General features: G+C 45.9%; 1 protein-coding gene and 1 long non-coding RNA gene across 2 annotated transcripts; one reads left to right on the top strand and one right to left on the bottom strand.

The window, feature by feature from the left end:
• Positions 1-19,947: 19,947 nt before the first annotated feature.
• On the bottom strand, positions 19,948-38,777 carry LOC131398438 (uncharacterized). The gene is made up of 3 exons (XR_009216884.1): positions 38,570-38,777; positions 21,530-21,656; positions 19,948-20,145 (listed from the first exon to the last, which is right to left on the bottom strand). It is a non-coding gene; the product is annotated as an uncharacterized LOC131398438 (long non-coding RNA).
• Positions 38,778-38,926: 149 nt separating this feature from the next.
• Positions 38,927-69,092, top strand: UPB1 (beta-ureidopropionase 1). Its single transcript, XM_058531958.1, has 10 exons — positions 38,927-39,154; positions 45,494-45,665; positions 47,468-47,555; positions 54,653-54,747; positions 57,645-57,806; positions 59,533-59,702; positions 64,019-64,100; positions 65,094-65,136; positions 66,361-66,515; positions 68,176-69,092. Exons 1-10 carry the CDS (start codon positions 39,051-39,053, stop codon positions 68,257-68,259), a joined length of 1,155 nt encoding a protein of 384 aa, XP_058387941.1. The 5' UTR covers positions 38,927-39,050; the 3' UTR covers positions 68,260-69,092.
• Positions 69,093-71,639: the final 2,547 nt, after the last annotated feature.

The following is a 71,639-nucleotide window of genomic DNA, read 5'->3' as shown; positions in this document are numbered from 1 at the left end:
ATATGGTCACCAGATCTGCTCTGCGACCACCTTCTACGCCACCTCCCGCAGTACCTACTGAGCAAAGATGGCACAGACTGTTTAACTTAGTATGGGGAGCTTACTACGCCTTGAATGATTCCAACCCTGAAATGACTGAATCATGCTGGCTATGCCTAGCGGTCAGCCCCCCTTATTATGAAGGAATTGCCACCATGGGGGTCTATAATAACACCCCAGACCACACGACTTGTCTTTGGGGCAAAGAAGGGCGGCTAACCCTAACGGATGTGTCGGGGACCGGTTCAGGACTATGCTTAGGAAAATTCCCCCAGGCTACCAGGCTCTATGTAATAAGATTGAAGTCAGCCTTCCGACTACTCCTGGTCATTTTTTGGTACCAGGACCCAATAGGTGGTGGGCCTGCACCACGGGCCTAACCCCCTGCATCTCAACTAGCGTATTCAATTCGTCACAAGATTTTTGCGTGCTTGTGCAGTTGGTGCCTAGAATTTATTATCATACTGCCAATAGTTTCGAGGATGAATTTGACCAGAGATCCAGATTATGGAAAAGAGAACCAGTATCCCTCACCCTGGCTGTACTCCTGGGACTGGGAGTTGCCGCGGGCGTAGGGACTGGCACTACGGCCTTAGTCACAGGAGAAAGGGGATTAACTGCCTTGAGCAATGCTATAGATGAAGACCTCAGGACTTTAGAACAGTCCATCTCTAAATTAGAAGAGTCCCTCACCTCCCTGTCTGAAGTAGTGCTCCAGAATAGAAGAGGATTAGATCTGCTGTTTTTAAGAGAGGGAGGACTTTGTGCGGCCCTTAAAGAAGACTGCTGTTTCTATGCAGATCACACAGGGGTAGTCCGAGATTCAATGCAAAGATTAAAGAAAAGATTAGACATGAGGCAGCAAAGCAGGGAGGCGCAACAAAGCTGGTTTGAATCCTGGTTCACTAAGTCCCCCTGGATGACGACCTTACTATCCTCCCTAGCAGGACCCTTGCTGATTCTTTGTCTACTTTTGGTTTTCGGACCGTGTGTTTTCAATAGAATTACTGCTTTCATAAGAAAAAGAGTCAATGCAGTGCATGCTATGATGCTCCAACGCCATTACCAAGCTCTCCCACGCAATGAGCCACTGATAGTAGACACCGAAAACTAAGTTCTAAGATTAGAACTAGGGACAAAAGAAGAAGTGGGGAATGAAGGAAGTAAATTATATTAAAAATTTTAAAGTTAATACCTTAGAGACAGGCACCTCCACACCCTAAGGATTCCTGGTATAAGGGGGAACGTTTATCCATCCTGACTGACTCTATTCATAGAAGACTCGCCCTAAACTGTTCGGGGAAAATTGAGAACAAGAGAGTGCTCCAGAGGGATAAGTTTGGGAGGGTCGGGGTGGAGGGGGTCCAGATGGGGACGCGTGTGTGTAACCTGATAATTGCTTCGCGCCATAGCAATTCGCGCCATAAAATGTAACTGTTTAAATGTTTTAAATTAGCCAATCATGTAAGACCGCGCCAACCTTTTCCCGCTTTATGCTTCCGAATCCTATAAAAGAGCTTGCCCCTTAAGGTTCGGGGTCGACCCCTCTGTCTCCTGCGAGAGATACGTGTCGACCCGGAGCTCCGCTTAATAAAACCTCGTGCATTTGCATCAAGCTCGGTCTCCTGTGTCTGTGGGTCCGCGCCTTCCCGAGACTGGAGTTGGATTTCCTTTTTTGAATCCTACAGTGTGAACGGAGTAAATCAGTCCTTTCCTGAGAGCAGGCTCAGACGGAGAGGGGAAGAGTAGAACATTGCTGGCAGCAGCCCCTGGTGATGGAAGAGGGAAGATGGGATGTGGGTAGAAGAGAAAGGTTGTGGAGGGAGGTAGAGCTGGTGAAGCCTTTCCACCTGGACAGTCAGGTATGGCCTCCAAAGTATCCAGAAAACTACACGTAAAACAAGCCAGACAAAAAATAGGTCACACTCTATGTTTCCATTTATATCTAGCAAATGCAAACTAATCTATCGAGACAAAAAGCAGATCAGTGTTTGCCTGGGCAGGGTTGGGGTAGGAAGGAATAATAAAGGCATGGGGAACTTTGGGGTGTGGTCAATATCTTGATTATGATGATGGTTTCAGGAGTGTATATATGTAGCAAAACTTATCAAATCGTACACTTTAAATATGTGCAGTGTATTTATTGTATGTCAGTTTCACCTCACTAACACTTTTGGAAAAGAGTTTAAAAAAATACTATGCGGGTACTGCGTGCTTGCCAAATAATGCCTCTCACACACCTCTTAAATACTGGCAGAAACAAGTGTTTTCCGAGAGGACACCTCACCTCTCTGAGAAGTGAGTTTTTTCTAAGTTGATAGGGATGAACTAGATGATCCCAAGGTCCTATCCAGATATCACAGTCTAGGTTGTAAGGGTCAAATATGTTAACTGTTAGGAAACCATTATGAAGCTTAAAGGATCTGACACAAATATAAGGTAGGAATTATTAAATAACCAGCATATATAGAGATACTGTGTAAAAATAGTGGATTAAATATGTGCATCTAACTTCACTATATCTAAAACTCCACTAAAAGGGATTTTATTTTCAAGGCCAAAGACTACAATGGGAGCTCTTAGAAAGAAAAAATATGACCTTAGAAATGAAAAACTTGGGGCCAGTGGCATAGTGGTTAAGTTCGCATGGTGGCATAGTGGTTAAGTTCGCATGCTCCACTTCGGTGGCCCGAGGTTCATGGGTTCTGATCCCGGGCGCAGACCTACACACCACTCATCGAGCCATGCTGTGGCAGCGTCCCACATACAAAAATAGAGGAAGAATGGCACAGAATGTTAGCTCAGCAACAATCTTCTTCAAGCAAAAAGAGGAAGATTGGCAACAGATGTTAGCTCAGGGCCAATCTTCCTCACCCCCCAAAAAAAAACCAAAAAAAAAATCCTTAATGGAAGTATTAGAAGATAGTTTGAAGAAATTTCCCAGAAAGTAGAGTAAAAAGACAAAGACAGAAACTAGGAAAGAACAGATGAGAAATTTATCCCAATAGCTGAATTGCAGTGGTTTTAGAAACACAACAAACAATATAAAATATTCAAGAAAACACTCGAGTGTAGAATCAAAGGGCATAAGTTTTCAGATGGAAATGACCACCAAGTAGCCAGCATAATAGGTATGTCATTGTGAAATTTCTTAACATTGGGGACAAAGAAATCCTACAAGGTCACATACAAAGAAGGATTTGGCCTTAACAGCAGCCTTGGAAGCTTGAAGACAATGGAGCCACACTATCAAAGTTCTGAGACAAAATGACTTCTTATCTAGAATTCCACACTTAACCAATCAAGTGCTGGACATTTTCAGACAGGCAAAGTCTCAAAATATTTCCCTCCCATGAACTCTCAGGAAGTTCCTGGAGAACATATGTCACCAAAAACAGGGAAGAAAGCAAGAAATGAGAAGACACAGGAAAGAGGCAAGGGAATTCCTAGGATGATGGTAAAGGGAGGTTCCAGAATGGCAGCTGTGCAGTGGTGCCCCCAAAGCAGGAGAGAAGGTGCCAAGAGACTTTCCCAAGAACATATTGAGAAGAGATCTAGATAACTGATAGAGTTTATGGTTAATTAGTGATAAGACCTTAGAAACCTAAGTATATGAAAAAGCAAGATAAAACAAAAAGATATGTTGGAAAGGAAAAGCAATCACAGTTGACTCTATGGGTTAGCTGTGAGTGGCATTTACATTGTCATAATAACCAGTATACTAATTACTGATCTACCAAAAATTACACTGTAACTATATGGGGAAGGGGGCATGGGAAGTGTGTATATGTGTTAAGGGGAGAAGTGGAGAAAAGGGAGCTGAATTCTCATCTCCCATGGTCGAAAGACAACAGATAATGCCTGAGTAGAAAAATCAGGAAGTAGCAATACAAACACGTTATTTATGGAGCCGGCCCCGTGGCGTAGCAGTTAAGTGCGCCCACTCTGCTGCTGGCAGCCCAGGTTTGGATCCCGGGCGCGCACCGATGCACCGCTTGTCAGGCGATGCTGTGGTGGCGTCCCATGTAAAGTAGAGGAAGATGGGCACGGATGTTAACCCAGGGCCAGTCTTCCTCAGCAAAAAGAGGGAGATTGGCATGGATGTTAGCTCAGGGCTGATCTTCCTCTCACACACACAAAAGAACATGTTATTTATAGGTATGTAAAAGAATTAGTTAAACAAGTGGAAAATGGTCCTTCTAGGGAAGGGGAAATGGCGGAGGAGTGGGCAGAGCGAAGCTGAAGACTGCTCTTTGTCTTAATAAACCTTGTAGAACTAGCTGACTTTTTAAATTATGTGCCTGTATAACTTCAATAAAATTTTAAATAATGATAAAAAAACGAGTATGGTGCAGGGGTGATGAAATTAACACTTACTAAGGCCCTACAGTGCAGTTTCACATATAGGTGCTAACTTGCTGGTGCTAGGTTTTCTGAACTGCTGTGGGTCATGCAAAACACATGTAGGAAGGTGCTTCCATTTGGGAAGTAACGTGGGGGCTAACCCCACACCTGTGCTTACTGCCTTCTCTGTAAGTTACTTAGCCTAAGTCTCAGCGTCTCACCTTGCGAAACCAGACACAAGAAATGGTGAAGGTTTTGTGAGCAAATGTCTATAGAATAGCGAGTGGGCAGGGCCTATATCTACAACCAGCTGCTTCAGGTCCTAATTTGGAGAAGAGCAAGGAGTAGAAATGTAGTGAGTGGGACAGAAAAACATGCGATCTGCTGGTGGCAAACAGACTCTGGCCCTGGCAACGTGAAAACAACGAGAAGGAGGTCCTGCTCGGCAGAGCACAGCTGCTTATGGTTTGGCTCACACCCTGAGAGTAAGATTTTTATTCTTGTACTCTCGCATCTTAAGTTTCAGTAGAAACTAGAGAGTTTCTGCTTCAAGATGTTGAAATGGAGACTCCAGAAAGATGGTTTCTGAGAGTGAGTCCTGTTGTCAGCCACCACCAACAGCAGCAGCAGAGTATGGAGCCAGATCTCAGGCATAAACACCCACGGGGAGGCCACAGTCTAATTAGCAAGCTGAGACAAACCATGTTTCAGGAGAACTCACAATATAAGGTAGAGTGTGGAAGAAAAACACCCCAAACTAGGGATGAAAAGACCTGGGTTCCCAGATGCCCTCTCTGCCACTTCTTGCTCTGTGACCCTGGATAAGTCACTCAGCCTCATGGCTCACTTTTCTCTTCTGTAAAAGACTTGCTTTCATGGGTCTGTTCCTGACATGTAAGAAAGCAGACTCCCTGAGGGCAGGGCCCATGTCTGTCTTGCTCCTTGTGGATTGTATATTGCATTCTGTAAACCCGAAGTGGTCCCCTGCTGTGCAAATTCACTTGGTGAGGGGGAGGGAGAAGAATCTTTTCCAGGATTTTTTTTTCTTCGTTCTCTCTTATTTTGTATTCTTTTGGGTTTTCTCTTCTGTTGTTTTTGTTTTATGTTGGCAGGACACACCCAAAGATCCAAGTTTGTATTAAAAAGAAATGAAAAAAAGGAAAAAAAAAGTAGCTAGCACAGTGCCTGGCCCATGGCAGGTGTTCAATGACTATCTGTTGAATGAATGAAATGTAAGATAAAGACAAACAGCTCGTTAGACTCTGAAAGCTGGAAAATGACCCCAGTCAATGTAACTAATCACAGATGAGGAAACAAAAGCCTAGTGAGGAGGAAAAACTGTGCTTGTGGTTACCCCAGCTAAGTAGGAATGGAGCTGAGATGAGACTCAAGTTCCAACACTGTGGGAGCCCAGCAGAGAGCAGGTCAGGACAGACTAGACGGGGAAGGGAAGGAGCCACATCTTTGAATATTTAGAGGAAACTTTCAGTGTAACAAAAAACTATTCTGAACTAACTAGTAAAGTTTGGTGGTGGAGCAAGATACAGTAAAAAAGGCATACAGTATTTGGTTCAAGTCCCACTTCTGCTACTTACCCGTGTGATTTGGGGCTACCTCATCTCTGAGCCTGTTTCTTTTTCTAAAAAGCAGGGATAATAATAGCACCTACTTTACAGATTTTTTGTTAGAATGAAAGTCAGTTAGATGTGGTAGGTGAAGAAAATATTTTGCAAGCTATAAAATGTCATAGATTGTTAATCTGTTTGGCCAGGATCCCTCCTGAGTAATCACTGACTCACTAACAAATCAACATGGATTATTAATGATAGTGTTTTCACCAGCTAGTTGTAACTTGGAAAATCAAACGGAAAGAACTTAAAGAATGGGTAAGTTTTGACTGAGTACCGCAGGAGGAAGAAGAAGTGGGCAGTTAGAATCTAGGTGGGGGCACTGCAGGGGCTGGTCCTGAGTGGTCAAGAGCAGATAACACCAAAGCAGAGCATAGAGAGGGCTGAAACCAGATTCTAGACTTTGTGATTGGGAGGACCTGTAGAGGATAGATAGCAACACCACCTCTGCTAACTTAGAGGCTATTGTAATGTCATGTGAGATAGTAGATGTGAGGAGTTTTTTTGTGTGCGTGAGGAAGATCAGCCCTGAGCTAACATCCATGCCAATCCTCCTCTTTTTTTGCTGAGGAAGACCGGCCCTGAGCTAACATCTATTGCCAATCCTCCTCCTTTTTTCCCCCTGCTTTTTCTCCCCAAAGCCCCAGTAGATAGTTGTATATCATAGTTGCACATCCTTCTAGTTGCTGTATGTGGGACGCAGCCTCAGCACAGCCGGACAAGCGGTGTGTCGGTGCACACCCAGGATCCGAACCCGGGCTGCCAGTAGTGGAGCATGTGCACTTAACTGCTAAGCCACGGGGCCGGCCCAGATGTGAGGAATTTTTAAGAATTATCAGGGGCCAGCCTGGTGGCATACTGGTTAAGTTTGTGTGCTCCGCTTCAGCGGCCCAGGGTTTGCGGATTTGGATCCCGGGCACAGACCTACGCACGGCTTATCAAGCCATGCTGTGGCAGGCATCCCACATAAAATAGAGGAAGATGCGCATGGATGTTAGCCCAGGGCCAATCTTCCTCAGCAAAAAGAGGAGGATTGGCAACAGATGTTAGCTCAGGGCTGATCTGCCTCACACACACACACAAAAATTACAAAAAAAAAAAAAAAGAATTATCAATCACCATCTCTACAAATGGGAGATTATCATTCCTTTAGAAGAGCACGGAGAGAGAGAAGTCAAGCTGGCTGCGTAGGCGGACTCTGAGCTCACCTCCTCCCACAAACACAGCCAATTTACAGCTACTCTTGGAAAAATTACCCCTGAGAGAGAAGTGAAAACTGGATAAGAGGAACCCCTGCAGCAAACGACAATCCTAACTGAGGTGGAAGAGGCAGAAATTCCCTTCTGGAGGAAAAAAAACACCACCTTCACAAGCCACAACGCTTCAAGGCTGCCTGTGAGCAACCCAAAGGTATGCAGCCTTCCCTGGAGGAGTGGGGGACCTGAGCTGGGGAGCGTTTCCACTATAGGCATTTTTTGGACCCAGCACAACCAAGATGAGTAGCATAATATCTGACTTTGCTTGCTACTAACAACATTGGGGAATACCCCCAGAAAAGCTAGTTCGAAAAGAAATTAAAGCAGGCTCTGAAACGGCCCACGCACAAATTCACCTGTTTTGGAAAGCAACCTAAAATCACCAGAAAGAAACGTGCACAGTCCTTTGGTGAAGAGAGACTCACCTGATAGGCTCTGAGTGCATCTCAGTGAGAGGTAAGACTTCTCCAGGGACTGGGACATTGGTGGCAGCCATTGTTGTGACCTGGTGTGGGCATGCTGACACAGACACTGGAAGACGCCGTTGAGTTCTCCCGGTGGCCTGCTAGCCCAGGGTCTGCCCCACCTACTAGAGCACCGATTTAATCCAGCCAGGGCAGGCAGCCCACCCTAGGGTCTGGCCCCACTCAACAACAAGCCCTCGGGCAACTTGTGGGCCTGCTATGCAAGCTGCCCGGATTCTCTGCAGCCTGGCAAGTGGGTCCACCTCTGTGGGGCAGGGCGTGTACAAGGAGTGGGTGAAAAGTGTGGGGCGTTGGTGGAGTGTGTGGGGCTCCTACCTTGGAGAGACTGGGTCCACTTCAGGAGGTCGGGGTACGTGCATGGAGCAGGACTGTGTTGACTGTGTGGGTGGACCTGTGGGTGGCGGGGCTTTTCAGCTGCAGAAGTCTTATGCTTCTCAAAGAGCCACATAGGTGATTGGCCCCATCTTCCAACTGAAACAATTGGGTGCTCCTATGCCTGAGGCCAGCCCCACCCAGCTGCAATCCTCAGAGAGCTAAGAGACTTAAAGGCTGGAGGCTTATAGCAATTGTAAGCCCCTGAGCCTAACAACCAGCCACGCTGGGGGCCTACTCACTTAATACAAAAACTGCAACAGGAATGTGCTATTACACCTTGCAGCCAACCATGCTGGGGCTCCCCACACCTGATAAAGAGACTGAAGGGCCCACAACAACTACATGCAGCTGAGCATTACAACCAGCTGACCAGGGGTATAGCTCAGACTCCCTGGGCATCTATGGGAAAAGCAATCCCACCACAACAGAAGGACACATGTAGCCCACACAGGGGTCACTCCCGGAACATTCAGAACTAGTGACGAGACGGAAGTACACTGCTGGGCCTCATAAGGCATCGCTTATATAAGATCACATCTCCAAGATCAGGAGACATAGCTGACCTACCTAATACTTAGACATAAGCACAGGGAAAGAGGCAAAATGAGGAGGCAAAGGAATATGTTCCAAGTAAGGGAATGGGACAAAACCCCAGAAAAGGAACTAAATGAAACAGAAATGAGCAACCTACCAGAGAGTTCAAAGAAAGAGTGTTAAGGATGCTCACTGATCTTGGGAGAAGAACGGATGAACTCAGTGAAAAAGTCAACAAAGAAATGGAAGATATAAAAAAGAACCAATCAGAAGTGAAGAATACAATACTGGAAATGAAACATTCACTAGAGGGACTCAAAAGCACAGTAGAGGATACAGAAGAATGGATCTGTGAGCTGGACGAAAGACTCGAAGAAATCACCCAAGCTGAACAGGTAAAAGAACAAAGAATTAAAAAGAGTAAGGACAGTCTAAAGGATCTCTGGGACAACATCAAGGGCACCAACATGCATGTTATAGGTGTCCCAGAAGGAGAAGAGCAAGACAAAGGGGCAGAGAATCTATTTGAAGAAATAATATCTGAAAACTTCCCTAACCTAAGGAAGGACACAGACATCCAGGTACAGGAAGCACAGAGAGCACCAAACAAGATAAACCCAAAGAGGCCCACACCAAGACACATCATAATTAAAATGTCCAGAATTAAAGATAAAGTGAGACTCCTAAAAGCCACAAGAGAAAGACAACAATTTACATACAAAGGAAACCCCATAAGGCTATCAGCTGACTTCTCAGCAGAAATCTTACAGGCTAGAAGAGAGTGGCATGATATATTTAAAGTGCTAAAAGGAAAAAACCTACAGCCAGGAATACTTTACCCAGCAAGGTTATCATTCAAAATGGAAGGAGAGATAAAAAGTTTCCTAGACGAACAAAAATTAAAGGAGTTTGTCATCAAGAAACCAGTACTACAAGAAATGCGACAGGGACTTATTTAAGGGGTAAAGAGAGGACTACAAATAGGAAAAATTATCTATTTCCATGATAAGAGGGTAAGGGATACAAACGCACAAAAACAGGTTAGATATAATATCAAAAACAAAATGTGGGAGGAGGGGAGTTAAAGAGTAGAGCTTTCAGACAGAGGTCAAACTAAAGAGACCATCAACTTCATATAGGTTGCTATATACATAGGTTACTGTATATCAACCCCATGGTAATCACAAACCGGAAACCTATAATAAATACACAAAAAACTAAGAGAAAGGAACCCAAATATTAATACTAAAGAAAGCCATCAAACCACAAGGGAGGAGAGCAAGAGAAGAAGAAAGGAACAGAGAAGAACCACTGAAACACCGAGAAAAAAAAGTTAAAAAATGTCAGTAAGTATATACTTATCAATAGCTACTTTAAGCATCAATGGACTAAATGCTCCAATTAAAAAGCATAGGGTGGCTGATTGGATAAAAAAACAAGACCCATATATATGCTACATACAAGAGACACATTTCAGACCTAAAGACACTCACAAACTGAAAGTGAAGGGATGGAAAAAGATACTTCATGCAAATGGCAATGAAAAGAAAGCTGGGGTAGCAATACTCATATCGGACAAAATAGACTTTAAAACCCCAAGCGGTTAAGTGTGCATGCTCCGCTGCGGCGGCCCGGGGTTCACCAGTTCAGATCCCGGGTGCACACCAACGCACCGCTTATTAAGCCATGCTGTGGTGGCATCCCATATAAAGTAGAGGAAGATGGGCACGGATGTTAGCCCAGGGCCAGTCTTCCTTGGCAAAAAAGAAGGGGATTGGCATCAGATGTTAGCTCAGGGCTGGTCTTCCTCACAAAAGAAAAAAAAAACTATAACAAGAGACAAAGAAGGGCACTACATAATGATCAAGGGTACAATCCAACAAGAGGATATATCACTTGTAAATATCTATGCACCCAACGTAGGAGCACCTAATATATAAAGCAATTTTTAACAGACATGAGAGGAGAAATAGACAGTAACACAATAATAGCAGGGGACTTGAACACTCCACTTACACCAATGGCTAGATCATCCAAACAGAAGATCAATAAGGAAACATTGGCCTTAAATGACACACTAGAACAGATGGACCTAGTAGATATACACAGAACATTCCATCCAAAAACCAAAGAATAGGGGCCGGCCTGGTGGCGTAGCAGTTAAGTGCACGCGCTCCACTGCGGCGGCCTGGGGTTCGCAGGTTCGGATCCCAGGCGCACACTGATGCATCACTTGTCGAGCCATGCTGTGGTGGCATCCCATATAAAGTAGAGGAAGATGGGCATGGATGTTAGTCCAGGGCCGATCTTCTTCAGCAAAAAGAGGAGGATAGCAGCAGATGTTAGCTCAGGGCTTGTCTTCCTCACCAAAAAAAAAACAAAAACAAAAACAACAACTGAAGAATACACATTCTTTTCAAATGCACATGGAACATTCTCCATGACTGATCACATATTAGGCCACAAAACAAGTCTCCATAAATTTAAGAAGATTGAAATAATACCAAGCATCTTTTCTGACCACAACGGTATGAAACTAGAAATCAACTATAGGAAGAAAATCAGAAAAGCCACAAATATGTGGAGATTAAACAAAATACTACTGAACAATGATTGGGTCAACGAAGAAACCACAGGAAAAATAAAAAAATACCTGGAGACAAATGAAAATGAAAATACGACATGCAAGAATTTATGGGATACAGCAAAAGCAGTTCTAAGAGTGAAGTTTATAGCAATGCAGGCCTATCTCAACAAACAAGAAAAATCTCAAATAAACAATCTAGCAGTGTACCTAAATGAACTGGAAAAAGAAGAACAAACAAAGCCGCAAATCAGTAGAAGGGAAATAATAAAAATCAGAGCAGAAATAAATGAAATAGAGACTAAAAAAACAATAGAAAAAATTAATAAAACCAAGAGCTTGTTCTTTGAAAAGATCAACAAAACTGACAAACCTTTGGCTAGACTCACCAAGAAAAAAAGAGAGAAGGCTCAAATAAGTAAAATGAGAAATGAGAGAGAAGAAATTACAACAGACACCTCAGAAATACAAAAGATTATAAGAGAATACTATGAAAAGCTATATGCCAACAAATTGGACAATATGGAAGAAATGGATAAATTCTTAGAATCATACAACCTTCCAAAACTGAATCAAGAAGAAATAGAGAATTTGTATAGACCAATCACCAGTAAGGAGATCGACACAGTAATCAAAAACCTCCCCAAAAATAAAAGTCCAGGACCAGATGGCTTCCCTGGTGAATTCTACCAAACATTCAAAGAAGACTTAATACCTATCCTTCTCAAACTCTTCCAAAAAATTGAAGAGGAGGGGAAGCTCCCTAACTCATTCTACCAAGTGAACATTACCCTGATACCAAAACCAGACAAGGACAACACAAAAAAGAAAATTACAGGCCAATATCACTGATGAACATCGATGCAAAAATCCTCAGCAAAATACTAGTAAATCGCATACAACAATACATTAAAAAGATTATACACCATGATCAGGTGGGATTTATTCCAGGGATGCAGGGATGGTTCAACATCTGCAAATCAATCAACATGATACACCACATGAGTAAAATGAAGAATAAAAATCACATGATATCTCAGATGCAGAGAAAGCATTTGACAAGATATAGCATCCATTTATGATAAAAACTCTGAATAAAATGGGTATAGAAGGAAAGTACCTCAACATAATAAAGACCATATATGACAAACCCACAGCTAATATCATCCTCAATGGTGAAAAACTGAAAGCTATCCCTCTAAGAACAGGAACCAGACAAGGATGCCCACTGTCACCACTCCTATTTAACCTAGTACTGGAAGTCCTAGCCAGAGGAATCAGGCAAGAAAAAGAAATAAAAGGGATCCAAATTGGAAAGGAAGAAGTGAAACTGTCACTATTTGCAGATGACATGATTTTATATATAGAAAATCCTAAAGAATCCACCAAAAATCTTTTAGAAGTAATAAATGAATATGGTAAAGTTGCAGGATACAAAATCAACATATAAAAATCTGTTGCATTTCTGTACACTAACAACGAAGCAGCAGAAAGAGAAATTAACAATACAATCCCATATATAATTGCAAAAAAAACAATAAAATATCTAGGAATAAACTTAACCAAAGAGGTGAAAGATCTGTACACTGAAAACTATAAAACATAGCTGAAAGAAACTGAAGAAGACACAAAGAAAGGGAAAGATATTCCGTGAATTGAAAGAATTAACATAGTTAAGATGTCCATGCTTCCTAAAGCCATCTATAGAGTCAATGCAATCTCTATCAAAGTTCCAACAACGCTTTTCATAGAAATAGAACAAAGAATCCTAAAATTTATATGGAACAACAAAAGACCCCAAATAGCCAAAGGAATCCCGAGAAAAAAGAACAAAGCTGGAGGCATCACACTCCCTGATTCAAAATATACTATGAAGCTATAGTACCCAAAACAGCATGGTACTGGCACAAAAACAGACAAACAGATCAACGGAATAGAATCGAGAATGCAGAAATAAATCCACACATCTATGGACAGCTAATTTTCAACAAAGGTGCCAAGAACATACAAGGGAGAAAGGAAAGTCTCTTCAACAAATGGTGTTGGGAAAACTGGACAGCCACATCCAAAAAAAATGAAAGTAGACCATTATCTTATACCATGCACAAAAATTAACTCAAAATGGATTAAAGACTTGAATGTAAGACCTGAAACCATGAAACTTCTAGAAGAAAACATAGGAAGTACGCTCTTCAACATTGGTCCTAGCAACATATTTTCAAGCACCATGTCTGACCAGGCAAGAGAAACAACAGAAAAAATAAACAAATGACTACATCAAACTAAAAAGCTTCTGCACAGCAAAGGAAACCATCAACAAAACAAAAAGACAACCTAACAATGAGGAGAAGATATTTGCAAGGGGTTAATCTCCAAAATATATAAAGAACCCATACATCTCAACAACAAAAAAACTAACAACCCAATTAAAAAACGGGCAAAAGATCTGAACAGACATTTCAAAGAAGATATACAGATGGCTAACAGACACGTGAAAAGATGTTCAACATCATTAACTATCAGGGAAATGCAAATCAAAACTACAATGAGATATCACCTCACGCCTGTCAGAATGGCTATAATTAACAAGAGAGGAAACAGCATGTGTTGGAGAGGATGTGGAGAGAAGGGAACTCTCATACACTGCTGGTGGGAGTGCAAACTGGTGCAGCCACTATGGAAAACAGTATGGAGATTCCTCAAAAAATTAAGAATAGAACTACCATACGATCCAGCTATTCCACTGCTGGGTATTTATCCAAAGAACTTGAAAACACCAAGGCGTAAAGATACATGCACCCCTGTGTTCATTGCAGCGTTATTCACAATAGCCAAGACTCGGAAGCAACCTAAGTGCCCATCAAGGGACGAATGGATGAAGAAGATGTGGTATATACACACAATGGAATACTACTCAGCCATAAGAAACAATGAAATCCAGCCACTTGTGACAACATGGATGGACATTGAGGGTATTATGCTAAGTGAAATAAGTCAGAGGGAGAATGTCAAATACCATATGATCTCACTCATTAAGTAGTAGATAATAACAACAACAAACAAACACATAGAGACAGAGATTGGATTGGTGGTTACCAGAGGGGAAGTGGGGAGGGAGGAGGGTGAAAGTGGTGATTAGGCACACGTGTGCGGTGATGGTTGTCATTAGTCTTTGGGTGGTGAACATGAGAACATGATGTAATCTATGCAGAAATAGAAGTGTAATGATGTACACCTGAAATTTATGCAATGTTATAAACCAATGTTACTGCAATAAAAAAAATTAATTAATTAAAAGGGGAGGAAAAAAAAGAGAAGAGCATGGGTGAGGGGACAAGAGGCACACATATAATAAACCTTCCCACTATTATGGACTGGATTGTGCACCCCCCGCCCCCTCCTCCAAATTCTTACGATGGAGCCCTAACCCTCAATGTGACTGTATTTGGAGATAGGGCCTTTAAAGAGGTGATTAAGGTTAAATGAGGTCATAAGGGTGGGGCCCTAATCCAATAGGACTGGTGTCCTTATAAGATGAGGAAGAGACACCAGGGATGTGCACACACAGAGAAAAGGCCATGAGAGGACACAGCAAGACGGTGGCCATCTGCAAGCCAAGGAGAGAGGCCTCAGGAGAAACCAAACCTGCTGACTCTTGGATCTTGGACTTCCAGCCTCCAGAACTATGAGAAATAAATTTCTGTTGTTTAAGCCGCCCAGTCTATGGTCTTGTATTATGGCAGCCTGAGCACACCAACACATCTACCTGACAGTTTTGCTTCCTTTACTCACTTCCCCAGAACAGATTCTCCCTTCATCCTGAAGAGTAATGCACATAAATTGTTCCGAGAGACATTCTGACCAGCGGGCAAAGGGAGGAGGCAGGGGCTAGTGGTCAGAACCAGGCGTTAGGAGCTTGCCCAGTCTAGTTGTGGGCTATGCTCCTGAACTGCCGAGTGAGTGGAAACCAGCGTTGTCTGCTCTTGGATACCAAGTTTGTCTTTTTCAGCCTGTATACCAAGATTCTGAGGCTCAATAGAATGATAAGGTATTTAAAGGGCTTTTAGTCCAAGGGAAGGATATAGTCTCATGAATAAAGCTCAACTTTCCTCTTTGTTATGTGCTGGGTAATTTGAATAATGATACCTTAGAAATAGGGGATAATGCTGAAATCGTGGTTGGGAGCTCCAAACGTAATTATGTGGGTTTCTTTGGGGGTTGAATTCTGTCAGAATTATTATTATTATTATTTTTAAAGATTTTATTTATTTATTTTTTCCCCCCAAAGCCCCAGTAGATAGTTGTATGTCATAGCTGCACATCCTTCCAGTTGCTGTATGTGGGACGCGGCCTCAGCATGGCCCGAGAAGCGGTGTGTCAGTGCGCGCCCGGGATCCGAACCCGGGTCGCCAGCAGCGGAGCGCGCGCACTCAACCGCTAAGCCACGGGGCCGGCCCATGTCAGAATTAAAAAGACAAGTCTGGCAACTCTGCATTACTCCTTACACATTAACTTCATAGGTTAGTCATGCAACAAATTTTCTTGATCACCTACTACATGCCAACATCTATTATAAGTCATAGAGATATAATAAGAATAAAACAGACATAGTTCCTGTACTTATAGAGCTTACAGTTGAGTGGGGGAATCCTCAGACAAGAGCCTGAGGATAAAAATAAAACCCTTTGGCTTGGCATTTGAAAGTCCAGTTCAATCTGGGCCTGGTCAACCTCTCCAGTTTCCTTCTACACTCCTACTCAAATGCCCCGTTCCACCCAAATCATCCCAGTTAACCTTTCTACCCTCTGTGCTTTCACTCTTACTCCCTACCTGGAATGCTTTCTATACCTTATTTAAATCCCATCCATCCAGCAAGGTGTGGTAGGTAGCCCCTAAGATGGCCCCCAGTGATCTCTGCCTCTTGGTAGTCACACCTTTGTATGTGGGTGGAACCTAGTGACATGCTTCTCCTGAAAAGAATCAGCAAATTGATGAGCTATCACTTCTGAGATTAGTTACAAGAGGACTGTGGCTTCCATTTTAGTCACTCCGCTCTCTTGAATCTCTCACCCTGGGGGCAGCTGGCACCAAGTCTTGAAGCAGCCCTGTGGAGAGGCCTGTGTCACGAGGGATTGAGGCCTGACAAGGGCCACTTCAGTAAGCTTATTAAATTGGAGTCCCCTCTTCTCCCCGGTGAGCCTTTAGGATGGGAGCTTGACTGCAACCTCATGAGAGACTTTGAGCCAGAGGGACCCAGCTAAGCTGCGCCCAGATTCTTGACCTACAGAAACGTTGGGATAATAAATGTTTACTGTTTTAAGCCACTAAATGTTGAGGTAATTTGTTAGGCAGCAAAAGACAACCAATACACAAAATGGGGTGATTTGTTACACATTAGTAGATAACTAATACACAAGACCTGGTTCAAACTGCTCCCCTGAATCTTCTTTGACTTGGCCTCGTCCAGAGTAACCTCTGCCTCCTTTGAACTTGATGTAGACCTGTTCTTCTCATTGGTCATTTTTCACTTTTGCAACATTAGTTACCTTCTATCCTCTGTGTTTCTGGTCCTTTCCAAGTAACCCAAGGTCAGTAGCTGTTTAAATTTCTTGTGCATCCCTGCTCAGAGCAAGTATTTGGCAAAGTAGAGAAAGAGGTTTTCAGAGGCTAGAATTTTGTATCAGAAAGTGGCTTTTAGTTCATGTTTGGTGACTGACTGATAAATGACTTATAGGTGGAAAATTCAAGTGAAAGTTGGAAGAGGGACTTAGCTTAGAAAGAGCTAATCTTTGGTCTTTATCAAAGTGAGGCATCAGTGGCCAATACTAACAGTCAGTCTTCCTTGTAAATTCTTTCTGGTGATTTCCTTCTTATTGTGTGAGCAGCTTAGACTTTTTTTTTTTGGTGAGGAAGATCAGCGCTGAGCTAACATCCATGCTAATCCTCCTCTTTTTGCTGAGGAAGACCAGCTCTGAGCTAACATCTATTGCCAATCCTCCTTTTTTCCCCAAAGCCCCAGTAGATAGTTGTATGTCATAGTTGCACGGAGCTTAGACTTGTGTTGGCAGCTGTGAGAGGCAACAGAGAGGGCAGCTCTGGGGCACTGAGGTGACCTCAGAGGAGGGAAGCCAATTGTTTTCTCAGGGCCCCTCTCTCACGTTTACTCTTTTCAGGGCCTCTGAGCAGGACTGTGCTGAAGCCCACTTCCCACACGTAGCACCATTTATTTAAAACACACGTTACATATACACAAAAAGCCAAATGCAAAGGAAAAAGGCTGCTGAAGACCAGAGTCACTAAAAGTTCAGGCTAAGAATAGACAAGGAACTCTGAGAGCTGCTCGGCTATGTGACCTCCTGCAGGGGCTTGGCAATCAGCCCGTCCAGCTTTGTTTTTCCTATGCCTTTACAAAGAAAGAGCACTAGCTTGGGAGTCAGGAGACCCGGATTCTAGGCCTGGCTCTGCCAGTGCCTTCTCCTGTGGCCTTGGGTGAGTCCTTCCCCTCTCTGGGCCTCAGTTTCCCATTTGTAAAATGAAAGGATTGGACTAGACTCCAAGTCTTTCCAACTCCAATATTGAGAGAACACAAAGGAAAATAGAAAGAATGCTGGCTGGCCTGGGAATCAGGAGACCTGACTTCTTGTCCCAGCTTTGTCACTAAGAAGCCCAACCTCTTTGGACCTCTGCCTCCTCATTTACCAAAGAAGGTGATATATTCCTTCATTCATTCCTTCAACAAATATTTCCTGAGCACTTACTATGTACCAGGCTTGGTGCTGGAGATATGACAGTGAGTCAAGACAGACATGGTCTATGTTCTCAAGGAATTTCCAGTCTGTTGCGGGTGGAAGGGAGGAGGAAAGATGAACCGTAATCAATCACATAAATAAGAATGTCATTAATGCCAAGATAAGTGCGACAAAGGAAGGATCATACTTGATTCTTGGTGACTGAGGCATACTTACCACCTCCATCAATTCCAATGTTCTGTGAGCCAGCAGGCATCTCCGCTGGAAGGCACAGAGAAACCCTTTGAAGAACTCACATCTCATACCATAGCTTTTTTTCGGAACAGCCCAGCTCAATTAACCCAATCAACCATCAGCCATCTATTGGGTACCTTCTACAGGGACTCAACTAACCAATTCCTGCCTTCCTGGAGCTTATGCTAATAGGCAGAATGGACTCATAAACTGACATAGCTATAAAATGTTTCATACCATTCTCTGATTGCTAATTATGTGCTGTAAATAATAATGTTTATGAGAGTTAAGAATCAAGTGGGGATTTGGAGGTGCTAAGGCAATCAGAAACATTCTTAGAAGTAGAAATTGAGATAGGTCCTGAAGGTTTGCTGCATAGTTTTAGATAAATAGAAACACTGCTATCAGGGTACAATGGCCCCATTCCCTACTAGACAGCACAGGTACACAGGACATACAAGAGAGATCTAAAGTGGGAACTCCTAAATCCCATTTGGGGGATACAAGCTCCATTTTTTGTCAAGGATCAAGAGACCTCTTCTGTGACCTACTCTGAACACTGTCTCTTGGATTGGGAGGCCTGCTACTGATAAGCTTCTTGACTTGATGTGGCCACTTCACCTCTGTCAGTATGTTATCTCATTTGTAAAATGAAAGGGTTAGATGATACCCAACATCCCTTAGCACCCAGAAATATGTCTAAAATTTGATTCTTTGTAAGAATTTTTATTATTTTATAATAAAACTGGTGGTTGCTGCCATGGTGTATGAGCTATGGGATCTTAGACAAGTTACTAAATTTTCTAAACCTGATTTACCTTCTTTTTTAAATTAGTTTTTAGAATAAAAAAAGTAATACACACATATGATTTTAAAAAATCAAATACTACAAAAGACTATACTAGAATGGTTACAGAGTTTCTGTTTGAGGGATAAAAACATCTTGGAAATGTGACAGTTGCTTAACATTGTGAATGTAATTAATGCCACTGAATCGTATGCTTAAAAAGGCAAAATTTATGTTATATATATATTTTATGAAATTTTGTGTGTGTGTGTGTGAGGAATAGTGGCCCTGAGCTAACATCTGTTGCCAATCTTCCTCCACTTTGCATGGTGGATGCAGCCACAGCATGGCCTGATGAGCAGTATGTCCGGTCCGCGCCCAGGATCCAAACCAGCAAACCCTGGGCTACCGAAGCGGAGCACATGAACCTAACCACTATACCACCAGGCCGGCCCCTATTTTACCAAAATTTTTAAAAATTAATAATGTAATATAGCAAAACTCACTGAATTGTACACTTTATAATTTTATTTATTTATTTATTTTTTCCCCCAAAGCCCCAATAGATAGTTGTATGTCATAGCTGCACATCCTTCTAGTTGCTGTATGTGGGACACAACCTCAGCATGGCCGGAGAAGTGGTGCGTCGGTGCGCGCCTGGGATCCGAACCCAGGCTGCCAGCAGCGGAGCGCGCGCACTTAACCGCTAAGCCATGGGGCCGGCCCCTGAATTGTACACTTTAAATGGGTGCATTGTATGGTATATGAATTTTATCTCAATAAAACTGCTAAAAGAAAAACTTAAATGAGTATACTATAAGAATATATTCTCCATTCCAACCCAGAACCTCTGGTCCCCTCCCCAGAGGCAACTATTTTCCTGTCTCTCCTTCTAGAGATAATCCAGGCATAAACAAGTATATTTTAAGATTTTTATTTATTTATTTATTTTTCCCCCCAAAGCCCCAGTAGATAGTTGTATGTCATAGCTGCACATCCTTCCAGTTGTTGTATGTGGGACGCGGCCTCAGCATGGCCGGAGAAGCGGCGCGTCAGTGCGCGCCCGGGATCCGAACCTGGGCCGCCAGCAGCGGAGTGTGTGCAATTAACCGCTAAGCCACAGGGCCGGCCTGAAAAAAATTAATAATGTAATATAGCAAAACTCACTGAATTGTACACTTTAAATGGGTGCATTGTATGGTATATGAATTTTATCTCAATAGAACTGCTAAAAAAAAAAACTTAAATGAGTATACTATAAGAATATATTCTCCATCCCAACCCAGAACCTCTGGTCCCCTCCCCAGAGGCAACTATTTTCCTGTCTCTCCTTCTAGAGATAATCCAGGCATAAATAAGTATATTTTAATCATATATCTTTTTCTTTTAATACAAATGGAAGAAGTGATACTCTGTTCTGGACTCTGCTTTATTTCTCCTACTAATATATCTCAAGTTGTTGCATATCAGCACATGCAGATCTACTTATTCGTTTTTGCTCCTGCATAGAATTCCACTGTGGGCACCTATCATAATTTACTTAGTGAGTTCCCTTATTGATGAACATTTTGATTGTTTCTAGTCTTTTTCTATAGCAAACAGTGTTGCAGTAACATCCTTGCCTTATGCCTTCAGGCACAACTATGAATATATCATCTACAGGATAAATTCCTAGTTCTGGTGTTGCAGGGTCAAAGGGTAATCCATGTTAAACATTAACATTGCTAAATTGACTTCTCCAGAGTCTATATCAATTTATACTCCTACCAAGATTCACTCATTCATTTTTTCATTCAACCAATATTTGAGAGCCTACTGTGTACCAGGCACTATTCTAGGCCCTGAGGACACAGCAAATGAACAACAAGACAAAATCCATTCCTTAAAGGAGCTTACAGTCTTACAGGAGAGAGCAAACAAAAAAGTAAAATATGTAGTATTTCAGGTGGTAATAAATGCTATGGCTAAAATAAAGCAGAGAAAGGAGTGTTGGCCAGGGTTGGGGGTTGGCAATTTAAATAGGGTGGTTAAGGTATGAGACTTCTAAGCCTCAGTTTCCTTATCTGTAAAATGAGACAACAACAGTACCTATCTCATAGGACTACTGAAAAAATTCAATGAGATTAAGTTTGGTACATAATAGTGAACATTTCATAAATGGCAGCTATTGTTATAAACAACTTTACAGCTGAGGAAACGGTCATCTAGGAAGGAACAATTTGCCTGAGGTCCCAAGGAAAATTAGTGGTTAGGTAAGAACCAGAACCCATGGAGGTCTCCTGACCCTCCATGCAGTGTACTTCCACATACACCAAGGGACCAAAAGCCCTAAGAAGCCATCCTCCTGGGGCTGCTAAAGGGCACCTGGTTTTAAGTTGAAGAGCTCTCTGAGAATGTGATTTTCAACATCAGCCAAGAGGGGAGGGAAGATGTGGGGAGTACATGAGGTCCTTCTTCAGAGAAGCAGGCCAAATGCACTAGGGCCTAAGGCTGAGCCTGCTGGGGTTTACTCACAAGACATTCAGATCCAGGATGGTGCTCTGCGCCAAAGGCAACAAGCTTTCTGGCTGCTGCTGGCCCATCTGCTCTGATGAGACTCTCCCAAACCCTGATCTCCCATGGTTTCATTCCAAGGAATCTCCTAGAGGAAAGATAAGCAGCAGTTAAATCACAGCTGTAGAAATAATAAGATCTGGAGGGGCACTTCTATCTGTTTGGCCAGTGAGATTTTCAAGTAGGCCGAGTGTGTGGTGGTGGTCTCTCAACTCTGTGCCCTTTTCTCACCCTGTGGCACCTCCGCTCCCTGGCCACAGCAGGTACCCACTGCTTCCCTGGGCCTTCTGCCTATACAGAGCCCTCTCCCTGCCTGGGTTCTAACCTTCCTTCAGCCCTATCCTTTCTTCATTGAGGTCTCATTCCCTCCACTCATCCTAACACCTCCTTTGGGAATATGTATTTTAAAAGATGTTGACTAGCTTAACAGAATCAGTATGGAGTAGGATTCAGAGAAGTCGGCATTCTGGGCTTGACTTCTGTTAATGAGTGCTTATATGAACGTGAGCAGGTCAATTACTGTTTCCGGGCCTCAATTTCTTTACCCAAAAAATGTTGTATAGCATATGGCATTTCAAGTACCATGGAGTGGATTATTATTATTATATATTTTAATTTCTCAAACTTTTTTTTGTCATAAGGGTATGCAATCCTATGTACATATGTGTCTACTTGTCTGGATATTGACAATGTTGAATTTCTTTTTACTGAGGTAACACTGGCTTATAAATTTATATAAATTTCAGGCTTACATCATTACATTTCACCTTCTGTATAGACTATATCTACCTGGCCTTTCCCTCTGGTAACCACCAATCTGTTCTCCTTATCTATGTGTTTGTTTATCTTACACATATGAATGAAATCATATGATATTTGTCTTTCTCTGTCTGACTTATTTTGCTTAGACTAATATCCTCAAGGTCCATCCATGTTGCAAATGGCAAGATTTCATCTTTTTTAAAGCTGAGTAGTATTCCACTGTGTATACATCTTCTTTATCTATTCATCTGTTGATGGGCACTTAGGTTATTTCCATATCTTGGCTATTGTGAATAATGCCACAGTGAACACAGGGGTGCATGTCTTTTTGAATTAGTGTTTTTGTGTTCTTTGGATAAATACCCAGAAGTGGAGTAGCTGAATCAAATGGTAGTTCTGTTTCTAACTTTTTGAGGAATCTCCATACTGTTTTTCATAGTGACTGCACCAATTTACATTCCCACCAGCAGTGTAGGAGGGTTCCCTTTTCCCCATATCCTCTCCAATACTTGCTATTTTTTGTCTTTTTAGTAACAGCCATTCTGGTGGGCGTGAGGTGATACCTCATTGTAGTTTTGATTTGCATTTCCCTAACAATTAGTGATGCTGAACATCTTTTCATTTGCCTGTTGGCCATCTGTATATCTTCTTTGGAAAAATGTCTGTTCAGATCCTCTGCCCATTTTTTGATTGGTTGTTTGTTTTGTTGTTGACTTTTATGAGTTTTTTTATATATTTTGGCTATTAACCCCTCATCAGATATATGCTTTGCAAATATCTTCTCCCAATTGGTAGGTGGTCTTTGTGTTTTGTTGATGGTTTCCTTTGCGGTGCAGAAGCTTTTTAATTTGATGTAACCCCTTTTGTTTATTTTTTCTTTCGTTTCCCTTGCCTGAGAGACATATTTAGAAAGATACCGCTGGGGCCGGCCCCATGGCGTAGCGGTTAAGTGCGTGCACTCCGCTGCTGGCATCCCAGGTTCAGATCCCGGGTGCGCACCGATGCACCGCTTGTCAGGCCATGCTGTGGTGGCGTCCCATATAAAGTGGAGGAAGGTGGGCATGGATGTTAGCCCAGGGCCAGTCTTCCTCAGCAAGAGGAGGAGGATGTTAGGTCAGAGCTCATTGATCTTCCTCACAAAAAAGAAAAAAAAAGATACTGCTAAGACAGATGTCAAAGAGCATACTGTATCCACTTTCGAGGTGGTGTCCATAATCTTAACTTTACCCAAAAAGAAAGGTAGGGAACAGCATAAGGGATGGAGACATGAGATTCTGAATTCTGAAATAACTTGTGACAGTTACCACATCGTTATTCCTGCCTAGAAAAACAATCCAGTCCCCAAACTTTTCTTCTTTGATGCCCCACAGTTCGGTTGACAACAAACTCTCACAGGCTTGAGTCTTGTGGTATCATTGGTACAGCAGAAACAATTGCAGACACTTAGTACTTTGGATAGTAAATCTACAAAGCCTGCTTAGATCCTCTCCCTGCTGGGACACCAACAGAGTCAGACCTCCGGAGTTGGCGGTGCATCCTAGTAGAGAAACACTAAAGGAGGGGTGGCACTGTTTTCACGGTGACTTCATGAGTCTTCAGTGACTTTCCACTGAGCTGTGGGAAAATCTGACAGTTTACTGTGGCTGAATCATAACCCAGAGGTCCTGACCACTCAGATCTTTGAAGATTCTTTTCATTCCTTTCCCAAAAGGGGAATCTGGCAAACTCCAACTGGTTAATTCCATTTACCTTCTGTTCCGTGCAACTAGATGTAGGTGCAGAGTTGTGTGCTCTCAGCAGTGGGAAAAGAGTATCAGAGTAATAGCATCTATAATCTATAAATAAAATAGCTTATATTTATCTAGTACTTACTGTTGTCAGGCACTTGTTATCGATTTTTTCATTGAATCTTCATAACTATCCAGTAGGGTACTTACTATTAGTATCCCTAGTTTACAGATGAGGAAACTGAGGCCCAGAGAGGCTAATAACTTGCCCACAGTCACACAGCTTGGGTGTGAAATGCTGAGATTTAAGCATTCTGACTCCAGAGTCTGTGCTCCTCACCACTAAGTTGTACCATATCCAAATACCAGCACAGATATTCTGAGCTCAAAGGCACTTCAGATATCACAGATCAACCCCAGATTTTGCAGCTGAGAAAACAGACCTAGTGAGATGATGGGACTCGCCTAGTGACAGAGCCAGGATTCGAGGCCAGTTTCTTCACTCCAGGGTTCAGTGCTCTCTCTGCTGTATCAGAAGGCCTCGGGTTCTCTGCACTATGTTTTTTTTGTGTGTGTGTGAGGAAGACCAGAGCTAACATCCATGCCAATCCTCCTCTTTTTGCTGAGGAAGACCGGCTCTGAGCTAACATCCATGCCCATCTTCCTCTACTTTATGTGGGACGCCGCCACAGCACGGCCTGACAAGCGGTGCATTGGTGCACACCCGGGATCCAAACCCGGGCCACCAACAGAGGAGCACATGCACTTAACCACTACGGCACAGGGCCAGCCCCGAACCTGGAGTTCTTTGATACTTTTTCCCTTATTCTTTAGGGAATGGTACTTAAATTTATATAAACATAAAAATACTTTCACATGGTTTTTCTACAATATATTGACCCCCAATTCCTCCTACCCCTTTTTAGATGCTCTTTTTTTTTTTTTTTAACTTGGCTCCTTTTTGCCTTCTCCTTCTTCTTTTAAATCCCAAGAAAGTGAAAGCAGTTTCAGGTATGATAAAAAAAAAGAAATCTTTGAAATATTTTAACTAAGTTACCCTTCTTTTACCACAGAATTTTAAAGACTGCTATTCAGCTATGATTTCTAAGTGTCAATCATTCAGTAAGCATTTTTTGACCTCCTCAGGCTACCCTTCCCTGCTCCTCCCTCTTAGGAGATGACCGACCAAGGCTCCGTACGTTCCCTCAGCTCCTGTGTGTCCATCTCCAGCTCTTACTCTGTGCAGGTTCTTCCTCACATGCTGCCTCCTGTCATGGAGAGGGTGTCCCTACTGCTCCCCAGGTAGTCTCTACACAGTGACCTTGACCCCATTGCTTCCCACCCCCTTCTATATCTGGATCAACAAATTATAAAGAGGTGAGTAAGGGCCTGGAAAGAGTAACAAGTGGTGGAAAGAGTTTGGTCTTTGTAGTCAAACAAATCTTCGCCCCTGTGGGCAAGATGATTAACCATGCTGAGCCTCATATGTCAAGTGGACATGAGACCCCACTTCAAGAGGATTATGAGAACAGAATGAAAGAATGTGCAAAGGGGTTAGTAGACCACCTAGCACATAGCACACACTGCCTTCTCCCTCTCTTCTGGCTCCTTCCCCTTTTTTCACCAAAAAACGTTCAAAAGACCTTCATTTTTAAAAAAGCTCTGTCTTATCCTCAAACAATAAACCGTTCTTTCTCCTTCCTGTCAGTCTGAGCATATTCAGTTTATCCTCACAGTTGGCCCTTCCTGCCCTCTATTCAATTCATTTCAGCCACTATATATTAAATTCCTTCTAGAGACTAGCTTAGCCCATTTCAAGAATCTCCCAAACTCTGAATTCAATACACACTTGTGAATTGACTCCACTGCAGCATTAACTACTGCCCGGCACTCTGATCTTGGGGGCCTGCTCATTTCTGCATCTCCTCTGAACATTTCTCTCTCTCAGCTTTCTGCATCTGGTTTCTGGGTGATCTCTTCCACTCCTATGAATTCAACAACCACTATTTGCTTAGATTTTCAACTTTCGCTCTCTCTAGTCCAAATTCCAATCCTTAGGCTCAAGACCTGAATTTCCAACTGTTCACAGGGATCTCTCTTTGGAGGTTCCATGAGCATCTAAATCTCCAAATTTGCTTTTTCACCCATGGCTCCTATTTCCTAAATGGCTTCACCATTAAGTCAATGTTCAAGCAAGAAGCTTGGGTCATCTTGAATGTCCCTATCTTCTGTACTCCATATTCTGTATTTGAGTGGTCATAAATCCCTTTGATTTTTATTTCCACAGTATCTCCTGAATTCACCCTTTCTATTTCCAGTGCCTTAGTTCAGGCCTTTGTCATGTCTCAGCTAATGCTGCAGACTGGAATCCCTTACTTCCAGTCACTTACCCTCTCATCCTCTGCTCCATGATTTATCTAATTAATAGATCTGAACACATTAATCATCTGCTCTAAAATCTTCCATAGCAGTGACCATATGAAAACCTGAATATTTATCTCTAACTCCCCATTAGAATAGAGATGCCTCTTATGAATTATTGCATCCCATTGCCTACTACAGTACATTAAATTTGCATCAAGAAAGCTTATTAAGTGAATGAATACAAACCCAGAACTATGCCAGGTACAGTAGACAGTATGAAAGAAATACAACATGGTCCCTGTCTTCTGGGAGCTTACATTCTTTTTGGAGAGACAAAATAAACACAAGAAACTATTAAGTACCTAAAGTGAGATATCAACTCTACATGCCAGAGGAGCTCATAAAAGAGAGGGGGAGGTGTAAGGTGGAACTGTTGGTTAAGACCTCACAGAGGAGAAGAGACTTCCTGAGGATCTTAAAGGAAGGGTGGGGTTTGTGAGAGCACAGTGAAAAGGACAGGATGCTCCAGGGTGGGAAGAGCACAGAAAGAAGTACAGAGTATTTGTTGGACAAACAGGAGCCTGGCCTAATGGGAATGGAAGATTATGTCGGGGAACAGTGGAACTAACCTGGAGAGACGGTGGGCCAGAAAACAGAGACCCTCGAAAGTCAGGAAAAAAGAAGTTTGCCTAGAATAAGAAAGGAGGAACTTTTTTGAGTGCTCTAATAACACAAAAGCTATCATATACAAAAGCTATATTTTGATATACACACATACATACTCTTTTAACACAGCAATCCTTTCAGATAGATACTATTATCCCTATTTTACAGAAGAGGAAAATTGAGGCACAGTGCAATTAACTTGCTCAGGGCTACACAGCTATATGCAAGGCCCTGTATTAAGCACTATTGGCACAGATAAATAAGATAGTTCCTGCTTTCAAAGATCTCAAAACCCAACCAAAGAGACAGGTACAAAAATGAGCATCTCGGGCCGGCCCCGTGGCTTAGCAGTTAAGTGTGCGCTCTCCACTGCTGGCGGCCGGGGTTCGGATCCCGGGCGCGCACCAATGCACCGCTTCTCTGGCCATGCTGAGGCCACGTCCCACATACAGCAACTACAAGGATGTGCAGCTGTGACATACAACTATCTACTAGGGCTTTGGGGGGAAAAATAAATAAATAAAAATTAAAAAAACAATGAGTATCTCATAGACAGCTACTTATACATCACTATGTTAGGTATTGTAACAAATATATATACAAGACGGGAGGGTTATTTTAGGAAAATTAATCTAAAAGTATTAATCTAAAAAGGCTCTGTCAGAAGACAAAAACACTGAAATCAGAGAAATTCGCTTCTAAACTAATAACAGCCTGCCAGCTAATACAGTGATCAGGTAAGATCCAGTGAGGACGGTGATGATGGTGGATGCAGTAAGACTGGAAAAGGGGCCGGATGCAAGACATTTCTAAAGCAGAAATGATAGTAACAGGTTTAATGCAAGAAAAAGAATCAAACTTAGTTTTTAAGTCTGGGAAACTGAGACAAGGATTTTAGTAAGAGGAAGATAAATTCACTTGAAGGTATCTTGAGTTGAAGACAAAGTAGGACTGCTCTGCTCTGGGAGAATGTAATAGGCCTTAACATAGCAAGATTCAGAGACGAGACTTTTTAAACTGTTAGCACCCAGGCTTGAGCTGTATATAAAGGAAGAATTTTAAAATATTTTAATTTTATTTTTTAATTTTTTTTCCTCCCAAAGCCCCAGTAGATAGTTGTATGTCATAGCTGCACATCCTTCTAGTTGCTGTATGCGGGACGCGGCCTCAGCATGGCCAGAGAAGCGGTGCGTCGGTGAGCGCCTGGGATCAGAACCCGGGCCGCCAGCAGCGGAGCGCGTGCACTTAACCGCTAAGCCACGGGGCCGGCCCTAAAATATTTTAATTAGGCTCTGTGCCAGTAGGATGGTCTCTATGTATTCTCTATGGTTTTATTTTCTCCTCATTTTCCACCAGTCTCTATTATCTACTCTCTTGTGCATCATCCTTTCCACAGAATTGAGTATGACTATAATATAACAAAGCAGGAGTCTGAACATGCAAGAACCTATATACCCAAAAGTGCTCCACAAAATGCTACTTTTGCTCAGCATTCTTCTGGAACTTCTCTGTTGGAGTTGCTTTCAGGGTCAATCTACAATCCAAACTTTACTGGCACACTTTATTTGTTAACATCTCTAAACTGATCATCCATTAACTTAGCCCTGAGTTAACGTTTCCTATTATTTTTTCAAAAATAAAATCTACCCTCAAAAAAAAGAGAGAGACTTTTTTGAGCACCAACCCTAAGGTTATTCCAGAGCTTGTGTCACAGACTGTAGGCAACTTTGAGAGAGGCTTTCCAAATATTCTGAGGAATGGCAACATCACCGCAGGGAAGGGGTGCCCGTACAGAGAGCAGGGCCTTGTTTCACAGATCTGCCTTTCATGTAATCCTTGAGGTCCACACAAGCACTATCGTCTTATGTTAAAGGAGAGTAAAAGAAGGTCCAGAAAAGTTAAGTAACTTGCTCAGGGTTATAAAACTAATACATAGAGAGCTAGGACTTTAAAAACTTATGATTTTGGTACTATGCCATGCTGCTGCTTATAAAATAAGAACACTGCTTTCCAATGAATGGGAAAGTTATTAAACGATATCACTACTATATAACCCTATCTCATATGGCCATAACTTGAATACTCTTTGAATTTCATTTGTTTCCCCACCACTTTCTGTAATCAATTAATTTAGGAAAATATGAACAACCAGCCATGAAAATTTGTCATAGATCTTGAGTTAAGTCTACCTTATAGAAATATAAAATGTTAGAAATAAAAATGTTTTTAAATCATCAGGCCTGACTCCCTCTGATTATAATATTATTACATGGTGTAAGTATAATCCAGGTCGACAAGCAAATAGTATCTTCTTCGCTTCTATAACGTGTTCAGCTGAAGGCTATCGTGTATTTACCATCAGGGGCTTTACTCATGCACTCTCAGTTGAATACAGACAGTAAGTTTTACTTATTCCTCCTTTAAATTCTAGTCATTCACCACTGGAACACCATACACATTTATATATAGCAGACGCTTATACTATCTTAAACTGGTTTGGAAGACTGCAGGCTTCAATTATTTAAGACAAAAACATTTTCACTTGCCCTGCCAAACGCGTTGATCAATGCTCACTTAAGTGATGTAATCATCTCCTCTCATTTTGTAAGGTCTACTCTCTCTCTTCAGGTGACTAAGCAGTCTGCAATCTTCCTTCCCTTAATTGGATAATTTTCAGGCTTGTCTTAGCCTTCCGCTTTTTACAACTTCACGCAATCATTTTCTCCTGTGAATATGGTAAAGGCTTTCATGATTAGTCTTTCTTTAACACACATGTCTCCAGAACTCTCTAGATATCTTCCCATATGCTGGTGCAGTGCAACCCTTTATCTACTCTGGTGTTCCAGACAGACTGGCTACTCTGCCATGGCCATCTTTTCCTGCTTACAGTCTTGCTTCTTCTTCTTGGATTGGCTTCCTGTGTCCTCCACACATCCTTCTGGCTCAGATGTGTGTTCTCCCACCTCTAGACCTGTGTGGCACAATGTTATCATCTAACATTGTAAACACAGCTACTGTTTATTAAGCACTAACCAAGTGCTGTGTCTGGAGCCTTATGTATGTAATAAAAACTACCCAGCTTTTCCTCCTACCCCCTCACAACGCAACTCCTGTCCCCTACTAGCCTGTCACTTATAGGCCTAGCACAGTGCCTGGCACAGAGCAGGTGCTCAAGTAACAGGTGCAACTATGATTATGATTATGAGAACAAGCACCACATGAGTTATTCATGTTTGACCCCAGTGCCTGGCACAGTGTCTGGCACATTCAACACATGTTTATAAAACTAACCAATGAAGAGAACAAATATTAAATGGCTGTAATATCCTTGAGACAAGCTTTGCAGCCTGCTATGGACTGCTGAAACTAACTCTTCAGAGTCCAGACAGGAAAAGTACCCAGATAAGTTAAGAGAGATTGGGTTGGGGAGCCCAGAAGCATCACCTGGAAGTCCAACAGGATGTGTGGTACCAGGTTCAGGAAGCTCTTGTTGGCTAGTGGCTGCAGAGGATGAGTATGGAAGACGGCCTTTTATGGATTGCTCTGGACACAGGCCAATGTCAGTTTTGGCTTCTCAGGTGTAGATGCCTTGGTCAGACCAACTCCCTTAATCAGGGATAAAAGTGGGACTGTAAGAAAGGCTTCTGATGGTGAAGGGGGGCCTGGTTCTTAGAGAATGGAAGCCTATACTGCAGCACCCACAGAGACCCAAAGGTGAGGCTCTGGGGCCCTGGGATTTAGCAGTGGCCGTCCAGGAAGTAGTCTGCATTAGAGTCTGGCAGGAGCTAGCAGGGCCCAATGACTACAGTGAGACTCAAAATCCAGATTCAAGTCTTTGGCAGTGCTAAGTTTAAAAGGGGATGGTGCAGTGGGATGTCAGAGACCTGGGTTTAAGGAAACAAAACACAGCTTCAATTATAATCATGCGTTGCTTAACGACGGGGATACGTTCTGAGAAATGCGTCGTTAGGCAATTTCATTGTTGTGCGAACATCATAGAGCGCACTTACACCAACCTAGATGGTATAGCATACTACGAATCTAGGCTATATGGTACTAATCTTATGGGACAACCGTTGCACACGTGGTCCATCACTGACTGAAACGTTGTTATGCTGGTATATGACTGTACTGAACTGGAGTGCAAGAAAGCTTAATGCCCCAAGCATGGCAGACTAGTTATTTGATTTGGCAGACTAGTTATTTGATTTGGGGCATTAATTCAGGCAGGGCTAGCAGCAAGGTTGAGGACTAAGGGCAGCACTTGCCAGTGGTAAGGTTGTTGGTGGGCCAGAGAAGCTGGTGTGTTATTACAATACTGCAAGCCCTCCACAACGGGTCAGTAGCACACAGTATGGCCTCTCAGAGCGCAAAAGCTGCTTTGCTTCAGTGTTAAGGATTTCGGGATGCCAGTTATCTACAGATGGTAAAGTACAGGACACAAGTCTGTATAGCCTGGCTTAACAAATATCTAATTCTTTCCATACATTTGTGTCCTCCTTGGGCCGTGTACAGCTAGGTACCTGCTCAGTCTCTTAATCCCCAGACAGTGTTTTTTTCTCTAATTAAGCCCCAGATACAATCACTTCCAAGTTGAAATTACTCTTTACAACCACAAGATAGTTGTTTCATCCTGATTCTGGGACCAGAACTTGTCACCATTAGGTCCCACAATCTAGGTCCACACACACTAGCAATAAAAGTGGTTCTTTTCCTTTAAAACCAACCAAACCAAACAAACACACTACTACCAATAGTAATATTAATAATAATAAAATCTTCCTATCACCTGGCTCTTCAGCAAGATCACACCGCTTGAAGTTCACTTCTTCAGATACCAAAATGTCTATCTTGTATTGTTCTATGGTCTATTTATGGTTCTTTAGATTTGATATCCCTAAGTGATTTTTGGTTCATGTTAAAGCAATATACACAAATCATGAACTATCTGGTTCAACTACCCACCTGATGATTGACTTTCTTCTACAATACTCCCACCAAGTGGTCATCTGGACTGTACTTGAACACTCGGAATGACTGGGAACTCACTGCCTGCAGGGGCGGCATATTTCGTCTTTGGCTCACCTGCTGGAAATAACTGCTTTTGGCTGAAATATGTCTCCCTGAGTTTCTATCCATTGACTCCAGCTCCTCTCCTTAGAGCCATATGGAACAAATATAAACTTCTTTTACATGGCCCCCTTCAGATATCGGAATAAAGTGACAATATCCTTCCTGAGTTTGTTTGTTTTGTTTTGCTGGATAAATCTTCCCAGTGCCTTCAACTATATGTTGTTAAATATTCTCTCTTTCTTGTCTGGATGTATTCAAGATGATCTATATGCTTCATATCTAGCCCAGAGCTAGATAAATTTCAGGTGTGCTCTGGTCAGCATAGAACAGAAAGAGGCAGTCACCTCCCTTGTGTTCTGGACACTAGACCTCTCATAATGCAACCTAAGACTATATCAGCTTTTGTGGCAGCCACAACACACTGTTGACTCCCACTGAGCCTACAGACAATTGAATTCCCCTAAACGCCACACGCATTGCTGCTAAGCCTGTTGCATATTTATGCAATTGTTTTAGGGGAAGAAGGAGAAAGAGAGTAAGGTTTATTCACCACATTGATACTTCATGAAATTTGGGTCCCAACAATTCAACCCGAGATTTTACATTCCTAATGATGATACACAAGCCTGTGCTTAGTTTGCTAGCCCAAATGATTAGACAAACTAGTGATGAGTCATGAACTAGATTTTGGCTTAGGCGAGTCAGCTTTGCTTTATTTCATGGCCTCAGACTGCAGCCTTCTTCAAAATTACTCATCTTTCAAATATGTGCTATTTATCACCAGAAGAACTGGTAGAAAGAATATAAATGATTCGATGCAAAGGCATTATTACCACTGGAAAAACACCACAAAGATAAGTACATTAACAACGTATATGGTATATTTATGACATCCCATGGGAATATTATGTCTAAATACCTTTTCCTCGATTAAAAATATCTTATAGAGATAACACTGTATAGATTTTTAAGATATTTCAACTTAGCTTATTTGATTCTTTCAAATCAAAGAAAGTAAAATGGGTATTATTATCCTCATTTATAGATGAAAAAACTGAGATCCAGAAAGGTCATGACTTGTCTATGGTTATATGGCTTAAAAGGGATAGAACCTGGGCTGAACCCCAAGTCCTTGGATTCCTAGTCCAGTGCAGTTCCCACAGTAATGTGGAACTCCAACACAAGTGTGGCCCAGTCCTGGCCTCAAGGCACTAATATCCAAGGAGTTGTCCTCTAAGTGTTAGGCAGCACGTGCTCTACTTGCCCTGCCATCCAGATTAAAAAAAAAAGGTCTCAATGAAAACAGTTGTTACAACACTTAACAGATGCCAAACTCTAGCAATCATAGGATTTATGAGAATTAGTCCAATACCTTTAACTTTAGAGATTAGGAAGAGGTATAAGTAATTTACCTACAGCTGCAATTACCTACTAGCAAAACCAGGATTAGAACCTATTTATATACCCAATTCAATGTTCTTTCTGTTACACTGTACTGTTTCTGGAAATATAAGTAGGCAGCTGTCTGTTACCTAAAGCTAGGATATTTCTGAAAATGGAGTCTGATACGTATTATCTATAGCTCAAGAATTTTATAGCCAAGGATGCCATCAAATTCCTAATACAAGGGAATATGGACCAGGAGGCTAATCAGAGAGGGATGAACCATGACATATTGAACCAGAAACTTCCCAGTAAACACAGCTCTGCTATAGGAAGTAGCCCCTGAGGGTGGGCTCCCTCCCCCAATATCTACTGTTGTTGGAGTCACTCAAGGACTTGGACTACCTGTGTCCTAGATGACCAGGGAGCAAACACAGCTGAGAGTCTTATTGAAAGGAGAGGATTATGAATCTGCCACAGCCAAGGGTGGTCTTTTTAAAAAGCAGGCTAAATAAGCTTCTACTGAGTTAATATATGTAAAAAGGACCCAGTAAATGACTATATAAACGTTTATAAATACTGATATGGTGTTCAATTTGGTTCAACAATATTTATCGAGCACCATTCATATGCAAAGCACCGTAGATTCAAAGACGTGTCATATCCTCAAGAAGTTTAACAGATTCAATATTATGGCAACACAGAAGTGGGAACTTAAGTCTGAAGGAGCCAGGAAAGGCTGTACTGAAGAGGAGACACTTGAATTGAATCTTAAGGTTTGGGTAAGAATCATCTAGCTGAAGAAGGAGCTGAGCAAAGGCAGAGGCATGAAATAGCGTGGAGTGTGTGTGTGACTAGAAGCAGTTGACAATGCTGGAGCCCAAAGTATGGGGCAGGGAAGAGTTATAGCATGACTTGATGGCATGGCATCTTGGACTTTGGCCTAAAGGAATGGAGAGCTACTGAAGAACAGCTCTCCCTGGGAACCAAGGCAGAGGGAGAATTAGAAGGTGGGTGGCAGGAAGATTGAATATGCATTGGTTGAAGTAATCTAGGAGATGATGAAAGCCTATACAAGGAATGTATAAGTAGCAATAGGAATGTATAAGATGCATCAGATAGGCTATACTCCAGAAAAAAATGAAGGTATTGAATGATGTTATCTGATGGGTGTGGTCTCCTGATCTAAATATTTCTCTCAGGGCCTCTCCTCATGCCTGACACTTTCACCATCAGAGGTTCCTTCTGTAGGATCTTTAAGAATCCCTTACTAAAACGGAGTTGATCGGTACCCTTTAGTGTTGGTCAGCTAGCATTAAGACAGATTATAAAAGTTTGCTGGGAATAAAGAAGGGCTTGCAGGGTTGGGCAGGGCTAGTCATGAGGGGAGAAGCAAGGGACCCAAAGCAAAAACAAGGGACAAAAAGTTCAGGCTGCTAAAATGGACACAAAGAAACTTCACATGTCACCATTTTGGGTGGGCTGGCCCTGCTCCGCTACAAAATCAATTTGCAGTCAGCTTGGGTGCTCTGTACCAAAGTCTACATAAGAATAACAACGGTAAAATAAACCGTAGCAAAGAAAGAACTGTGATTTCTGAGCTAAGGAACACCATGTAGGGACAAATTAACCCAGAAATTGGGCCTTTAGAAAGTTGCTTAGCAATCAGGTCACCTCAGATCTTTTCCTCCTTGACTATAAGTGAAATATTGGCTAATGTATTTTATTTCCACTAAGTGTTATGTTTAACTTGGAAATCTGACAAATACCAACAACCCTTGCCCCATAGTTCACAGTATTATGGGGAGAATCAAATGGGACAAAAAGAGGCAAAAGCTTTTGCATGCTATAAAGTGCTAAATGAGGGCCTAAGCAGCCCCTCTGGCTCCTAGGAGAAAAGAAGAGAGGTGGGAGCTCCGTGTCATGGCCCTTGCAAGGACTGCTCATCAGTGACGATCATAAAATTTTAGTCCTTCAAATGTTGATAAGCAGAGCCTATGGTACCTTAAAAACCTTGCCTAAGGATTAAAATTAACACACATTGTGAATTTAAAAGTACCATCTAAAAACAGACACTAATACCTTTTTAACAAATGAGCTCTTTCTATAAAACCAGCCTCTATAATGAAACTCTTTTGTCACAAATAAGCATGTAAACAGAGGAATTTATATATGAATAGATTATTAGAATCACATTTTATTAGAATTAAGAAAAGCTTAGATCATTTCTATAGACTGTCTTCCCAGCCTCCACTCCCCCGCCTTTCTTACAAAAGGGAAACCAGGGTAATGGTAGATCCCAGACTAAACTGAAGATTTCCTGACTCTTGGTCTAAGGCTCTTTTGTCTATAAAATAATTTTTAATAAAATATTTCAAACATAAATAAAAGCATAATAATAAACACCTAGATTTTCAAAATGTTAATATCATATGCCTCCAATCTTTTTTTTTTTTTTTTTTTTTTCGTGAGGAGATCAGCCCTGTGCTAACATCCGGCAATCCTCCTCTTTTTTTTTGCTGAGGAAGACGGCCCTGGGCTAACATCTGTGCCCATCTTCCTCCACTTTATATGGGACGCCGCCACAGCATGGCTTGCCAAGCAGTGCGTCGGTGCACGCCCAGGATCCGAACCAGCGAACCCAGGGCCGCCGCAGCGGAGCGCACGCACTTAACCGCTTGCGCCACCGGGCCGGCCCCTGCCTCCAATCTTTTTTAAAAAAGAATTAAAACATTATATATCAGCAGACGATCCCCTTCCTCTATCCCATTCCCCTACCTCCTTCTCCAGAGGTAACCACCATATTGAGGTTATGGCATATTCCATCCTTCCTGTTCATGTTTTTATTCACTACCAAATGATTATATATCCACAAACCACACCATGTTGTCACAGAAAGAGCTGGTGTTTAAAACAAGGAGGAGTCCCTCACTCTAGTATATTTGCATGCAGTTAAAACCTTCAAGGTTTGGCTGGATATTCCAAAAAGAAACTGGGGCAGAGCTTAGAGTCTTTTTTAATGATTATCTAATTACAGAAAGATCTAGTGAAGTGTCTTATTATTTAGAATGAGAAATAAATTGGGCAAATATAAAAATTTTACTACAACTTATTTTTATCCTTCTCAAGTTAGTGTTTCATATTTGTGAAACCCTTGTTTATAACGACCTGGTGTGAATGACCTGTCACTAAACAATAGGGAAAGATGGATTAAGCAATTTAACTAGTAATAATAGTTTCTGCTTTTGCTTCAAGGTCCAGCTCAAATGTCACCACCTTAATGAATCTGTCCTCGATTCCATCAGAATTAATTCCTTCAACAGTCATTTATTGAGTGCCAAAGCCCTGTAGATACAAAAGTAGAGCAGACCCAGTTCCTGCCCAGAGCTCAGAAATAATTACACAATAGTGTTTGATAAATGCTCAAATAGAGGTATCCATCAAGGGTTAGTAGAGTCTAACTTTTCTTAGGGCAAGTGGAGAGGAGTTTACAGAGGAGTGATATTTGAGCTGTCTTGGAGTAGAAGGAGGAATTCACAAAACAGAAATTGGAAGGTCATTCCAGGCAGGGAGACATTGAATGAGAAGGTACAAGGATGGTAAGTTAATAGTGTTAGAAAGACAACTAAGGATAGACATTGGAAGTAGAGAGAGAAGTTAGACGACTGGCAACAAGTCCCACAAAGGATGACATGATTGCAGGCATGCGTGGGAGGGGGAAGGATTTTAACAAAATTCAGGAGATAAATTTAGTAGACCTTGATGCATGATTGTATGGCGGAAAGAAAGAACATGGAGGAGTTGGGGATGACTCCCAAAGGCTTGGCAAATGAGTGGGCAGGGAGGCCATTAACTAAAACAGGAAATACCATAGAGAAGATGAGAGCAGGCCTGAAAAGGGGGCTCAAGTTCCCTTTGAGGAATTTTGAGTTGGCACTGAGGCCTCTTCCATGAGGCCTTAAACGAGATTTTTCTTTCCTTTCAGTGGCCAGCAATCACCCCCTCCTCTGAGCTCCACAGCATACTGTATACATTGCCATATCAAATTATTTAAACCTGCTGTATTTCCAAGTTTGTCTCTACCTTAAGTCATGGAGAAAAGGTACCAGCTCTTGCTGGTCTGTCTGTGCCCTCATCTCAGAGCCTTGTGTTCAAAAAGCCTTCAAAGTCTGCATTCTCGAAAAGGGAGCTCCATCACATGCTAGAAACTGTCAGTTAACGTTTATCAAAACAATGACCAAAGCTTGTGAGGTAGTGGCTTATATAAAATATCTCAAGTATTTGGCTCTACAGCACCTACTTTTAGCTCCCTTTGTGCTTATCTTATCTTATCTTACTTCTAAACAACCCTGCAGGGTAGTAGTATTCCTATCTACGGATACAGCAACAGAAGGCCAGAGTGTCTGAATCACTCTCCTGGGCTCACAAGGTTTGCAAGTGGCTAAACCAGATTGGGACCGACTTGTTCCCGTACCACGCTGCCCCCAGTCAGGCTGGTCTCACTGTCCTAGTTCTCAGTTGGGCTGAAAAGAGGACCTCCTTTGGCTCCCGAGGGGCCAGCACCCTCTGGATCGGCGAGCAGCGCCTCACTCCTTCCATCCCAGCGACCGTCTAAAGCGCGCACAGGGGCACGTCCGCTGCAGCCCGCAGAGCTGAAAGGGGCCGGAGGTCTGGGACCCAGCATTTCGCAGTGTTAACTCTACGGAGGCCGTGAGATCGCTTGACCTTTCACTCCAGCATGTCAGCACAGCCCAGGCTCCGACTCCGGGGCCTGGGGTGGGCGCGCGGCGCGGCAGCGGCCAGACTCCGAGCCCGGCCCCTCGGGATTATAAATTCTCAGAGATAAAGGCAGTGCAGCTACTGCCCTTGGGACGCCGAAACTCGTCCCGTACCTTCCTCCGCAGTCCCGCGGTGGGCCGGCACGGCGGCTGCCTCCATTCTGCGGGCGGAAGACCAGGTCGCGGCGGGAACCCGCCCCGCGACGGCCTGAAGGGGCGGAGGCGGCGCCGCGGCGGGAGGCCCTTACCTCAGACCCGCGCCACAGCCTCCCGGGGGCCGCGCCCAGGCCTCCCTCACCGCCGATGCAGGTTCTCGTCCCGCCCCGACACCACGAGGCAGCAACCTGAAGGCGAGGGGGCGAGCGGGGGCACGAGAACGGCCGTGAGACCAGCCTGAGAGCGTCGGGCCTGGCCCGTGGCGTGCAGCAGAGGCGGGAGGGCTGGGGGCTGTCCCATCGGTGGAGGGGGCGTGTCCCGGCGCGTGCCGCAGAGGATGCGAAGGGCAAGGGGCGGTCCCACTGCGAGGCTCTGGAGCGCTGATTGGCTGCGTGCCGCGGAGGCGCGAGAAGGGGGCGTGTCCTCACGTGAGCCCTCCAGGGATGGAGGGCGAGCTTGTCAAGCCGAGGGGGCGTGCGCGGGCCTGGCCGTCGCCTGCTCCTCCTTCTCTTCTTTCTAGGGACAAAGGGCAGGCAGTTAGGCTGTGGAGATCTGCGGTTGCGGACTCAAGCCATGGCGGGGGCTGAATGGGAGTCGCTGGAGCAGTGCTTGGAGAAGCACCTGCCGCCCGCAGACTTGCGGGAGGTGAAACGGATTCTCTATGGCAAGGAGACCAGGTCTGGGGCCCAGAGGCTGGGAGGGTGGGGAGACCTTGGGGCCAGCTAGTGGGGTCTGGGGGACCAGGGAAAGTGCTTCAGGATCTGAAGGGCTCCGAGAGGGCGGTGATGAAGTCCTGAGTGGGCGAAAAGAGACTACAGGAAGTCTAGATGTGACGGCTCTGGGGTTGCACAACGCCGGGGTGACTTTGCAAGCCACTTCTCCCGCAGTTGCCGGGAACCCGAAGGGAAAGGACCGGGTTTTTACTCTCTGGGGGTTTCTCTGTGGCCACCTAACTCTCCTTCCCTGCTTCCCGTGACCGGCTTCCTCCCCAGAGCCAGGCCTTTACTCTGGGTATCTGTCTGGGTCAGTGCCTCCAGCCAAAGCCCCCAGCAGGTCAACTGATTGTCTAGTCCTGCCCTTCCTTACTGCAGTGACCAAGCCTCTGGTGGACCCTTGGAGGTAGAGGCTGGCTGAATCTGGTTGAGGAAGGAACTTTTCCCACTGGCAGTCCGCAGGAGTTAGTTACCACGCTCAGTGCAAATGTTTTTCCACTCCCAGCCAGTCGTGTGCATCACTAGGACTTCCTGAGGGCAGTGCTCTGCTGGGCACGGGGTATCCAAAGCTGGAAGACACTTCTACTCTTGTTCCGCTCTTGTTTCTCTTCAGTCCACTGTCCAGGAAGAGGAAGAATCCCCCTCCACTCTTTCCCTGAAGGTTCTTGTGGCTAGCCAAATAATTAAAAGACAGGTTAGCAGAAGAAAATAATACCAAGTTTAATAACATGTATACATGGGAGAAACCAGAGAAACTGAGTTTCTCAACACAATAGCAGTGATTCTCATCTTAAATACCATCTTCAGCTAAAGACAAAGGAGGATGTTGGGGGTGGGGAGGGAGACAGAAGGGAGACAGAAATTACAGTAATCAAGGGTATGCAGATTTAAGGCCGCACCTTCCACATTGATAAGTTTCTAGAAATGAGGTCATCCCCCCCCTTCCCAGTACAGAGAGGGAGATACCTTACAAATGGAGATTTCCCTTATAAATGTAAATGTTTGTCTGGCAACTCTTTGCAGGGCCACCTAGAGAATGTCGCCCAGGAGAGACAGAATTTTTGATAAGATGGGCTTATTGGTGCCTTTCCTATTGTAACATCTATTTTACATGATAATACAGCCACCATATGGTAGTAACTCCTTCCTGAAATAGGTCTTCTATGTTAAATTCTTTAGGCAGTTTGGGGGAGGTCAAATGTCCGTCAGAGAAAATAATCAAGGTAAAGAGACACATTTCACGGTGGCCAATTTTGATCTCCCATACCACTTTTCTCAAAGCAACCAGAAAATGTAAATCATATCTTGTTGCTCCTTTGCGTAAAACTCTATAAGGGATTCCCAAGACTCTTAGAATGAAATCCAAACTCGGACCACATGCAACTCCTGACTAAATGTCCTTTCACTTCCTTGCCCATTTGCAGGCTCCCCGGGTCCAACCAGATTGTGTGTTCCCTGACCTTGTGGCAGTGACCTTGAGGCAGGAGCCTGATCAACTCACTTGAAACTCTAGGGTGTTAATTGGATTAGTGGTTCACAGCTACTGGCTGCTGTGGAGTTAACTGTAGGGAGGCCAGAGCTCAGATCCGAAGGTGTTTTCACAGCTAGTGGATGAAAAAGGTAGAACAACTGCTTTTGGGAGTGGGAGTGGTACAGAACTTTATCGAAAAGAGCTCTTCATACTCAAGAAGGGGTACCTGGGACTGGATGACCTTCAAGGCCCCTATGGTGCACTCATGCTGGACTGTTACTTTCCACTGCACCCGTAAAGGCTTGTCACGGGGGAAGCCTCTTCGAATTGAATCTCCCAAAGAAGGTGTCTTAAAGCAAGGGGCTGTGGGGTGGTCTCGGGCTACAGTTTCTAGGGATGGGAATATGTTTGTTTTAGGGGTGAGGTGGGCATATTCTCCTGGGAAAAAGATGGAGAGAGTTCATGAGTGTCAGGAGGAGGGAAAGCACAAGTGTCTTAGGAAAAAGAGAAATAAGTTTCCCACATAGGTGTCTGGCTGGGGCACATTCTAGAGATTAGGGTAAGAACTACATTGCACGAGGGACTTTATGTAAGTATTTGGATCGCTCCAGAGTGGGGAGGGATTCTAATGGGTGGTAAAATGGGAGCCAAATTCCGTTGACTAATGACTACCGGGCCTCATCCTGGGGCTTGGCTCCCAATAACTGAATAGGTAGCCCCACCTTTCCTCTGTTTTTCCTTGGTTGCTTTTTTTTTTTTTTGTGTGTGTGGAGATCAGCCCTGTGCTAACATCCTCCAATCCTCCTCTTTTTTTTTTTTTTTTGCTGAGGAAGACGGCCCTGGGCTAACATCTGTGCCCATCTTCTTCCACTTTATATGGGGCGCCGCCACAGCATGGCTTGCCAAGCAGTGCGTCGGTGCGCGCCCGGGATCCGAACCAGCGAACCCCGGGCCGCCGCAGCGGAGCGCGCACACTTAACCGCTTGCACCACCGGGCCGGCCCCTCCTCTGTTTTTCCTATTCCCTTTTCTTGGTTCTCTTCCACTCAGCACTGGGCCCTTCCAGGCTTTGCCTCTATGGTATAAACCTTTGTCCTTGTCATTGGGTGGGATTTGGCTATGAACAGAATTGCAAACTGAAGACAGAAAACTATTAGTCATTTAAAACCCTTCTCCCACTCAAACCCCTGCTCATTCCTCACAGCTTGCCTCAGAGCCACCTCTGTGAAGGCTTGGTGGAACTGAGTCCTCAGCCCCTTCCCTGGACTCCTACTGTGCTCCACACAAGACCAACTTCTCTCCTGATTACTTGCTGTATCTGATGAGGAGTAGATTCAGGGAAGGCTGAGTTGAATTTGGGATGCTGTTAGTTTCCTAGGGCTGGTGTAACAAATTACCACAGACTGGGTGGTTTTAACCAAAAGAAACTTATTCTCACAATTCTGAAGACCAGAAGTACAAAGTCAAGGTGTTGACAGGGCCACATTCCTCCAAAGGCTCTGGGGGAGAATGCTGCTTTGCCTTTTCTAATTTCTGGTGGCTTCTGGCATTCCTTGGCTTGTGGCAGCATCACTCCAATCTCTGCCTCCGTCTTCATGTGGTCTTCTCCTCTTTTCCTTATGTCTCTCCTCTGGGCATCTCTTATAAGAACACTTGTCACTGAATTTAGGGCTCACTCGGATAATCCAGGATAGTCTTTATCTTGAGATCCTTAAGTACATTTGCAAAGATCCTTTTTCCAAATAAGGTCCCATTCTTAGGTTCTGGGTATTAGGACATATCAGTTCAACTCACTACAGGGACCATGTGGAGGTGGGCCTGGAGGGAGGAAGCTGGGCTTGGGATTTGTCCTCAGATGGTCATTCCAGATGCAAGAGGAAGGAGTGCAAAGTGGGAGAGGCCCCAGTGGGATTCTGGAGAACCCAATGTTAAAGGGGTCAGAGGAAGTGCATACTTGTGGGAGAGTCCAGAAGTGAGGCTGTGGGGGTGGGAGGACCCTAGAGCTGGTAGCAAGGATGCTGAGTGGGACAGGGACAGAGTGTCAGATGGTGCAGGGCGGTCTAGTAGGATGAAGGCAGCAGGGAGTCCACTGGCTTTAGCAACCAGAAGGCTGGTGGCATTTCGAGGTGTGGAGTGGGGACCAGGGAACAGGGGGCTGAAGAAGGTGTGAGATGTGAGGGCTGCGGGGAAGCTCCCTTGGGAGGGGAGGGTAGAGAGAGCAAGAGAGGTAACAAGAGGGACCTGCGTAGAGCACGTTTCCTTCTTTTTTTTTTTTTTTTTTTTTTTAATGGGAGAGATTCAAACAGCTTTAATGGTGGATGTGGTAGTTCTGTAGGAGACAGAGATGTCCAAGCTCTGTATATTGTTAAGTGAAAAGGGCAAGTGTAAAAGCAGAATATACAGAAGGGTGACGTTGTATGGGTAACACACACACATATAGAAAAATATTAGAAAGATACATAAAACATTGTTAAGCGGGGTCATCTCTGAGGTTCGGGACTGGAGCTTAGAGGGGGATGAAGAGGGGAATTCATTTTTCATTTGATACCCTTTTCCATTGTTTGATTTTTTTCCCCCATGAGCATGTGTTTCTCTTGTAACAAATCTCTAATTTAGTTATTTAAAACGCTGATGGTAAAGAGCCATTAGAGGGGGAAAGATGAAGTTCCAGAAAGGAGAGGTTATGGAGGAGGTAGGGGCTGGGCTCCCTTGGGTGAGGTCTGCCTTGACCCCTGGTGGGATACGTCGGGGGCTGGGGGAAGGGCCAGGAGGGTGAGTTGGGCCAGAACAGGGAGTGATGGGCTTTCCTCCTTGAAGTTGGAGGTGAGGCCACGAGGGATGGGGGCATTTGTAGCAGTATGAGGGGCAAAGGGGTGAAAGCCAACTATAGGGACCAAGGAAAGATTTATTGCAGCCTGGAGGACACCCCCCTGCTCCCCGCGCCGTGTGAGGTTGTGGCTCATTTGCTGGTCTCTGGCCCTCCTGGGCCATGGCTGGTCTGTGCCCCACCTCATCCCTGTGCCAAGCCTTTGGTGGGCACAGCACATGTTTATGGAATGGAGCTCCAGGTTGGTTGGGTTCTCTAAGATTAAGCGGGGCAGGATGTGGTGATGGACTGCCTGGATGACAGCAGGGCAGGGACTCCTTGCAGGCGGCGACCAGACAGTAGGGGCCTGCTGAGGAGAGGTAGAGCCCCGAAGGCAGCACTCCACAAGGGTGAAGAGGGTGAAGTGGCCTGGCCTGTGTCGCCTCGGGCCGAGAGGGTGAAGTGGCCTGGCCTGCGTCGCCTCGGGCCTAGGAGAGTAAGTGTCCAGGGAGAGGTGGGGTGGGGGGCTGGAGACAGCACTCAGCATAGACAGGGAGGAGGCAGGGAGGTTGTGCATTGTGGAATAATGGAGCTGATGGTGGTGGAAAGATGGGGAGAGTGGATAGCTGTGGGCAGTGGATGGGGAAAGACGGTCAGAGGCTGAGGGCAGGCCCGCCAGGATCACTCCCAAAGGGCAGTCCAGCTCCCTGGCCCTCAGGCCTAAGGGGAAACAGACACAAAGTCCTTCTCCTTCTTCTCCTGTCCACCCTGGTGACTTGCCCTGGGGCCAAGGCCTGCTGGGGGGGGCCCTCCGGCTGAGGGCTGGAGAACGGTCTTAGGCAGTCACGGCAACAGGAGGCACGGTGTGGGCACTGCTGCTATTTCTAACCTGCTGAAGTGAACGGAACCCTGACTAGTTGAAAAGCAGGCTGATTGTCAGGGGCGGAACCCAACTTGGAGCTGTCAGGGCTGTCACATGGAAACCGCCTGGCAGGGGGCGGCGACAGGGGGCTTGGGCTGACAGGGCTGTGATTTTTTAAAGAAATGTCTTTAAGAAAGTGACTTAAGTAGGAGAGAAATATTATTATTAGATAATGGCTGTCAGGTTATTTTTTGATGTGTTCTCTGGGTATTTCATAACCATCTCGCCCTTAGATGGTAAGGCCTTCCTGGCCAGGGGCCATGTCCTGTGCTCCTGTGGGTTTCACACCAGACACGCAACAGGCATCAGGAGGTGTTTGCTGTTTGGCCAGTGGTCACTTCGGTGGGAGATTTTATAAATGATCCACTTGCTTTTGTTAATAAACTACAAACCAGCATGAGCACTTGGGACTTTGGTCTGAACACCTGGACCCTGCCAGGCCCACCCAGCACCAGGCATGGAACTGCCCCCTCCCCCAGTGGGAGCAGCAGCAGGACAGGGCGGTGGGAATCACCCGAGACTTGTAATCCTTAGTGGTGAATGGCCACAGGACCCTCCATCATGCTGTTAGTCCTGGCCTCCCCACCCAGTAGGCTCCTGAGCTTCGTGTTCAATAGCCCCTCTCTCTTATCACAGCCTATCCATCCCCCAGGCTCAGCAGAGCCCTCTGATGCTAGTCCACAAACATTTTTGGGCATCCATTCCCTCCCTCCTGTGCCGACCACTGAGACTTAAATCCCTGCCCTGATTTCAGCAACTCTAAAACATCAACCTTTTGACTAGTTGCCCTGCCGCCCCCTCCTCGCCCCCACTGCCCCCCTTTGCCGGGCCTGACCATGCTGCCTTCCTGGTGAAGTCTCCCCGGTGGCTGTCGGGTGAAGTCCAGACTCAGCTAGGTGTCAGTTCTCGGCGGCTGGGTCCTCCCTCCCCACCAGCCCCCGCTCCAGCTTCCCATGTGGGCCCTGGCACTGGACTGCTCTGGTGACTTCTTGCCAGGACGCCCCCACTTCCTCTCTACCTGACAAATGTTTACAGGGGGTGGGGGGAATTTTAAATTCAGCAGACCTCATGTAAATGTCTCCCCTCTTCTTTCCTGCCCGTTTAGGAAGCTTGATCTGCCCGGCAGGGCTTTCAAAGCTGCCTCCGAAGGTGACTTTGAGCTGCAGGGATATGCCTTTGAGGCGGCAGAGGAGCAGCTGAGGCAACCTCGGACCGTGCGTGTGGGGCTTGTTCAGAACAGAATCCCTCTCCCCACGGATACCCCTGTGGCAAAACAGGTGTGGCCTCCTTTGACCATAAATACGTCAGCGGGGCTGTGGCCGCTCTGTGTTTTGAGCATGTCCACAGTCCCCGGCTGGCCGCTCACTCTGGGTCCGCAGGCATCTCAAGTGGTCACCCTGACCACCCTCCTTCTCTCCAGCCTGCATCTCTGGCTCTTCTTTCTCTTTTAGCTCTTACCTTTCTGGCTCTGCCTTCCTCACCCTCCTCACTGTTCGTTCCACTTTCCCCTCCACTTCTTCTCCTGCAGTTGATCCGTTGTTCCATTTGTCAGTTGGGAGGGTGCCCTTTTGCCTGGCTCATGATCTCTCCATGGAACTCTGCCTCTCAGCCTCCTGCCAGAAGGCCACCTGCCAGCACACGCCAGTCAGGACCTGTCCGTATCCCTCTGTGTGTTCCTCTGCCTTGATCCTAAGGGCAGGGACTCACTATACCCAGCTATCTGTCAGCTGATGGTTCCTGTGGGGTTGTGGGAACATGATAGGCATTCTCTTATGACCTTACAGTTAATACAAGTGTGACAGCATCTTGTATTTCCCTAAAGAAAATTGTTGTCACAGACACAGGCGATGTGTTGTACACACTTCTTCATGGCATTCCTCCAGCTGCTCAGACCTTCAAGGCTTTCTCTGCAGAAGTGTCCTCAGAATACAGTGTGCTTGAGAATTCTTAGGGATTCTCAAGAAACCTCAGGTCAGTTGGATTCCAGGTCAGGTTCTGCGTCATCTTTCACCTTGGTTCTTCCTCTGTATTTGTTGAATTGAAAGATTTCTGGTTCTTAGTTCACTTTTTGTCTCTGGATTAGTTGATTGTGTATATGTCCCCTCAACCATCCCAGATTGTCAGGTCATTGGGGGCAGGGATGCTGTCCTCACCCGCACAGCACCTAGAAGCGTGCTTTGCACCCCATCAGCACTCAGCAAACGTCCATGGAACCCCTGTGTGCACAGTCTCGTGGGGAAGAAACAGAGCATCGTAAAGAGTTTGTGCTTTCCAGGTTTTCAGCCTGGTTCCTCTGGTCTTTATGAACAAACACTTCTGAATGTCTCCTGGGAGCCAGGCATTGTGCTGAGGACACCGAGGAGATGAGGACACTTTCCTCTTGCCCCTAAGGAGCCTGTGGGGTCATGGGAGTGACAGACAGTGGAGGAACGTGACGGCACAGCGGGAACAGTGCTGTCATAGGGGCGTGCTGAGGTACCTCGGCCCCTTGCCAGGAGAGTTGGCCCTCTGTGGGTGATGGGTGATGTGGATAACACATCTAGGGAAGATTGGGTGGGGGAAGGAAGCACGTTCTGGTGGAGGGCAAAGCTGGGAAAGGCAAGTCATTTGATGATAAAATACACATAGGAAACTAGAAGTGGCAGGACAAGGCATTCCCGAAGGCTTGCATGCAGGACGGTGGGAAGTGGACTGTGTCACAGGGTAAGGGAGCAGTTAACCTGGGGATGCTGTGCAGTGGGCCGGCTCGGTGTGGGCCCCTCTTGCAGTAAGCAGCACACATCCTCATACACGCCTCTCAGCAGCCCCACAAGGCAGGCGGTGTTCTCCCCATTCTCAGGTGAGGAAACTGAGGCTCAGAAAGGCAGCATCCAAGTGTGTGTGGAACCCCAGAGCCTCTGCACCTCCACCTTTTATTGCAGATATTGGACCTGATGATTTCAGAACCTCCCTGCCCTACTTATCCTCTTGCAACTGGCTGGGTGGGAGTTGTTGTTCCACATGCATTGAGATCAGTTGTAAAAATGGTCTCAACCAATAGAACTAAACGGGCTCTAATCCTCGCTCTTTAAATTGCCAGGTCGCTGCGGTTCACAGGCGCATGGAGGCCATCGTAGAGGTGGCTGCAATGTGTGGCGTCAACATCATCTGTTTCCAGGAAGCGTGGAGTGAGTCTCTCTTGGGGTGCTTTCTCTCCCTCCTTCAAACAATAGTGTATTACCTCCATGTCACCAAGAGTGTCTGCTACTCAGTTTTTAAAAATCTCCTTTCTTTTGTCATCCATAGAAAGGTTCTTTGACAACAACGCCAGAAACCCAGGAACCCCGGCCTTCCTCCCTCCCATGCGCCCCAGTCTGTTGTCTCTTCCTATCAGTTCTTCCTCCTAAATCGTTCTGCATTCATTCATTCCTTCCTCTCCACCTCTCACCTCGGCTTCTGTAATCACCTCCAGCTGGTCTCCTTGTGCCCTCTACTCTGGCCCCTTCTAACTGGCTCTCCACACCTTCTAGGAAGGATCTTTACAGAATTCGACACTGCACTCCATAGTCTGTTCCTTCTTCCACCTCTGCAGCCTCATCTCTGCTGGGCTCTGCCCTGACCTCTCTGATCCTTCACTCCCCTAGGGCACCTCTCCTTCCTCCCAGGCCATTGCACCCTCCTGCTCCCTCCGCCTGGTGTGTGTCCCCCTCCCCTAGCCTTTTTAACCCTGTCCAACCTTCAGATCTCAGTTCAGAGCCTGCCTCCCTATCTAGAGTTGCATCCCTGTTATATACTCCTGGTACCATGTACATTTTCTTTATTTCGTTTTTATTTTTATCAAAGTTATACATGCTCATGGTTTGGAGTCAAATGGGTCTACAAGATCTGTTACCAAAAAGTACTTATCCTCCTCCCCAGAGGCAACTACTTTCTACTCGTAGCTGATACTTTTGGAATTTACCTTTGTTTGTGTTGCTGCTTCCTAATTTTTCAGTTTTGCGTCATCTGTTGACTTCCCACTGTAGAAGAAGACAGCATTAGTCCTTTGCCTCCTTCTGCCCCCTCTACACACGTGTACCCTTCTGATCCCCCATCCGTTCTCTGCCAAGCGTTTTTGTAAACTTTGATTTCTTTTACTAAACAACTTTCTGTTTTCCCTGGAGTTTGCTCTGTTTTCTATATATTTATCCCAAATTCTACCCCAAACTTTCTTCCGGCTTCCTAAATCCCCTTACAAGGTTTAGACAAGTGAAGCAGTCTGTTGGTTCCATCTCCTGGAAGAAATCTGTCCCAGAGCCTTCTGACTGCTCTGATCTGAATTAGTTGCCCCCTCTGCTGGCTACATGGCTCTTGTCCTGGGATTTCCCTCCACCATCATCCTGGGGAGTCCCTGAGCCTTGCTCCTGTGTTCCTCCTGTCCACGTCTTCCTTGTGCTTGCTTCACTCCCTCATTTTGGTTGAGTAGTTCCCTGAGAAAGATCACGTAGGAGGTAAACTTTTTGAGACCTTGCATATCTGAAAATATGTTCCTCCTGCGACTTGCTTTATAGTTTGGTTGGGTATAGAATCCTAGGTTAGAGATCATTTTCCTTCAGTAGTTTGAACACATTGCTCCATTGTCTTCTGGCTTTGGGTGTTTTTGACTAGTCTAAAGTCATTTTGATTTATGACCAGTTGTTTATGATCTGTTTATTTTTATCTGGACGGTTGTAGGAACTTCTCTTTGTCTCCAATACTCTGAAATGTCATAATGATGTGCCATTGTATGTATCTATTTTAATCCATATTGGAGGCACTCAGTGGGTTCTTTCAGTCTAGAAACTTGGGTCCTTAAGATCTATGAAATTTTCTTATATTGTTCCATTAGTGATTTTCTCTCTCTTCCTAATATTCTCACTGTTAGAATGTTGGAATCTTGGACTAGATCCATAATTTTCTTATGTATTTCCTCCTATTTTTCATCTCTTTTTTGCTCAATTTTCCAGTAGATTTTACCTAATTTGTCATTTAGCCTTCTATGTAGTCTTGCATTTCTGCTATCATATTCTGAATTGAATTTACAAGCATTCTTTTGGTCTGAAAGTTCCTGTTTCACCACATCCTGTTCTTATTTTTTTTTTCTTTTTTGTGAGGAAGATCAGCCTTGAGCTAACATCCATGCTAATCCTCCTCTTTTTGCTGAGGAAGATCGGCTCTGAGCTAACATCTATTGCCAATCCTCCTCCTTTTTTTCCCCCAAAGCCCCAGTAGATAGTTGTATGTCATAGTTGCACATCCTTCTAGTTGCTGTATGTGGGACGCGACCTCAGCATGGCTGGAGAAGCGGTGCGTCGGTGGGCGCCTGGGATCGGAACCCGGGCCGCCAGTTGCAGAGCGCGCGCAACTTAACTGCTAAGCCACAGGGCCGGCCCCATGCTGTTCTTATTTTATAGTTGCAATATCTTCTCTTATCTCTGAGGATATTAAGTAGTGTGTTTTTCCTCCATGCATGATCCCTATTTACTTCAAACTGGTCTTTTTTCCCCTGATTGCTTATATTTTAAGAATTGGGGATTAAAAAGCTGATGGCAAGCTTTGAGTTTGTGAGAGGGGCTCCTCTGCTGAGGTTCATGATGGGATGCCCTGGCTTAGCTGTTTGTTAGGTAATCCCCCATGTTCGTGTCTTTGGGTCATTCTGTTCAAGTTGGTCAGATTCCCCAGAGAAGCTTCTTCTAATCTCCTGCCAAGAAGAGAAAGAGGATGGAAGTCCAGTGTGCTTAATCTCTCATGTTTTTGACACTCTACTCACCTTCATCTGTCCTGGTTTCTCCAAGGCCAGAGACCCTCTGTTTTTCTCTGGAAGATGAGCTTCTAGCTTCTGCTGGGGTGAGAGGAGCATGTCTCAGCCTCTTGCAGTGGATGAGGGATCTGGGTTTCTGATTGCTTCTTTTTTCTTTTTTTGCATATGCAATTCAATTTATTTGCTGTTTTACAACTTATAATTCCAAAGGCTTTATAATATCACATTTTCTTAACTTGTTTGTAGGTATAATAGCTTTATTAGTTTTAATTAAGAGAGGGATCACATGCTCCAAACCGTCATGACAATGCAATATTTAGCTCCTCTTTGTAGCTGGAACTCAGCAATTTGTTTCCTCTACTCCTGCTGGATATTTCCTAAACTTTACAGCATCTGTCTCAAATCTCTGTGTTTACTTATTAATTTCTAAGTTACCTTGGTTTTTGATCTCTCACAGTTACCTGCCCCAGGAACAGAGAATTGATTATAGGCAGGATTCAGGGACACGGGTAAGGCTGCTGGGCCATGGCATGCACATAAAAAAAGGGTCTGGTGTTATTGCCCTCAAAATATACATTGTTTTCAGAAGAGGAGTTCATTTTCTAGGCTGGTCTAGTTCGACATCTGCGACTGGGAATGTCTACGGTGACACACCAAGCCGTGCTTGTATAACTGCCACCTGGAGCAGATTATATCTTCTGATCGCTTCTTAAGCAGACTTGTCGACCAATCCTTCTTGGTTGTCGCCCCTCCCTGCTTCCCCACCTTCAGAGCAACCTGGTGCCTCTGGCTCCTGAGCTTTCAAGGGGTTTGTGGTGGAGAGCGGGGTGCTTCCTGGCCTCCTCCACTATTGGCGGGGGGGGGAATCAGCGTTTGCAGATCTGCTAAGATATCTATACTCATCCCTCTGCTCTCCAACCTCCCATATTTTGTTGCTGTTGTCTCCCAGCACCCCATCCTTGTGGGTTTATATCTTTTTCTTTTTTTTTTTGAGGAAGACTGGCCCAGAGCTAACATCTGTTGCCAATCTTCCTCCTTTTTTCTCCCCAAAGCCCCAGTAGATAGTTGTATGTCATAGTTGTACATCCTTCTAGTTGCTCTATATGGGATGCCGCCTCAGCGTGGCTTGATGAGCAGTGGGTAGGAGTGGAGTGTGCAAACTCAACCGCTACGCCACCGGGCCGGCTGCTGGCTTTATATCTTTGCATATAAATCCCTTTACTTCCATGTTGGTGAAGGTCCAAGGAAAGAACAAAGGTGTGTGTCCAATTTTCTATCTGTTCCCAGAAGTTGATCTCGTTTTTCATGTCTCGTTACACATGTACTTTCCCTCTTGTTTATGCGATGCTCTTGATTGGTCTGCATCTTCCATTAGACTGTGAGCTCCAAGAGGTCAGTGCCTGGGTGGTGTTTGTTTATTTTTCCCATCCCAATCCCCACCCGTATCTTTTTCTTATGTTAAAAAATCTAATTGTGGTAAAATATGCATAACATAATGTTTATCACTTTAACGGTAGGTAAGTGTATAATTCAGTGCATTCAATACATTCACAGAGTTGTGTAACCATCACCACTAACTATACCCAAAACTTTTTCATCCTTCCCAACAAAAACTCTGTACTCACTTAACAATAACTCCCCCTCCTCCCCCACCCCTGGTAAGCTCTATGCTGTTTTCTCTTTCTGTGAATTTGCCTGATCTCATATAAGTGAGGTCGTACAGTATTTGTCCTTGTGTCTGGCTTATTTCACTTGGTATAGTGTTTTCAAGTTCCATCCATGTTGTTGCATGTGTCAGAATTGCATTCCTTTTTATGGCGGCATAATATTTCATTGTATGGATAGATCACATTTTGTTTATTCATCTTCCCACCCCCATTTTATCTTTGGTGGCTTGAACAATCCCTGGTACGTGACAGACGCTAAAAAATATTTACTGGATGGTTTAACCAACTTCTTCCCTTGGTTGGATCTGGAAAACTCCCACTCATTCATCAAGGCCTAGTACAGAGACCCCTCCTTTGGGGGCCCTGGGGACTTCCCTATGCAGAACTGAGCACTCTGTGGTGTCCTGCAGCCACACCAGGTTGTAAGTCAGCTCCCTCCATCTATGCCGGCAGTTTCTGGGGACAGGGCCAGGTCTAAGTCTAGAGCCTGACTCATGGAGTGTTGGTTCAATGAATGGGGAATCCCCTTCCCCTCTAATTTGAAAACTGTAGTTGGGACTTTGCAGGCAGCCTCCCCCAACCTCCGTTCCACATCCTTCTTTTGAAAGTTTGTTTACATTACAGTGGTTGTGTAAACAGGAAAAGAAGCCATTAAAATGGAAATGGAGAGCTTAGCCACCTGAAGTGAAATCGGAAGGGGAGGTCTTATTCTCTTGGGGGCGTTTGAGTCTCTCCTAGTGCTCTCTGAAAGCTGAGAGTGAATGGCTATTAAGGGTCAGCGTTGTTATCAACAGCTTTTTTGTGGGCTTCCTTAAAATAGTTCATCCCCCTTCACCGAAGGCGAGCCTGGCACGTCTTGAGCCTGGTGCCAAGGCCCCTGGGGCTGTTGCTGGCAGAGCCTGCTGCCCACTTAGCTGCCTCTGTGGGGCCACCACCCTTGGTGGCTGAGATGGTGGTAGTGTCTTTGGTGGTCTCTTCACAAGAGTCACCTTAGGACCAGGCTTCCTGAGACTGGAAGGAATTGGGAGGCTGATGCTTCTCTTCCTTCTCTGTGAAATGAAGAGAGTCACACCTGCTCCGCAGGGGTATTAGAGACAAGCTGCCTGTTACCAGGCCTGGCACTGTGCTGGGCATGTGGCTGGTGTGTGGGAAAAGGTGGCTACAATTATTACCCCCGACAGACCACACACCCCATGCCTCGACCAGTTAGAGCACTCGCCAGTCACATCACACAGCTTCCCACAAACCTCCCTGCAGATTAGTCAGTTCAGAGCCAGCAGAACAATAGCAAGCATCTGGAAACTTCCATCAGGCTAATAACCCTGAAAGAAATGGACTTGGATTGTTAGGAGTAGGAAGATCTAGAACATACAGGATTGGTCCAAACAAGGAATTCAAAACTCCAAATCAAGAAGAAAAAGTCAAACAGCCCAGTAGGAAATAGGCAAAGGATACAAATGAAGGGATCCACCTCACTGGTGGTAAGGGAAACGCATATTGAATCACGGTGCGATACCAGTTCACACCATCAGACTGGCAGGTATGAAGGAGTGCGAGTCTTGCAGATATTCCAAGTGTGGCCGCTGCTGTAGAGCAATGGAACACAAAGCCAAAGGTCCCTGATGCCCAGCCCCATCACAGTCCCCTCCCTCCCCCACAAAGGAATCCACCACTTTGAACCTGATGTGCATGGTGTTCTTTGAATTGTTACTACATTTATATGTACCCGCTGTTTGAAAAAAAAGCAAGCAGAAATCTGTGAGTTTAATGAAATTTCCTATTGAATTGGCCTCCTTCCTGGTGGCATCTAGCCAGAGATCATAGGAATAATGCATTTATCCTTGGGGAGTGCTCAGCCCATCCAGTGGTTCCAGAACTTCCTCTGGGCTCATTAAGTGAGTGGCTTTTCTTGTTGCTGAAGAAGGCTCCCTGTCCCTGGGAGGAGGAGCTTTCCCATGGTGATGCTCCCACCGAGGGTCCCAGCGCCATCCTCAGTGGCCCTCTGATACTTTCTCCAAGGAGTCTTGGCTGCGCTCTTACCAACCTGCAGTAACAATTCGGGGCTGTACCTTTTGCAAATTTTTTTTAACATGTATATGTATATTTTATTGTGGTAAAATATACATAACAAAATTTACCGTTTTTAAGCATACAGTTCTATGGCATTAAGTACATTCATATTGTTGTACAACCATCACCACCATTCATCTCCGGAACTTTTTCATTTTCCCAAACTGAAACTCTGTACCCATTAAACAGCAGTTCCCCATTCTCCCTCCCCCAACCCCTGGCAACCACCATTCTACTGTCTGTCTCTGTGAATTTGACGACTCTAGGGGCCTTATATAAGTGGACTCATATAGCATTTGTCCTTTCGTGACTGTCTTATTTCACTTAGCATAATGTTTTCAAGGTTCACCCATGTTGTAACAAGTGTCAGAATTTCCTTCCTCTTTTAAGGTTTAGTAATATTCCAGTGTACAGCTATACCATGTTTTGTTTATCCATTCGTCTGTTGATGGATACTTGGGTTGCTTCCACCTTTTGACTATTGTGAATAGTGCTGCTATGCACATGAGTGTGCAAATATCTGTTCAAGTCCCTGCTGCAATTGTTTTTGAGACTGTAGGAAGGACATTTGGCCCAACCTCTTGTTTTGCCATGAAGCCCAGGAGGATAGGGTCGGCCCAGTGTCTACAGCCAGGGAAAGGACTCAGAAGCTAGGCCGAGGCACTTGGGGCCATATTATCTTGTGGAGACTCTCCACTGCTGGGCTAAGGAGTCCCCCCTCAGAAGCCATGAGCATTGGATATGATTCTGACCTTGTTCTTCTTCACAGCTATGCCCTTTTTCTTCTGTACGAGAGAGAAGCTTCCTTGGACAGAATTTGCTGAGTCAGCAGAGGATGGGCCCACCACCAGATTCTGTCAGAAGGTAGGACATTAACTGCTCCTCTCACAGCAGCTGCCAAACATGTGGTCACAGAGTGGGCCTTTCGCCATGGAAAATGTACCCGTTTGGTGCTTGTTTTGCCAGATAAGATTAGATAAGACTGTTTGCTGCCCTGTTTTAGTGGACTTTCCCTTAAAAATCATAGAGTTTCAGAGCCAGAAGGGCCCTTAATGGCTTTTTCAGGTGAGGGAGCTGCAGCCCAGGAAGGGGTGGTCTGGGGGTGACTCCCATAGTAGGTTCTGCAGCAGTGAGTGGCACAGCTGGCACTCGGGGACCAGGGACAAGTCAATTGCTTGTCCAGAGCTCTGTTACTCCAACTGCTGTTTTCCTGAGTTATGTAAGCTTCTCTGCATGGCTGTCTCATCAGTGTAGAAATTGACCTTCATTTTTCTTCATTAAAACCTCATAATAGGGGCTGGCCCCGTGGCGTAGCAGTTAAGTGTGCGTGCTCCGCTGCTGGCGGCCCGGGTTTGGATCCCAGGCGCACACCCATGTACCACTTGTCAGGCCATGCTGTGGCGGCGTCCCACATAAAGTAGAGGAGGATCGGCACGGATGTTAGTTCAGGGCCAGTCTTCCTCAGCAAAAAGAGGAGATTGGCATGGATGTTAGCTCAGGGCTGATCTTCCTCACAAAAGAAAAAGAAAAAAAAACCTCATAATACATGGGGGCTGGCCGGGTAGCTTAGTGATTAAGTTCGTGCACTCTGCTTCAGTGGCCCACGGGTCACCAGTTCGGATCCCAGGCACGGACCAACGCACAGCTCATCAAGCCATGCTGTGGCGGTGTCCCATATACAAAACAGAGGAAGATGGGCATGGATGTTAGCTCATGGCCAATCTTCCTCACCAAAAAAAAAAAAAAAAACTCACACACCTCATAATACATGTTGTGTGATCCCATTTATATGAAATGTCGAGAATAGGCAAATGCACACAGGCAGAAAGCAGATCGGTGGTTGCCAGGGTCTTGGTGGGGAGTGGGGATGGGGAGTGACTGCTATTGGGTATGGGGTTTCCATTTGGGGTGATGAAAATATTCTAAAATTAGATTGTGGTGATGGTTGCACAACTCTGAATGTACTGGAAACCACTGAATGGCACACTTTAAAAGAATGAATTTTATGCTGTGTGAATTCTATCTTAATAAAGTGGTTATCAATAAAAACCCCATAATATTCAAAGAGGTTACGAATGGTAACTTATCCTTATTCTCACCTCGAGCCAAAGGACTCCTTTCATTTCCCGAGATCCCATTTCAGACTTTATACGTACCTTTAGGGATTTTTTGAGCAGAACTGTAATCATAGTGATTCTATCAGTATTGAGTTGTGATTCCAGACATCAGCTTTCCTATAGTTCTCAGGCTATAGGAGAAAATCTCTCATCCACCAGGCTGTTGATTCTGTGCTAAGGAAAAAAGACGAAGGGGACTGGTTAGGAGCTGATTACCATGACATGGCTGAACCAGGGCCAAGGAAGAGAAAAGGAGGAGTGAGAACAAGAACTGGTGCCCGAGACACCTGTCTGCATCGAGAGGGCCCGGGGACCATGGCCACCCTTATGACCCATGGCGTTGCCTTCCGCCCACTCTGCCTCTCCTTCTCTCCTGTCATTAAGGCCAGAGGTAATGACAGGCTAGTTAGAGTTGAGGACAAATGACCATCTGAGGCTGCTCATCCTGATGGTCACCAAGTACTGATGTTTTTATTTGAGACAAAAAGAATTTGGTGTCAAAGAGTTTTGTCTTGGTTTTTTGTTATAGATGAGAAGTACAATGATGATTCTTCTTTTTTTTCGTTGTGGTAAAAAACACATCATGTGAAATTTACCATCTTAGCTATTTTTAAATATACAGTTCAATGGTGTTAAGTACATTCACATTGTTGTGAAACAGATCTCTAGAATTTTTTCATCTTGTAAATCTGAAACTCTATACCTATTAAACAACGCCCCTCTACCCCCAGCTGCTGGTAACCAACAGTCTACTTTCTGTTTCTATGAATTTGACTACTTTAGAAACCTCACATAAGTGTAATCCTACAGTATTTGTCCTTTTGTGACTGCCTTATTTTACTTAGCATAATGTCCTCAAGGTTTATCCATGTCAAGGATGATATGCATGTCATCAATGTGACAGAATTTCCTTCCTTTTTAAGGCTGAATAATATTCCATTGTATGAATATACCACATTTTATTTATCCATTCATCCATCGATGGACACCTGGGTTGCTTTCACTTTTTGGCTGTTGTGAATAGTGCTGCCATGACCATTGGTGTGCAAATATCTCTTCACGACTCTGCTTTCAGTTCTTTTGGGTATATACCTAGAAGTGGGATTACTGGATCATATGGTGATTCTGTTTTTAACGTTTTGAGGAATCACCGTACTGTTTTCCACAGCAGCTGTACCAACAGTGCACAAGGACAATGATTATTCTTATTTCGCTAAGCTTGGGCAACAGGACAACACTGGCATTTAGTCTTCCAAAGAAAAAATGCAAGTGATAGCTCTGAACCAAGTCTAGTTATTTAGTAGGATCATTGCATTCTTCAGTAAAAAACTATGACAGTTGAGGGGCCGGCCCGGTGGCGCAGCGGTTAAGTGCGCACCCTCAGCTTCGGCAGCCCAGGGTTTGCAGGCCCGGATCCCGGGCGCACACCGCTGCACCGCTTGTCAAGCCATGCTTTGGCGGTGTCCCATATAAAACAGAGGAAGATGGGCACGGATATTAGCACAGGGCCGGTCCTCCTCAGCAAAAATGAGGAGGATTGACATCGGATGTTAGCTCAGGGCTGATCTTTCTCACACACCCACAAAAAAAAACTATGATAGTCGATTTGAAGGTAGGACTCTGCTGTTTTCATCATTTTTCCAGCTGGCAAAGAAGCACGACATGGTGGTGATATCGCCCATCCTGGAACGAGACGGAGCGCACGGGGATGTTTTGTGGAACACAGCCGTGGTGATCTCCAATTCTGGAATGGTCCTGGGAAAGACCAGGAAAAACCACATCCCCAGAGTGGGAGATTTCAACGAGGTGAGCTGCCCCTCAGACGACCAGCCCAGCTAGCTTGCCTTTCCGTATGCAGATGTCTGTGGGCCTTTCTATGAGGGGAGTTCTGCGTCAGATCAGGTCATGTCACTCAACGCTGCGACACAGTGTGCCGCCAGTGCTCAGGGGCCCCTGGCATTACCCCACATCACAGGGGCAGATGAGATTCAGGTGGGACTCCAGGTGAGTCCCAAACACCTTTAGCACAGAGGGGTATTTTCTTTTTTTTAATATAACCTGATTTGGCTTCCTGAAATTCTTTTTCAAAGTAAATAGTGTATAAATTAAGACTAAAATAAATAGTGCACAAATGTGAAATGATTCCTGTGGCCCCTTTCAGGCTTTGAGCTCCTCGCCTATCACAGCCTAGTCCTTGTTTGGTGGGTAGGGGTCCTTGTCCGTGGCTCACATGGGGTCTGAGCCAGCTATATCCATGTGTTAGGTGACAGTGGGTGAATGTGCATGTCTGTGCACCTTTGTGTTAGGTGGGGCTTCATGCCCATGAGCAGGGTATAAGTCAGGGGAGCTGTTTTGATTGGTTAATGCCAATTCGTGGGTTGGAGAGGTTGGAGGGGGTGGACATTTGAATGAGGGAAATGAACTGCACCTTATACCTAATATATGAAATCTGAACTTCATCTGCAATAAATAGTTGTTCAGGATGTGTTGTCCCCAGTCCTTCGCTGCCTTCCCTGATTGTGGAGGTCCCAGCCACTCTTAGTCTGGTCAGGCGGACGAGAAAGGATCTGTAGAGCTAGCCGAGGTTCCCTGGAGAGAAAGAACCTGGTGTTTCTCAGTAACAGCTGGAGGTGGGGGCGGGAAGACATGTCCCTCACCTGTTTGCCCTGGGATTAATCTTTAGCTCCCTGCAGATGGTGAAGTGCTTTTCTCAACACATCAGGATCTGCTCCTGTTTCCACCAAGTGTGCACATCCTGGTTGCTGCCTGACCCTGGCGAATTTTGAAATTAACGGGAGGAGGTGAAATGCTCTGGGAACAGATCTATTTGGGACCCCGATTTGCTCTCTACCCACCCCTCAGTGCTGTCCATGAAAATGTCCTAGGGCCAGCACCCTGAGGGGGCAGGTGGAGAGGCAGGGATGGCAGGACTGTGTCCCACCTGCCTGCCCTGCAGGGACGTCCTTAGCCCTGGGCAGGCTGCCCAGAGAGCTTTGTGGAAAAGAGCACTTCCAGGGTGTGGGTCCTAGTCTCAGATTGCCTTTCTTCAGCTGGGCAAGTCACGTGCCAACTCAGGCTACAGTGTCGTCCCCCGAGCAGGCAAGGGTTGTTCTGGGTGAGCTTCTGGTCCCTTCAGCTCTGACGTTCTTTACAGGGACATGTGGTTGGTGAGGACATTGACCAGCTCATGTTAACATTGACCAGACCTCAGCCTTTGGTTGTACCATAACCAAAATGGATGCTTGAACTACTGTGGGCAGTTGCTTTGGGGGTTTTTTGACGTATCACAAAAGAAAGTGTGGGTAAATGCTGAAGCCACGGTGCTTTCCCTTTGGGTTGGCTTGTAGTTACTGTGTCTGGGGTTTTTTTTGGCTTTTTGTTTTCTTTGAGCATATTGAAATTTTGAGACTTGGAGTCACACCGAAGAGTATTGCTTTTGGAGTACTGATGCTAGTTCCTTTTTCCTGTCAAGTCTAAGGAAAGGGAAATTTTACAGCTCAGAGGCTTCACTATCCGGCCCTATGTTTTTCAGTCGACTTACTACGTGGAGGGAAACCTGGGCCACCCCGTGTTCCAGACTCAGTTCGGGAGGATTGCGGTGAACATTTGCTTCGGGCGGCACCACCCCCTCAACTGGCTCATGTACAGCATCAATGGAGCCGAGATTGTCTTCAACCCCTCAGCCACCATCGGAGCACTCAGGTTGCTCAGCAGGCAGGATTTGGGAGGGTTCTTGGGGCCCTGCTATCCCAGGTCTGTGGCCAGGCTGCGGGGCTCAGAGGTGGGCTTGGTAAACTGCAGCAGGCAGGAGTGACCACCAGGACATCTAACATATCTGAGCCCTGGGATTGTGTGTTGTATATTTAACCAAGTTTTCCATGAAAAAAATACTCAAAATGTCAATTACAATCCCCCCTAAAGAGGAGCTCTGCTGTAAAATACTGTCCGTGGCTGTGATTCTGAACACTGAGGTGATACTAATCCCATCCCCCACCCCCAAGGTTGTCAGGATTCATAAAAGCTCCTCTTCTAAAGGGCCCAGAGCATGGTAGGTGCCTGGCCAGCCTTAGCTCCCCTCCCGATCACAGCCACTGTCCTCCTGAAAGCGGGGACTGGCTTCCTAAGCCTCGTGTCTGCAGCATGCAGCACATGGAGGGCAGACAGCTGGAGGAGAGAAGGAGTGAATGAGGGAGTGGGAGCTGAAACGGTCCTTAACAGATCCCCTTAACAGATCCGTCAAGTGGCTCTGAAACTTGTTTTTAACCCATAAAGTGTTTTCTTCTTGTAACACCTAACGTGTATGTAGGTGTTAGCCTAATCCTGAAATAGATAAAACTGTTCTGATCAAGGCAGTGGAGTGGGCCCTGGCAGCCCTTGAGCTTCTTGGCAGGACTCCTGGGGCCCCTCGTTGAATAGTGGCAGGCGGACTAAGATGACCCAGCATGACTGCACTTCCACAGCTTCTCGCTTCCCCAACGGCTGAACTTTTGGGTGGTTTCCAGTTTTGCATCATTAGCAAGTACCAGAGCTCTAGGAATTGGTGTGCAAATATCTTTCTCCCCAGCTCACTTCCTCCAAAGCAGGATTCATGGATCGGGAGGTACTGGCTTTCCCTCTGTTGTCCTGGTTGCCAGGGCCACAGCTGGGCGGGGGGCTAGGTGGGGAGGGGAGTGTCCCTGGTCCCTCTGTGGGGGGCAGCTGGGGGAGTCCTGGGGGGCCGCTTTGAGTTCCCTGCTGGCCCACACGTGTCACTCTTGTCCTTGCTCTTGACTCAGTCAAATTTCTTTTGAATGTCAGAATGTGACATTTACCTTTTTTTTAAGCATGGTGCCCCCTTCTCAAGAGTGACATCCCCTCAGCATTCTGATTTGCAGAGCAGGTCCCTTATGGAGGCAGAACACAAACCCCATCTGCTACCTCAGGTCCCCTGCCACCCCACCCATCCATGCACCTGAAGGTCCTGTCTGTGTCCCAGAGGGGTGCTGTTGGATAGAAAGGGAAAACCAGGTCCTGGATCTCCCCTCAGAGAATCTCCCCGTGCCTCATGGCACCCTGGTCACTATGACAGCGTCTGTTGGTGGTTTTGATGTGGGATGATTACGGGTCATCTAGCCATAGGCCTGGGAAGAACCTCTGGGCCACCCCTTGGAGCAGCCACCTCCTGCCGGCCGTGTATAAGACATTCAGCAAGCTCCATCTCCCCTCAGGGGTCTCGAGGAGCCTGAAACCGGCACCTGGGCATCTGGGCCTGAACTGGCTCTTGAGCCTGGGCAGGCACAGCTGTGGCCTTGGACTCAGATGGTCACCTCCCTAAGCCCACTCCCTCGGGCTTTTATTAGCCCCCTCCCTCGGGCTTTTATTAGCCCCCATTAAGCAAACAGAAGCACCTCGATATCATAGCCACATAACTGCTTATGTCCTCAGCAGCCTTTTAGGCTTATTAAAAATTATCAATTTTCCTTCCTCAGCCAACAATTGTCCAACTCTTGTGCCTTTCAAGGGTGTGATGAGGCTGGCAATTAAAACGATAACAGGTCTTTCGAAAAGCACTATGTTTCATGAGCTGCTAAAATGTTCACACCCTTTGACCAGGTAATTAAGCTCCTAGAACTTTAGCCTGAAGAAGTAATCTAAAAGAGGAGGAGGGCCGGCCCCGCGGCTTAGCGGTTAAGTGCGCGCACTCCGATGCTGGCGGCCTGGGTTCGGATCCTGGGCGCGCACTGACGCACCGCTTCTCCGGCCATGCTGAGGCCACGTCCCACATACAGCAACTAGAAGGATGTGCAGCTATGACACACAACTATCTACTGGGGCTTTGGGGAAAAATAAATAAATAAAATTATGAAAAAAAAATAAAAGAGGAGGAAAAGGCCATACACATGAAGATGTTTCTGGCAGCACTATTTATAATAAGAGGAAAGCTGGCAGTGAGACATGTCAGAGTTAGGTGAATTTCAGCCCGTGTCTTCCATGGGTTATTGTACAGCCACAAAAACGAGTCATTATGAAGATAATGCAGCATCATGACAAAAGCCTATGAGCAAAAAAAGATGTTTCCAGGCTACTGTCGGAACTCTGTAAGGATTTTTTGCCAAGGATGGTCATGGAATGTGGAAAAATTACAACAGGTGGTTTATTAGGTTGGTGGGATTCTGGATGAGTTTCTTAAAAGGATAAATGATCATTTGTGGAATTGATGGTGAATGTTTTTAAGGCCATATTGGGCAAATCCCCACCAGCTGCACACAAGCATCGGCTCACAGTTTCCGGAACCATCCATCCCCTTCTCTGGCATCTCCCGCCCCTGTATCAGACCCGCCCCCGTGACCCCCCCCCCCACATACACGTGCACTGTGGGTTGGCAGGGTGTCCTCATTCGTTCTGGGGTCCCACAGGTCTGAGCACACAATGGAGTCAATGTGCTTTCTGATGAACTGAGTCATCCTGACAATCCGTGCAGCCCGTGTGGTCGAAGATTTCTGCCACGTGTGTGTTAACTAGCTTGTCGCCGTCCCATCTCCACGCTGCGTTTTGCCTTCCCACTGTGATTATTTTTAGGGGCTTGTGTACACTGCCCTGAGAATATGGCAGATGTCCCCACACCCCCATCGGGCTCCCCACGATTTCCGCAGGTGGTGGGCTCTCAGACCTTCCCTTTGCTGGTTTTAAGAGCCTAAGTTTAGGGCCAGCTGTGGGTTTGAGTCCCATGCAGCACGCCTGTCCTGGAGAATTGCAAGAAAGATGCTTTGTGGCACTCGCCCTGCAACTGTCTATTTAATTCCTGAGAATGTCATTTACGGGTGGGTGTGTTTCTGTAAAAATCCTTTCTTAAAAGTTTTGTCAGCTTGGCTTAGCAGCTGGGGGGGAAAAAAGCAGCAAAATGAGTCCCCTTAATCAAGCCTGTGATTTTTTTTTCCAGACTCGTGAATCCTCCTGAGAATTAGGCATGTGACAAGCACCCGCCCCCTCCACCTACTCCCTGGTTTAAACCAGGTGCATGCTGACAGGAAGGAAGATTCCTGGGCATGTTGCTCCCAGTCACTCAGTGTTTCTAAGTGGGCATTATGGCTGTCAATCCAGAATCTTAATGATGTTCTTCCTCAGACAAGAGATCATTAGTGACAAGAAGGCCCACTGAGTTCCATGGCACATTGTAGTTGGTGGGGTGGAAAAGGACAGGGTCTCTGGGTGGGGCGAGGTTTCCCACCACATCCTCCCCTTTGTGGGTGCTGGACTGAGGAAGGCCCACAGCTCAGCTGTGTCTGTGGGGTGCCTCTTTCCTGGGGCAGTAAGAGAACTAGGGAGCCCGTGCTTAGAGATTCAGGGTTCAGAAGAGGCAAACAGGAAAGCGCTGGGAAATGGAGACAGGCTCAGGGGAGGTGACACTTGCTGCAGAATCTACCCACCCACCATTACCGAAACTCCTTTCAGGTTTACTGTTTACCTGGCCTGAAATCTCCCCCTGTGGAGACTGCTTTGTAAGGCAACACAGCAGGGTGGGGATTGAGGCAGGCAGTGAGAGCCCTTGTAGGGCCGTGCACACGCCTGCAGGTGCCTAGCCCCCTTCTGCAGCCCCCTTCTGACGTTTATCAGGTGAGGCTCTGCCCAGCCCAGAAGGTGGGTTCCTGACCCGACCCAGGAGGAGGGAAGGAGTGAGAAGTAGCAGTTAGGGAGCTCCTGCCACGCAGCACCCTCCCCACCCCAAGCTTCATCTGCATGGTCCTTCGGTCTTCACAATCTCCCTTTGAGGAAGTTTCAGAAAAGGAAACTGAGTCAGGGTGAGGCTTTGATCCAGGGCTGCTTCTGTCTGCAGCAGGCCCTCCCCAAAAGGCTGCTTAGGCTTAAGCATGGGACAAGCTGAGGACTTGTGGGTTGGAGTCACCCACGGGCACAAGTCTCCCTAGCTGTCCCCACTGTAGGCCAGAGAAGGCCAACAGCTGGCTGCAGCTCCAGGCCAAGCATCCACCGAGTCTGGCTGGGAAGTCAGCAACCTGGTTCTTCTTGTTCCTCTCTCACAGTGAGTCCATGTGGCCAATCGAGGCCAGAAATGCAGCCATTGCCAATCACTGCTTCACCTGCGCCATCAACCGCGTGGGCGAGGTAGGTCCCCAAGGTCTGGCCAAGCTCCTAGTCTTGGTCAATCAGGTGTACTGGGGAGGGGACAGCCATAAGCCTCAGTGGAACCTGCCTGCTGAGGGAGGGCCGGCCTCTTCAGACTAGCGAAGGCCACAGAGAAAGGAGCTGCTCTCTGCTGGCCCTGGGGGACACGTCACCTCTCTGCTCCCTCTCTGCGTGCATACCACAAATCCTAGAGTCCCAGAAGGGGGGAACTGGCTTGGTGTGTTACTTTTAAAGATATCACTATGTCCTTCCTGTATTTTCTTCTGTTTTTTTTATTGTTAGCTGAAACCATTTGGAAAGGCTCTTCCCTGATCACCACTGCGTATCCATTTTCTTATTTTTCCCCGTTGATCCCGTGTCCCGAAGGATTCTGACTACCAAACACAATGCATTTATTACATAATCATCCTCTTCCTTGTTTTTGTTAATCCAATGCCATACTCTAATCAGAGCCTCTGTTCAGTCTGAGATAACCAAGGTTTCCACACTAAGTCGATCTAATTTCTGGCAACATACAGAAACTCAGTGTTTTAATTGGCCTGGGTAACCCCATCTCGGCTTGTTGTGCAGTTTCCATTAGGCTTTGGGGAAAATATTGAAAACAGTGTGTGGACACCCCCTTGCTGCCTTTGCAGACCCCAGGCCGGGGCGTCGTGACTCCCGTAGGCAGGCCTCTGATGCCTTCTGCAGCCCTGAGAACCACTCTGTGCAGGGTCTCTTTCCTCCCAGCAGATTGTAAACTCCTCAGAGGCAAAGTACAGGTCTTTACCTTGCTTGTCAAATTCCCTGCGGGCTGCCTGCGTTTGCCCAGTGCTAGGGACTCAGCAGGGACATTTCATAAGTCCTTGTTGATTGCCCAGTGTATCCAGACCATCCCACCCCACTTGAACTACCGCCGCCTCGCCCGACTTTGTGGTGAACACGGTGGTGGTACCACCTATAGGTGTATCTCCCCTTGGTTTGATTTCACAGGAGCACTTCCCGAATGAGTTTACCTCTGGAGATGGGAAGAAAGGTATGTTCCATGAATTTCCATGGTGGCTACAGTTGAAGAGTGGGCCTCACTTTCCCCTTCTCTGTCCGGGCAGGTCGGCCCCTCAGGCGGTGTCTGCACATCGGGGAAGTTGACTCCTCCCGGCCTTATTGCCTGCAGCGTGGGAGGCTGACTGTGCCCGGGGTGTGGGTGGGCAGTCTTGGGCTTGTGACCACCTCCTTCCTCAGCTGAGGATGGAATGGGGATTGGATCAGACTCCATCCCTCCCCTGGGACTGGTGTGAAGATGGACCCAGATGTGGGGAGCCCTTTGTGAGCTCCCTGAAAGTGGGGGTGCTTCATCCACCTTGCAGACCTCCCTCCCTCCTCTCCCTTGTCCTTCTCCACCCACCCCCAGAATACCAGCATGGATTGCCTTGGGTTCCTTGACCCAAGGGCAGATACCACCAGATTCCTTTGCTAGGAATCCACTGCCCCCTGGTCCCACCTCTCTGGCTGGGAATGTGGGAGGGAGGGGCTGCTCCCCTCACCAAGGAGGTATCTGAACTAGCTCAGGGTGTCTCCTGGGAAGCCAGAGGGGATCGAGCGGCTCTATTTCCCAGAAAAGCACTTGCTGAAAGGGTTCCAGCTCACCCCAATCCACTTGAGGCCTTGGAGGCCTCCAGAATCTCCCATCCCAGTTAGCTCCTGCAGATGGAGGTGCAGAAGAGGCAGGGAAGTGAGGTGCATGGGCACCTGCTGTGTCCTGCTAGGCCCTGCACTGCGCCCACCTGCTCCTTACACACCTTTGGAGTGGCTGTTAGCCACACTTTATTGATGAGGGGACTGAGGTGTGGCGAGAGGGGAAGGGGGAAATAGCTGGCAAGGCAAGTGAGGATAGAGCCTCCAGCTTGCTGTGTGGAGCCCCCACAAGAAGGGGTCAAACAGGAAGCCCTGCAGAGCCGTGTGACTCCCTTGGGCTGTGGGTGGTTGATGTGGGGAGTGAAGGGCCAATACCTCTACAAGGGTGACCTTTAGAAATGTTCCTGGGGGCAGAAGTGAGGGCTGTGAGGGTGACTTTTGCAGCAACTTGCTGGGCCTTCAGGCCTGAGGGCAGAGACAGGTGCTTGGGGCTTTAGCATTTGGCAGACGCTGGGGAGGGTGGCATGGACCCTTGTCCTAACTGTCCCTTGATGTGCCTGCCCCTCTGCAAAGTCCACCGTATGTCTGCACAAGCTCACGGCTTCTTTCCTTTGCTCCTTCGAAGCTCACCAGGACTTCGGCTACTTTTATGGCTCGAGCTATGTGGCAGCCCCTGACAGCAGCCGCACTCCTGGGCTCTCCCGCAACCAGGACGGGCTGCTGGTTGCTGAGCTCAACCTCAACCTCTGCCGGCAGATGAATGACAGCTGGAACTTCAAGGTGGGTCCATGAGTCCCCTGCTCTTGCCCTGCTCCTCTCCTTGGGCCCCCATCCCGCTCTCAGGGCTGCCAACAGCAGTTGCTGGGTTTGCCCTCGGGGACAGCCCACGTGAGGCTCGGAGTTGAGCAGAGGGCCGGGTCTCTGCCTCCTTGCAGGCCCCTTGCAGCCCAGCCAGGGCTGGTGTGCAGGGGAGGAACCCATGGGTTGGTGATGCCCAGGCAGCAGGCCTCAATATATAAAGTCTCCTCTCATCTGATTTAGATTCTGGGCGCCTTCAAACAAATTAATCTCAATTTCATTTGTCCAGAGAATAGAGTGGACTGGCTTCTCTAATCCTTTTTTCCTTCCCAGGCATTCGCACTTATCACAAGATAAATGTGTGTGTCTGGCTCTGGCTGTGACCAGGCCCTGCAGTCTAGGCCTTGACAATAGAGGGAAATGGGTCATGCAGAGAAATAGAATCTAGGCCTGGCTCTCCCACCACCTTCTCGGTCACCTTAAGCAAGCCCCTTCTGCTTGTAAAATGAGAGACTTAACTTGAGGATCCCAAGTGGGCTTTGAGATCTAACAGCCTGTGACACCAGGGGTCATGAGAGGAGTGTAGGTGCCCGTCTGCTGGAATAGGGTGGTGGCAGCCATGGCCTGGAACCCCCTAGAATATGGCATCTCATCATGGATGCAGATGGAATTTGCTGTATTAGTGTCCGGCAGTATTTCCATCAAATCAGCACCCATTTGTAAGCAAATCATACATGCAAATGAACGTCACACTGTCATGAATGAATGACTGAGCAGCATGTCTGAGAGAAACCAGGGCTTCTGATCCAGCAGACAAGGGCTCCAGGCCCGCTGCCCCATTTACCTGATGTGGGTCCTTGGGTACGTGCCCTGAGTTGCAGATCCTTGTCAGATAAACAAGGCATTGCCCAAGTGAAAGTCTCCTGGCCCATCTCTCCTCTTCTTGGGAAACTCGGGTTAATGCAGGATTCTGCACAATTAGAAATTGGAACCAATAACAGAATGTTTTCTCATTAGTAACTTTTTGAAAGCAGAAGCCTTCCCAACCTATGGTGATGGGCATGAGCTCCTGTTAAGGCTTTGGGAAGGTGGGAGGGAAGGAATGCGGGGGTGTGAGCGCTCTGGGTGGGCTTTCCAGCCCCACCTCCACCCTCTCCCAGCCTCCGTCTGTGTCCCTGATGATGTCCTATGGAGTGGACGGACTTCTAGAGCCAGAACCAGGAGACCAGGGTGCAAATCCCAGCTGATGCCACTCCTGGCTGGTGACCTGGAGCGGGTCACTCCCTTCTCTGGGCTGTAGGCTGCTGTTCTGGGTTCTGCAGGACCACAGGAAAGTCCTCTTCCCTCCTTCCTTGAGGCAGGCCACACCTTCTGGATAGACAGCTCTCAGAGGTCTTCCAGCAGGAGGGGCTGGGATGTGTGAGTCACCTCAGCATCCGTGGTCTTCACCACAGCAGGGGAATCAGTGCCAAGAGGTCACACGGGGGTCATTTCTCTATATGATAGTCCGAAATTGTCCTGTCGACCAGCCTTCTTGTCGCATTCCTGTCCCGTGGCTGCCCTCTAGTGGCAAGACATGGTGGCAAGTAAATGAAGGGTGTTTATAAAATGGGAACCTCTAAAGTTCATATTTTGCTTTCAGATGACGGGCAGATATGAGATGTATGCACGAGAGCTTGCGGAAGCTGTCAAACCCAACTACAGCCCCAACAATGTGAAAGAGTAGCTGGCCTCAGGCCCTGCCCACCAAAGAGGGCATCTCTGCCCCAACAGATTAGCAAGGCGGCAAGCTTTACAAGTCCAAGTTCTCCCTGATGATGCCTGATAACGTTGCTTCCCGTATTGGTTTAAAAATGCCTAGATGGGGTGTGTAGAATGAGGAATGACTGCTTAATGGGTATGAGGTTTCCTTCTGGGTGATGAAAATATTTTGGGACTAGATAGAGGTAATGGTTATACAACCTTGTGAATGTTGTATAGTTTAAAATGGTTAATTTTATGTTATGTGAATTTTACTTCAATTTTTTAAAAGTGCCCAGGCACTGATAGTGCAGTTTGATTTGAAGTTAGGCAGATGGGATGCCCCACTCCTGAGGTTCCTGATGTCTCCATTTAGATTGTCAGCAGCTTGAGGGTAAGGGTGGGAGAGGGCGAGGCCGGTCCAGAGTCACCAAACTGTTAGAGGGCTATGTGCCGGGGGGCAGTCAGTGGATGTGTCAGCTTGGCTAGCTGCAGTCTCCATTATTCAATCAGACACTAATCTGGGTGTGCTGTGAAGGTATTTTGTAGATGTGATTAAAGTCCATAAGCAATTAACTAAGCAAGTGAGATTATCCTAGATAATCTGGGTAGGCCTGATTCAATCAGTTGAAAGGCCCTACGAGCATAGTGAGGCTTCCCTGATGAAGAGAAAATTCTGCCTGTGCACAGCAGCTTCAGCCCATGCCTGAGAGTTCCAGAGTTCCTGATGGCCTTCCCTACAGATTCCAGACTTGTCTGTTCAGCCCCCACAATCCCTTAGGTCAATTCCTTTGAATAAATCTCCTAATATATATCCTACTGGTTCTGCTTCTCTGGTCGGACCCTGACTGATATGGATTCTGGTACTGAAAGTGGTTCTAGAGGAACAGAATCTTAAGGATGAGTTTTCTGCATTGGTTCCAGGTTTTCTGGAATTATTCTCTAATTTGATTGGATTGTGTATGTGTGTGTGTCTGTGTGTGTGTGAGAAAGATTAGCTCTAAGCTAACATGCGTTGCCGATCCTCCTCTTTTTGCTGAGGAAGATTGGCCCTGGGCTAACATCTGTGCCCATCTTCTGCTACTTTATATGGGCCGCCGCCACAGCATGGCTTGACAAGCGGTATATCAGTCCGCGCCTGGGATCCAAGCCTGTGAACCCCGGGCTGCTGACGCGGATCGTGTGAACTTAACGACTATGCCACCGGGCCAGCCCCCTAATTTGATTGGATTTAAAGGCACTGATGATTCTATTTCCAGTGGTAAGGAGGGCAATGGTAGTCCATGGTATGATGTGGCAATTGAGATTTATGTATAGGGCAGGCCATCAGCCTGTGTCCGAGAGTTCCAGCCTGCCCTTCCTGGTGGCCTGCCCTATCTAGGAATTTTGGGCTTGACTAACCGGACCCCCATCATCATGTAAATCAAATCCTTGTACTAAATCTTTTTTTTTTAAGGAAGATTGGCCCTGAGCTAATATCTGTTGCCAATCTTCCTCCTTTTTTCCCTTTTTTGTCCCCAAAGCCCCAGTAGATAGTTGTATGTCATAGTTGTACATCCTTCTAGTTGCTCTATATGGGACACTGCCTCAGCATGGCTTGATGAGCAGTGCATAGGTTTGTGCCCAGGATCTGAACCGGGGAACCCTGGGCCGCTGAAGTGGAGCGTGCGAACTTAACCACTATGCCACCTGGCTGGCCCCTAAATCTTTTTTTATCTTTGTATACATACACACATGCACACATATATATCCCCTATTTATATAAATATATCTATATCCCCTACTGATTCTGCTTCTCTGGTTGAGCCCTGACTGCCTGACTGACAGCAGGTTACTCACCTCTCTGCACCTTGGTTTCCACGTTTGTAAAGTGGGACCTGTCCTGCTTTATGTCACAGGACAGTGGTGAGAGACACACTAGATGGTTCAGGGAGCCCCTTGGCAGTTGTCAGGTAAGTGCCTGTGTGGGCTCTTGTGCCATACAGCAAGAGTCCAGCCTGTGAGTCTCAACCCCCTGCAGCTGACCAGAGGGTTGGAGGTGGGGGTGGGTCCTCTGGTTCCACCCTGACTGCTCCAGGTAAGAGAAGGCAGCCTTATCCCTTACCTGGCCCAGCAGCTGAACTCCATAAACACACCCATGTCAGGGCTGGAGTGCTCTTAGACAGCCACCTGGGATAAGAAAACTGGATGGAGCTGCCTGGCCATAACTCTGTGTTAACCCCCTTACCCTCTCTGAGCTGTAGGCTTTTCACTTTACCTGCTGGCCTTCTTTGTACCTTACGTTTTCACCAAAGCCAGTCCTGCAGACACAGTGAGCTTTTCTGTTTGGCCTTCAGTGTCCAAAACCTTTGTGCCTGTTTTTCTTTCTTTCTTTTTTTTTTTTTTGTGAGGAAGATCAGCCCTGAGCTAACATCCATGCTAATCCTCCTCTTTTTGCTGAGGAAGACTGGCCCTGAGCTAACATCTATTGCCAATCCTCCTCCTTTTTTCCCCAAAGCCCCAGTAGATAGTTGTATGTCATAGCTGCACATCCTTCTAGTTGCTGTATGTGGGACGTGGCCTCAGCATGGCCGCACAAGCGGTGCGTCGGTGCGCGCCTGGGATCCGAACCCGGGCCGCTGGTATCGGAGCGTGCGCACTTAACCGCTAAGCCACGGGGCTGGCCCACGTGCCTGTTTTTCTAAAAGGAGCGTGTAGTCAACCTAATACAGAGGCCAGCTTAGGTGACAAGTCGGTGCATTTATGAAATAGGCACTAATGCACCAGAAACTATTTGATTATCCACCTCTCACTGCCTGGAAACAAAATGGTCAGGCCCATCTTAGAGGAGGCAGGCCCAGCACAGATGGAGTCATTTGAGGGTTTAACTCATGCCTGGAATGTGTAGATGCTCCAAAATTTGTTGAATGAACCAGGGGTGGAAGTTTTTGTTTCTATGAGATCATTGCTGATGCCACAGGAGAGAAGTTGCGATGGTTCAGTGCACGGGGCCTGTGGCCCATGGGCCCCTGCGCAGTCTTGAGTGAAGCCTTCTGACCCCTCTGAGCCTGTTTTCTCACCTCTAAGATGAGAGGTGGCCATGTTTGAGGCTCTCCAGGGGCTGTCCAGTTCTGCAGGCAGCATTCCTGCCAGCCCATGGCTTTATTGCTAGAATCTAGGGTGTAGGGGGAGAGGGGTGGCCAGGCTACAGTGTGCCCAACAGGAAAAAGAGGCAAAAGCCTTCTCCAGGATAGACCATATGTAAGGCCACAAAACAAATCTTAATAAATTTTAAAAGATTGAAATCATACAAAGTATCTTTTCTGATCACAGTGGAATGAAACTAGAAATCAGTAGCAGAAGGAAAATTTAAAAATATGTGAAAAT

The sequence above is a fragment of the Diceros bicornis genome, chromosome 35 (assembly GCF_020826845.1).
Source record: "Diceros bicornis minor isolate mBicDic1 chromosome 35, mDicBic1.mat.cur, whole genome shotgun sequence".
NCBI classification, from domain to species: Eukaryota; Metazoa; Chordata; class Mammalia; order Perissodactyla; family Rhinocerotidae; genus Diceros; species Diceros bicornis.
This window is presented reverse-complemented; position numbering and strand designations above follow the sequence as displayed.

Bases quoted from the DNA above. Each gene is read 5' to 3' on its own strand.
- UPB1 (XM_058531958.1), top strand. From the start codon at position 39,051: ATGGCGGGGGCTGAATGGGAGTCGCTGGAGCAGTGCTTGGAGAAGCAC. The intron at 39,155-45,493 runs GTCTGGGGCCCA...CTGCCCGTTTAG, and splicing joins CTCTATGGCAAGGAGACCAG to GAAGCTTGATCTGCCCGGCA. The intron at 45,666-47,467 runs GTGTGGCCTCCT...TTAAATTGCCAG, and splicing joins ATACCCCTGTGGCAAAACAG to GTCGCTGCGGTTCACAGGCG.